Below are 52,500 nucleotides of genomic sequence, written 5' to 3'. Positions count from 1 at the left end.
AGAATGAGCTATATCTTGACAAAGAAATATGCATACATCCATATAACTCATAGCAAAAAAATATTTCTATTCTTAATGAAATTTGTGATGTATAGTTTATCCTTTACTTTTACTATTTAGTGATAAAGGTTGGCATAAAACAATCTACCATAATAAGTTGTACATACTACTTTAGTATTACATATATTAATTATCTCAATGAGATAACATTAACAATTTTTTCCTTTATGATCATTTACTACATACTGGGAAGTTCATTCAATAATTTAAAGGTTGAGTCTAACAACCTTTATTTCTTTCACACTCATAAAAAACACTTAAAAGTGGATTACTTATGGATTATGTTAGCAATAGAGCTGCTACTAATAATGTTGAATCTTGAAAAATTATAATTTTTCTTTTTACATTTTTTGATATCCCACGAGCAATGCAACAATATTATCAAGATGCTATTGCTATTGTCACACATTCTTGAACTTATTCATTACATTTATAACTTAAAGTGACCTAAAATTGTGCAAAATTTATAGCCAAATAAATCATCTAAGGATTGACCTAATCTTATTTCAAGAGTTTTCAACTTAAAACTTAAAGAATTCTTAAAATGAATCAAATGAATTTTTAGGAAATGCATTACATATGTTTATGTTATTGAATTCTAGAAAGAGGTCTGCTTCATTGTCATTTCTTAGCAATATTCATCTAGGTTATTGCTCAACTATTTCTAAAGCCAAAGGCCAAACTTTTGACCATGTTGGCCTTTTTCTCCCTTAATCTGTTTTCATACATAGTCAACTTTATGTTGCTCTCTCAATATGTAGATTACATGAACAACTTTGTGTTCAAGTGCTCGTAAGCCCCTTTTAAGGCAATCTTATACCACATGATCAACACTTTCACACTCTGAATACAATTTATGGTGAGATTCTTATAATTACATGGCATAATTCCAAATCCAATTATAATTCTACAGAGCTATCTACTCAGCCACCCTTGACTTGCAATTGCAAGTTTCAAATTCATGGCACAGGAAAGTTAGCATTGACTGGTGTGCATTAAGTGGTGTGCCATTTTAGTTATGGTAATGTGCTATCAAGGTCATATTGCTTCTTTTCTTCATCCTCGACGATCTGAATATCCTGTAAACAAAGAAATAATTTTTTTCACTCCATTCAGCTCATCCCAGGAGGATTCTCTTGAGCTGTGGGTGGGCTGTGGAGCAAGTGGCAACAACTAAGCCAAAGATGGACTTAGAAGCATTCTTCTGCCTTTTTGTGTTCAGAATTGAGGAATGCAACTCAATACTGATCTGATTTGGCTTATGAAATCTGGATTTGAGAAGTTTAGACAACAATCAAGTACACTAAGTCCATTACTATTTTATGATTACAACTAACTTGTGGGGCATGATGCAGGGGCTGAGCAATAACCACAGCCACCACAATTTAGTTTTTCTGAAATGTCTAGCACTTTAATTTATCATTAAGACATTTTTGGTCAAGAGAATGCCTTTCAATTGTGGAGTTGATCAAGTAGCAAACATAATTAAGATCAGTAAACCTCTTGAAATAGCATGAAATTTGCCAACCACCCAGCATTTGCTAGGCAATTGCTAGTAATACAATATATATTTTTGTCAATGAAAGTTGTGGACACTCTGCCATCTTAGTCTCGACATGGAACTTGGAAAAGCAACCAGATGGAAATATGACACAGTAGTGGAGACAAGTTTTTCAACGAATCTGATCTCTTTCCCAAGACAAAGTCTAACATATATAAAACATGATTGAAAATGAAATTAAACACACACTTCTCTTCTAAAGATCGTCAAGATCCAACTATTTATTTGGATTTTGTTCTTTTCAGTGGCAGTGAAATCTTTAGCAGTGGCGCATGGTGATGCACGAGTGCATATATTATATAAACTGTGAAAAAACTAAAATGCTGTCTTTACTCATCTGGATTCACAGCTTCATTTCGCTCTGTCCCAGCATTATAGAAAAGAAAAGGAAACGACTTCCTCGACTACCTTTCAAAGGACAAAGTGATGCCGTCCCAAGAGGCGCCACTCTAGCATTGTATGCTGCCTAGATTACGTCAGGAGCTATAAATACGAGCGGCCTCGCAGATCAAATCACTTCTCTCGAATATACTAGAGTTCGTTGAACTCTTTGTTTCATGGAGAACAAGGCTTGCCTGGTGTTGTTTTCGGTTCTCGCCATGTTGCTGATGCTAGCCATGGGAGTGGACGTGAGAGGAATCGCAAAGGCTGCTGCCCAACGCTGCCAGTCCGATAGTTGCCACCGATGCCCTCGGCGCTGGTTACAACGTGTTCTTTGAAAGCGCAAATAGGATCGATATGAAGTTAACGGATTATGGATAAAGTCGGTGAAATGTTTAGTCGAACCTCATGCATAATGGAAACGCATTGACAAATCAAAGCTCTATCTTGTCAGTCTCCAGGAAAACGCCGGTAAGATGATAGGAATCACTACCACGCAGACGTACCGATTCAAGCCTCTAGAACAGGCCGTGGACGATCTAGAGCAGCGCGCATCGTCGCTCAAGGACGACTACGTGCACAGCTTGCATCGATTTGCGTCAAGGTGCCAGGCTCCACGCGCTCATCCTTGGGAGCAGCCACCACCAATCCAACAGGTACCTCGCAAATCTTCTCATCCAACTCTATGGAAGTTGCGAGCGGGCGGATCGAGCATGGCAGGTGTTTATCAGCATCCACGAGCCCAACAGATTCTCCTGGAACTTGCTGCTTGGCGCTTATGCCCAAAGTGGGTATCTTGAGAAAGAAAAAGAGCTGTTTGATCAGATGCCACAGAGGGATATTGTTGCTTGGATGATTTTTATGACGGTTCGTGCAAACCGTGGAAACTTGGAGGAATGCCGAGCATTGTTTAATCAGGTTCCAGAATGGAATGTAGTTTTCTGGCGGGCATATGTATCAAGCAAGCCAGATCTTTGATGGAATGCTAGAACACAACAGAGTTTCTTGGGCTGTTATGGTTACTGGGTATGCAAAAAAAGGTCTTGTTAACAACGCGCTAATTTTGTTTATGAGAATCCCCGAAACCAACTGTTCTTGTCACTGCATATGCCCAGCTTGAGCATAATGAAAAAGCCAAGGAGCTTTTCAGTAAATGCCACACCGCGACTTAATCTCGTGGAACGCAATGCTAGCGGCAACGTCCAGCCTGCAAGAAGCTGTTTGATGCCATGCCACAGAAGAACGTTGCATCGTGGTCGACAATGAGCAAAGCACTGGCCGAGAGAAACCAGCTCGAAGAAGCTCGCATTCTCTTCGATCGACCTCCCTATCACGACGACGTGGTGTGGCCTGACATGATCTTGGCCTCCTCCAACCACGGCCACCTTGAAGAAGCCATGAAAATGTTTGCACGGATGCCACAGTGCGATTTCGTCGCTTAGACGGCAATGGTGGCGGCAATTGCTTTGCACGGGAGCTTGATCGATGCCAGAGTCTTGTTCGACCAAATGCCACAGCACGATAGCGTCGTACATCCAGAGCAATTGCCCTCGTCCAAGCGCAGGAGCTGAGAGACACAGCGAGCTGGATTGCCGTGAGCGCTCAAAGGGGGAATCTCTTGCAGGCCGGGAAGATCTTCTCCACGTTGCCTGATCAGAGCATCGCGATGATCCATGGCTGCGTACAGAATGGCCATGAGCGAAAATCCGCTGAGTTTTGTGGCAGCATGGAGCTTCCCACCGTGATTGCAAGTCAGGAGAATCGCCTGGAAACTTATCTTGTTTCTCGCCTCGCCCTCCATCGCCGTGTGGCCTAGTACTGTCGAGATGTCAGTCTCGATCAGTGACGTGGCATGTCCACGTGGTCATGAGTCGTGTCCCTTGAGTCATGTAAGAAGAGTCGGAACACAATGAACGAGCTCATGAGTGTTATGTCCATCCCTTTTTACATCACAACAAGTACAGCATTTCTCCAAATGTGATTCACTTCCAGGTGATGGCAGATGTGCTGGGACGAGCCGGGCTGGTTGCCGAGGCCGAAGGTCTGCTGCTGGTGATGCCCTTCCAGCCGCATTTCCTCGCATGCGGTTTTAGGTTTTAGCGCTTACAAAGTTCATGGTAGCGGCAAGAACATCGATGCTGCATCGTGCCGCAGAGAAACTCTTGGAGATGGAACCAGGGGACTCGGCGCTGTACGTTCTCATGTCGAATCTGCAAAAGCAGGATTCCACAGAAATCTTGCCTTCCAACATTCATGCGTTGCCTTGCAACAGCTCGGTTTTCAAGATCTGGGACAGCACACTGCACCCAAGGAAAGAGAAAGCTACAACAGACAAGGATGGCTCAAAGGATAGCTAAAATATATCGTCATACATGCCTGCACCTGGATCAGTGAGGTGGCACTACTGCCACCTAGGATCATGTCATAGAGAGCATATATACTCGTATGCTCATTGTCCCATCCTTGAACACAGCCAAGAATGTCAAGAACAAACCGGTTGTGATGTTGGTGTTGGTGGAATCGTCGCTGATGTACGTCCCTTTGGCTCTTCCCACAATCTGGGAGTCATGCGAGGGAGAACATCGTCGATGACAAACACCACTCCAAAAATAACCATTCTGGGGGCCTGCGACCAAAACCACCATGGAATTTGATTTGAGTTGCATGAGAAAAACCAACTGAGAGGCCGTAGGATTTCTGGTGTTGTCTAATCAATAATATTATCACCAACTCCAGCATAACAAAGCACCTATAGTTTAGATTCTAAAAATTAAAAAAAAAAATTTATATCGATGGCTCCTCCTAAACTTTTGTACCCCGATTAAAAGCGAGGAAGGCAACAGGACCTTCCTGTGACTTAATCAAGCCCATAGAAGGGACTGAAGAGAAAGCCAGATAAATGACGAGCTTTCGCTCTTTATTCTATTTGTTTTTCACTTGTTCTTATGTTTTGTCTCTTGCAGTGCCTGCAATCAAAGAGTAGCATCTATCCAAATTGGCTTCCAAGAAACGTACCTCGTCAAGTTCCCTGTCTCTCTCAGAGGTGGAAGAACTCACCAGGATACAGAAAGGCTCGTACCTGGTCGGCGTTTTCACATGTCAGAGGAGGGTGCCCCGGAGCAGATGGCTCCACCTCCAAATCACTCTTGACCCGCTTGGGATCATTGGCTGTCAACTTCCAGACGAGGTTCTCGTCGCTCATGATCTGGGGGCTGTTCTCCACATCGCCCTTCCTGGTCGTTTCAGCTTCATCAGTCCATATTGTCAGCTCAAGTGCAGAGACTACTAACCTGTGGGAAAAAGGCCGGATGCGGGGGTCCATCATGATGAACTTCTGCATTTGTTTCTCCATCTCAGCCTGCTTCTTTGCCAGTGGTGCGACATCTCCAGGATCGAACACGGTGCCAGAACGATCCGCCACCTTTCGTCCTTGTTCCCGTCCATGAAACTGCTCTGAAACCCCGTCGCGTCGAGATGATAGGCGCACTGGGAGCTCGTTTGCAGCCATTTTCTCGCCTGCTGGATGATGAGAGTAGCCACCAGTCGAGAAGAGTGGATCATCCTCCGGAGTGGCTGAGAACAGCCTTGGCTTGTCGTCAACTTCATGCGCAGGAAAGACGACGAGAGGATCCTCCATCATGACGTTTCCCGCACTGGATGAGCAGCACGAAAGAGTGGATCCACTGCGAGCTTGTTTCCGGATGCAGACTTGTGGCGAGCACCAGCGGGAAGAGCAGACGGTCGTAGTCGCCTTGGTGGCCTCAGGAGCTTGTGAATTCGGGGATCAGCAGCTGCCTTCTTTCTGCATTCAACTACGAAGATGGTCGAGGCAATACTTTGGTCAGGGGAACATTAATGAGGTGCTCCTGGTGGCTGCTGCTGCTGCGGCTGTTGCCACTGCCAGGCTGATGGCCATACTCCACCAAGATGTCATCGTGCACCTTGTTCCTTCTCCGCTTCAAGAGTATTCAGACTCCAGTGACGATGGCTACCAGCGCGAGCAGGATGCCTGCCGCGGGCACACCAGGTGATGCCACGAATGCTGCTGCTGCTGAAGATGGTGCTGACGACGCAGTAGGCGGAGAGGTGCCCAAGCCAAGGGGCCTTGTTATGGTCGAAGGGTGGCGATGGCGGCCTTGGGTTCCACGTTATGCTCGAAGGTGGTGGCGATGGCGGCCCGGCCCTCCTTGGTCGCCAGGTTACAGTGTCGGCCTTGTTGGGCGCTGAAGAAAAAGGTGGTGGCCCTGTAACATCTCCATCACCAGCTCGTCGATGTCCATGGTGTCTCTTTGTGGGCGGAGGGCTCGGTGGTGGATGTCCAGCTCCATGATGTTCTGGAGAACTCGCTGGTGGATGTCCATCTCCATGATGCTCAGGAGAACTCGCTGGTGGCATTGCCGGTGAGTGGTGTCCCTCTGTGGCACAGAAAGTATCCGGCTACCATCGCTTGCACAGACGCCTCCTCCACATCCTGATCACTGACCAGTGGTGAATGACTGTGCCTCTTGGCTGGCACCGGTGGAGACCTCTTTGGTGGCGGAGATGAAGTTGTCGGCGCCCTCTTTGGCGATGGTTTGGGCGGCGGCGTCCTCCTCGGCTCCCGGTGAGGCGGCGGGGGCGGTGGCGTCATAGTCAGAGATCAAGCTTACATTTCAGTTCAAGCTCGCTTCCTTTTTTAGGGCATTTAAGTTTCTACGAAAGGCTAGGTTAGCCGGCGGGATTAGGGCATTAGGGGGCGATGGGGTACAAGAACAAGGAGAAGCAGAAGAGACCGCAGCCGCCGGCACCTCCGCCGCATCCACCGGTTAGCCCTGTGTCTCTGACCATCCTCTACTACGAGCTTCGCAAGGACTGGCCGGTGCCCCAGAGTCGAAGATGGACGATCTATGCAACGACAATGGTTTCGTGGCTGACGTGGACGCGTGGCTCAACACCCTAGGTCTCTCGGAAGAGGTTGGCGTGGAGCGAAACCTTCATCCTCATGGTAAGGGAGGCTGGGCCGTGCGTTAAGTTCATAGAACAGGGCGGCTTTGTTGCGTACTGCCCTAATGCCAACAGCAAAGATCACACTGGACTGCTATACCGGCAGGCGCTGCGTTTCCAGAACTATGCGAAGGCTAAGTTGCTCGCGGAAGTGGCAGCGCAGGCAGTGCAAGAAAGGCAAGATGAAGGGGGAGGCAGCGGTAGAGGTGGCGGCACAGGCAGCGCAGGTGGAGGAGGAGAAGAAAGGGAAGATGAAGGAGGCAGCGGTAGAGATGGCAGCTGAGTCTAGTGGTAGCAAGTCTGTGACAACACTCGTCTTCCAAAGCAGCGATCTTCACGTCCAAGGCAGCAATCTTCACATTCAAAGCAGTGATCTAACTTGGTGCAGCGGGAGCAGATTGCTGCTTTGGATGTGAAGATCGCTGCTTGGGAAGATGAGAACTCGGTGCAGCTGGAGCAGATCACTGCTTTGATAGAGGAGAACTTGGAGCAGCGGCAGCAGATCGCTGACTTGAAAGATCAGATCACTTCACTAAACCGGGAGAAGGCTTCGATGCGGTCGACCTTGAGTTCGCTCAAAGCCCTGTTCAAGAGGAAGCTACTGGAGTCATTCAGAGTGAAAGTAGCAGGCATGTTCCCGGATGCGGTCTGGAACGGGGACGTCCCTGATGTTGGGTGGTGGTGCGGCTTCATCCAAGACCCCAGGAGCATTGCAGCTCTCTCTTCGGCATCGGGAATCGGTTTTGACATGCCCGACGCTTGCACTGACGAGCTACGACCACGGCTCAGCTCAATCCAGCAAGCAGGAGGAGTGGCTGCACATGTCATCACCGAAGAACCCGAGGTCTATGCCACTCTGGTCTGTCAGTACGCTGGCGCTTCGCTGGAGAGGATGAAGAAGATCTATCGACTGGTCTTCGGGCGTGACGCTGCCCAGGATGCCTTTGGGGACGTGGGGTGCTGCAAGTGTCCAGTCCATTGTCCGGAGGTGGAGTATATCTTCCTCTGCAAAAGTTCTATTGATTGTTTCTCTTATGCAGGGCGTGAAAACGGGGCAGTCTCCTTCCAGAAGACAAGCCAAGAATTTTGTTTGCCTCTTTTATTTTGTTTCTTGTCTTTTCTTTTGTTTTCGCATACAACGAGCTCAAAGGCTCCTTCCAGAAGATGAAGAACGAGTAGATAGAAGCAATATTACATACCCGACCTGTATTTGGCTTTTATCCAAAGTAGTAAATGCGGCTTCCATAAGTATGGGGTATTTGCAAAGCTCTGGGATGCTTTTACAAGTTTTGTTAACCAAATTTTTATTTAGTACAGGTTATTTGCTGCATTGTATGGATGCTGGTTCCAGTCGCATTGTCTCCGAGTCTTGGCGATTTTGTGGAACTTAATGATCCTCATTTGAAGGGCTGGAGAGATTTTATGAGCATTATAGAAAAAGAAGAAAATTTCAAATGCGGAACCAAAATATCATATTGGCCTACTCCAACCACGGCCACCTCGAAGAAGCCATGAAGATGTTTGCATGGATGCCACAGAGCGATCTCGTCGCTTAGACGGCAATGGTTGCGGCAATTGCTTTGCACAGGATCTTGAGTCTTGTTGGACCAAATGCCACAGCACGATAGCGTCGCGTGAAACACGCTTAGATCCAGAGCAATTGCCCTCGTCCAAGCGCGGGAGCTGAGAGACACAGCGAGCTGGATTGCTGCTCAAAGGGGGAATCTCTTGCAGGCCGGGAAGATCTTATCCACGTTGCCTGATTAAGGCATTGTGTCGTGGAACGCGATGATCCCTGGCTGCACACAGAATGCCCATGAGCGAAAAGCCGCTGAGTTTTTTGGCAGCATGGAGCTTCCCACCGTGATTACAAGTCAGGAGAATCACCTGGAAACTTATCTCATTTCTCGCCTCACCCTGGCACTCGACTACTTTCGATATGGTGGCCTAGTACAGCATTTCTCCAAAAGTGAGTCACTTCCAGGCGATGGCAGATGTGCTGGGACAAGCTGGGCTCAAAGGTCTGCTGCTGGTGATCCCCTTCCAGCCGCATTTCCTCACGTGGAAGAGCTTGATCAGCATGTGCAAAGTTCATGGTAGCAGCAAGAACATCGATGCGGCAGCTCGTGCCGCAGAGAAACTCTTGGAGATGGAATTGGTGCTCTACGTGCTCATGTCGAATCTGCAAAAGCAGGATTCAAGGTTGCCTTCCAACGTTCAAGTGCGGCCTTCTAGGTTTTTCAAGATTTGCACGCTGCACCCTAACTTAAATATATTATTTGTAAGGTGGAATCATGGGATATTTAGATGTAAATATAGAAATATTTTAAAGATATTATATATTGTGAGTGCATGGATTATGGAAGTGAGTACATGGACTATAGAAAGGGAATACAGAAAACGTGTATATCAATTAACCCAAAAACCCTAGTTTATATATAAGAGCAAGTGGTCCAAATTAAAACCAATCTGATGACTACCAAAATCCCACTATGCTAATATTAGTATACGGCATCATAGCTGTACACTTGGCCCTCACATCATTCCCTCCTCTTGGAATAATGGAAGACCATCAAAGTTCTCTCGTAGATAGGCCAGGATCTGGAGGAACGTCAGGAGGAGGCATCGACAAATTCGTAGGTGGTATTAATTGCTCTTGATCCTTTTGTATGAAGCGTTTCAACTATTGCACATGCACAATCTTTGGAGGATTGGCCTGCTAGATGTCATGCTGAACCTCATAAACTTGTAGTCCAACTTGCCGCAACACCCAATACGGTCCTTTCCACTGTGAAGGAGCCCCTTAAAAAAACCACATACCGTAAGATGGGGAAAACAGATTAACACTAAATCATCCATTTTGTACTTCGTAGGTGGACAATGATGGGAGTTTTAGCGTCCCACTTGTACGCAGCCTAAGTGTTCGGCAAACTCTACTTGGACAAGTGGAAAAATTCTCGTTAAATACTAATCCCACGACTTAGCATCGGCAGCTCGTGGCATTCGCGAAGGTAAACCCAACTCCATTAGTAATATTAGATCATGACCATATTAGAGTTTATATGGTGAAGCACCAATAGAACTTTGCACCCTTGTGACATATGCATACTGAAGAGACGGCAAATAACCATCTCAATCCAAATGCTGAAAGTTCATATACTTTGTAATCATCCCTTTGAATGTCTGAATGAGCCGTTCCACTAAACCATCTGATTGTGGATGATAAACACTCATGAAAGTGTGGCGTATCCCCGACTAAAACTTCAAAACATGAAATGCCTCAGCTATAAATGCAGGACCATTATTCGAAAGAATCTGTTTTGGACAAGAATGTTGGAATACTATTTGATTGAGGAAGTATCCAACAGCAATTGTAGAGGCACTAGCAAGAGCACCAACTTCCACCCAATAAGTCAAGTAGTCAAAAGCAATAATAACATACTCATTGCCAGCAATCGGCTGTGGAAAATGTCTCATAAGATCAAACGCCACCAACTCAAATGGATGGGAAACTACAATTGACTCCAACCGTCCTTCCGCAGCACGAGGAGGAGTATTACGAACTTAGCACTAAACCCAGCTACCCACATACCGGATAATATCATGTCGCATCTCCAACCAATAGAAAGACTTGTGCAACTTCTCGATTACACGACGTTGTCCCATATGCCTACCTAGAATAGGAGAATTATGGTAGGCATGGAGAAACTATGGAATAAAGACAGAAGGCACCATTAGACGTAAATGATCATCAGGATCTGTCTCTACAAAATAAAAAAGGCCATCTTCAAAGAGATATTGAGAATGTAAATGCCAGAAAAGTAAATTATTAGCAAGTGATGTAGGATTCTCAAACCCATCTCGAAGCCTTCAAATCCATGAATTAATCTTAGCCTCGCGAACCTAACCGCCGATAGCACAAAATCCTTGTCTAAAAAATCCACAGATGCTAGAACAATAGGCTCGTCAGAAATATGAAAAGAGAGTGGAGAAGGAAGAGGAGTTTAAGAAAGGGCATCAACATCAGCCATAGAATTCTCTAAGCGATGAACAACATCAAAATCATAAATATGGAGCTTCAAAGCCCATTAAGTAGTATGACTAACCATGTTCTTCCGCTTCAATAATGAAGTAACAGTAGCATGTTCACCTTCAAATAACGTCTGAGAACCATGTATATATACATAAAGTTTCTCGAAACCCCAGATTGCTGTTAAACACTCCTCTGTCATGGAGTAGTTCATCTCCATTGGTTATAATGTACAACTTATATACACAATAGGATGGCACTGACCAAGCACACTCGAGCTCTTTTGCATCAACACACCTCCAAGACTAATGTTAAAAGCATCCACACGCAAAATAAAAGGTCAAGTGTAGTTAGGATATGCCAAAACTGGACGAGTCATCAATAGCTCTTTGAGATTCATGAATGCCTGCTCATAATCCAAAGATTAGATGAAAGATGATGTTGATGGCTTCAGCAACGCTTGCAATGGTATAGTGCGATCAGAAAGATGATCCACAAAGTGACCGAGATACTGCACCTTGTCCAAGAAGTGCTGCACATCATTTACACACTTCGGAATAGGGAACTTTAGAATAGCCACAAGTTTGTCAGGATCAACTTGCAAACCCTTACAAGAAATATGGTACCCAAAATAAGTTGTGTCCTTGGACACAAACACGCACTTCAATCGCTTTAGCTTTAAACCAACGTCCCGTAGCCGATCCAACACTTTATGAACATCACGAATGTGCTCCTCCCACGTCCTCTCTGAGTGGATCAAGACATCATCAATGAAGTTAGCAGTCACCTTTGGCATATCACAAAGAACCTCATCCATCATCCGCTAGAAAGTTGCTGGAGCATTGTTCAAACTAAACGGCATCACCAAGAACTCATACAATCCAAATGGTGTACGAAAAGTAGTCTTAGGAATATCTTCTTCAGCCATTGGTACTTGCTAGTACCCAGAAGCAAGATCTAGCTTGGTGAATTAACGACTTCGCCCCAGATGATCTAAGAGATCAGCAGTGTGAGGAAGAGGGTACACATCCAAGATCGTCACTTTGTTTAATGGACGATAGTTGATGCAGAAATGAATACTCTCATCAAGCTTCGTCACAAGATGAAGTTCATATGCCCAAGGACTCCGCGACTTCTGAATAAGACCCTTCTCCAACATCTCCTTAACGTTTGCACTTAAAATCTTGATCTCTTTGGGTGACCGACGACGAACAGAAACATTGATTGGACGGGCATCCCCGGTTGGAATTGGATGACAACCGGGGCAATCTTGGCCCCAGATGATAGGTTAAATTCAAAGAGATTAGAATACTCCTTCATGAGCTGGTCCACCACTGCAACACAAAGATCATCGGAGGGATCGGAAAAGGGAAGAGCAGAACAAAATGGAAACATAGGAAGAAATAGTGGGGGAACAAAAGTAATGGAAGCAGAGGTAGAAATAGAAGGACAAAGAGGTACAAAAGTGAGAGGAATGGATGAAACATAAGGAAGTATGAGACAAGAGGGAGAAGCCTCAAAATCACACTTGGCATGATTGCGTTGCAACCAATCCATACCAAGAATAAGGTCAAAAGCTTGACTCGGCACCACCCACAATGACTGCAACTCAAGCTCGAGATCGCTCACACGCACAACCAGGTCCACCTCATCCAGTGCATATGCATGTGTACGGCCGTTGCCATAAAGAATGAAAACTGGTTCCGCCATATGACGCAAGTGTAAACGGCAACGTGTGGCAACAGATCGAGCAATGGAAGATAAACTTGAACTTATATCAAACAATAATAACCAATAGAGAATAATAGGAGACTTCTTGTTATAAAAACAAGCTTGGAAAGTAAATACTGGATGAATCGGTGCTGAGTGAACCCCTTGATGATACTCTTGAAAGAAAGATGGAAGGATCACTGACTTATTTGCGCAAGGTTGCTCTATTACTTGCGCGACTCCTCATTTCTTGGATGCATCTCAGTGTCTAGACCTTCCACTGCAGCAGCACCAACAGGACGTTATTGATGCCAAGGTCTCCACCCAGGAAATGGAGGTCACCAATCTGGAAAATGCCAACAATGCCAATAAGTGTGACCAACTTCATTACGTGCCCAATAGCGAATGTCACGGCCATGACCACGTCCTCGCCCTTGTCTTTGGACTCGAGCAGCATCAACCTCCATTGGAATAGGACCATCACCCACAGGAAGAGGAGTGGAAGGACGGGTAGTGAGAAGTGGAAGAGGTGACGTTTCATAACGTTGTGCCAAACAAAGCGCATCATTAAGGTGGCTGGAGCAAGTGCATGCATAAATCCAACAAAATCTTGATAAAATGCTGGCCACAACATTCCTAGCTTGATCTGCTCCGACATATTTGGCTCCACAAAAGACTTCGAAAACGAATACTAAATTACATCACTGACTCAATGGCTCTTGGCGAAGATGATGCAATTGTTGGAAGGCATCATCACAATCGTCGACATGTTTGAATGTGCATTTGAAGATGTCCAGGAGAACACTCCAATCCCCACGAGTGGCTACACTCAAACTATTGTACCACTATAATGTTGTCCCTTGGAGACACGTGGGAAACTCATGCAAACATCGAGCATCATCTCAAGAATGATATGTGGCAATCACCATGAAGTGATCAAACCAATGGTATACATCATCCCCAAGATTCCCATGAAAAAACTCCAGCCGAACGCGAGGATTGACACCAAAAGCAGGAGGAGTTGTACCACGCTGCCATTAACTGAGTTTTGTTGTTCAATTGCAAGTGCATAGCATCAAGTAATTGTACCAATTGCTGCTCTAGAGTCAAAAGAGGAGATTGCTAATTTGCCATGAAGATGAACAAAAAGGAAAGAACAAAAAAAAAGGAATGACAAAAACCTAGAAGGAAATGGAGATTTAGACAATGCAAAAAGCTAAATTTAAACCAAAATCTTGAAGGGAAAGAACAAAAGAAAGGAAATGGAAAAAGCTAGATTTAGACAATGCAAAAGCTAAATTTAAACCAAAATCCCAAATCCAAGCACTTCTCAGGGACAATCAAAGGTGCCCCTCATCTCCACCAATGTGAGTGCACGGACAATGGAAAGGGAATACAGAAAATGTGCGCCAAAAAATTCTAGTTTATATATAAGAGTGAGTGGTCTAGGTTAAAACTAATCTGATGGCTACTAAAATCCCACTATGCTAAATTAGTATACGGGATTATAGCTGTACACTTGGTCCTCACAGTATCATTTAATTCACACAATTTTTATGATGATACTATTAAGTGAGCTAAGATTAAGGAACTTATCAAATATTTTGAAATTAATTTTCAAAATGAAGAAGCATTTATTAGGTATTTTTAAGATGAATAAAATGATAAAATTGGTAAGTGAATCAATATTTTGACTTTTATAATTTTCTTTGTATTTGATAGATATGTAGGTTGTTGCTACTTAAAATTTTCCTTATACTAATAAAAAAATAAATAGTTCAATTAAGGTATTATAGTTGTAGCGCAATTATGCCAAATATGACTTTAAGGCTTCTCCCCCTTGTTTCATACTTCCTTATATTTCATCCATTCCTTTCATTTTCGTACCCTTTCGTCTTTTTACTTTTACCTCTACCTCCATTACTTTCATCCCCCCACTATTTCCTCTTATGTTTCCATTTTATTCTACTTTTCCCTTTTTTGATCCCTCTAACAATTTTTGTGCTGTAGTAGTTAATCGGCTCATGAAGGAGTATTATGATCTCTTTGAATTTGACTTACCATCTAGGGCCAAGATTGCCACACGTCATCTGATTCTAACTGGGGATGTTTGTCTAATCAAAGTTCTTGTTCGTCATCAGTCACCCAAAGAGATTAAGATTCTACATGCAAACATCAAAGAAATGTTTGAGAAGGGTGTTATTCAAAAGTCGTGGAGTCCTTGGGCATATGAACCTCATATTAATGGAAGTATTCGTTTTTATATTGACTATCATCCGTTAAACGAAGTGATGATCCCAGATGTGTACCCTCTTCCTCACATTACTAATTTCTTGGATCGTCTAGGGTGAAGTCGTTAGTTCACCAAACTAAATCTTCCTTCTAGGTACTAGCAAATACTGATAACCGAAGAAGATATTTTTAAGACTGCTTTTCGTATACCATTTGATTTGTATGAGTTCTTGGTGATGCCATTTGGTTTGAACAATGCTTTAACAACTTTTTAGCGAATGATGAATGAGGTTCTTTACGATATGCCAGAGGTGACTGCTGACTTCATTGATGATGTCTTGATCCACTTGGAGGGGACGTGGAATGATTATGTTCATGATATTTGTAAAGTGTTGGATCGGCGGAACGTTAGTTTAAAGCTGAAGTAGTTGAAGTGCATGTTTGGGTCCAAGGACACAATTTATCTTGGGTATTGTATTTCTCGTGAGGGTTTGTAAGTTGATCCTGACAAACTTGTGGTTGTTCTAAAACTCCCTACTTTGAAGTGTGTGAATGATGTGCAATGCTTCCTGGGCAGGTGTAGTATCTTGGTTATTTGGTGGATCATTTTTTTGATTGCATTGCACCATTGCAAGCATTGTTAAAGTCATCAATGTCATCTTTCATCTGATCTCCAGATTGTGAGCGAGCATTTGTGAATTTGAAAGAGCTTTTAACAATTCCTCTAGTTTTGGCATATCCTGATTACACTTGACTTTTTATTTTGCACATGGATGCTTCTGATATTGGTCTTGGAGGTGTGTTAATGCAAAAGAGCCTGAGTGTGCCTGTTCAGCACCATCCCATTGCGTATATAAGCTGTACATTACAACTAGTAGAGGTGAACTACTCCATGATGGAGAAAGAGTGTTTAGCAGCAGTCTGGGGTTTCGAGAAACTTCATACATATATATATCATTCTCAGACATTCCTTGAAGGTGATCATTGTAGCACATGTGGTTTTACCCTTTATCCTATGGTAATTTACCATAGGATAACACCATAAAGTGGAACCTAAACCCTCTTTATGCCACATGACATATGCTACATGCCATATATCATATGCCATGTGTCCTGGTGTGGAACCCAAGTTTCAGGGCCTTGGGCCACTGAACGAAGGAACAGTGCCAAACTCCCAAGCATAAAGCCAAGGAATGACGAAACCGGACCATAGAGTAACTCCCAAGCATACAGCCTAAGCGCCAGACTCCGTTTAGCTCTGTTTTGCATGTTGGTCCTAGCATTGGGATGCTAGTTGCTCTAGGACTATTCCAAGTCGCTCCGTGCTCCTGTCCCTTCACTCCTATTTCAGCATACTAATGGCCTAATGCAAGGATATAAGTACTCCATCAGCTAGCATGGAATGGAATTTGGGCTTAGACCCAAGCTGGACGGAGAACAAAGACAAGCACGCAAGTAGGAGTTAAACTATGTCTCAGGTTGGTTAGCCATGTCTAACCTACCCACTATCCCTATTATACATTTGGAACCCTCCCCCCCTTGAGGAACACATGCTTTGGGCTTTCACCCCAATCCACCCTTAGTACCAAGAGTTAGTCTCTAAGACAAGCTCGAAACTTACTAAATATGGAATGTTCCTAGATTGCGAATTTAGACACGGGATGAACACCATTGTGTTCAGGACAATCTTTACATTCCATAGATATGCCAAATGAGCAAATCTGAACACTTTCCATAAATAGCATTTGGGACTGGAATGAGACTAACACAAAAGGTATAATAGCAAAGGTGTTTGGTAGACACGGTAAGCTATCATCTAGCGAATATTGAAGGACCAATCTCAATATTGCAAAGGTTCCCAACACTAGCAAGTGCAAGTCAACAATATGAGTTTCTCGTCACCGTGCCAAGTATACTTAACTAAATGACAACGTAAGATTTCCTTCCTTAGTGCCCTTTTGGTCTAAGTGCACATGTGATGACCAATTTCTCAACTAGCTTAGGTGGAGATTGATAATAGATCCAGCAATAACAACCTCCTGCCATCGTGGCAGTAAGGAAAGAGTATCCGAAAGGACTAGCTGACAGGTAATTTTTGATACCCAAAGTTATATTCACAACAATCATGCTACCATTACTTCATTATTGAAGCAAAAGAACTTGGTTGGTTGTACTACTTGGTGGGCTTTGAAACTTCATATATATGATTTTGATGTTGTTTATCGCCCAGGGAGTTCTATGGCTAATGTTGATGCCCTTTCTCAAGCTCCTCTTCCTTTTCCACACTTTTTTCATGCTTTCGATGAGTCTATTGTCCGGCATCTGTGGATTTTCTAAACGAGGATTCTATGCCGTCAGCGGTTGTTATACTTGATGTTCAGTGTTCATAAGGGGCAGAGCAAGATCTACCTTCTCTTGATGAGGTTCGCAAGGCTCAAAAGCTTAAGCTATGGATTCGAATGTTTCGATATGGGTTTAAAAGTCTTGCATCACTTACTGATGACTTGCCATTCTAGCATTTACATTCTTAGTATCTTCTTGACGACGGCCTTCTTTTTATTTTGTTGGGTTGGATCCTGATGATCCTTTATGGCTGGTGGTGCCTTCTGTCTTTATTCTACGGTTTCTCCATACCTACTATGATTCTTTTATTCTAGGTGGGCATATGGGACATCGTCGTGTGACCAAGAAGCTGCACAGGTCTTTCTATCGGCCGAAGATGCGACATGATGTTATCCGATATGTGTGTAGTTGCATTTGGTGCCAAGTTTATAATACTCCCCTTCATGCTGCGGAAGGATGGTTGAAGTCAATTGCAATTTTCCATCCATTTGAGTTGGTGGCATTTGATCTTATTGGACCTTTTCCTATTGACAATGAGTATATTATTATTATTTTTAACTATTTGACTCATCAGGTGGAAATTAGTGCTCTTGATAGTGCTTTTACAACTACTATTGGAGACTTCTTCCTCAATCGAGTGGTGTTCTAACATTCTTGTCTGGAGCAGATTCTTTTGGATAATAATCCCGCATTTATAGTTAAGGAATTTCATGTTTTGACGTCTCGGTTGGGGATATGCCACACTTTCACGAGTATTTATCATCCACAGTCATATGGTTTGGTGGAACGGCTTGTTCGGACATTCAAAGGAATGATCACGAAATATGTGAACTTTCAGCATTCAAATTGGGATGGTTATTTGCCATCTCTTCGGTATACATATGCGTATATAGAGTTATATTAGTGCTTCACCATATAAACTTCTATATGGTCATGATACAATATTACCAATGGAGTTGGGTTTACCTTTGCAATTGCCACGAGCTGTCGATGCTAGGTGGTGAGATCAATATTTGATAAGCATTCTTCCATTTGTCCGAGCAAAGTTTGCTGAACACTTAGGGGACAACAACGAAGTTACAACTCCTATTATCATCCACCACAAAGTGGATGACTTAGTGTTAGTCTGTTTTCCCCACTTTATGGTACGTGGTTTATCTAAGGAGCTCTTTGCTTAGTGGAAAGGACTATATTAGGTGTTGCAACAAGTTGGATTGCAAGTTTATGAGGTTCAGTATAATGTCTAACAGGCCAATCCCCCATAAATTGTGCATGTACATTAGTTGAAATGCTTCATACAAAGGGATCATGAACAATTGAGACCACCTACAAATCTGCTGATACCTCCTCTTGACGTTCCTCTAGATCCCGGCCCATTTACAAGAGAACCTTGATGGTCTTCCATTATTCTCAGAGGAGGGGATTATGTGAGGTCCAAGTGTATGGCTATAATGCCATATACTAATCTTAATGTAGTGAAATTTTGGTAGCCGTCAGATTAGTTTAATTTGGATCACTCACTCTTGTATATAAGCTAAGGGTTTTTGGGTTAATTGATATGCACATTTTCTATATTCCCTTTCCATATTCCAAGCACTCATAACTCCAATATGAAATTTAAACTCTTGTCCAAAAAAACAAAACACTCTAAGGATAAATTAGGCAATTCGTCAATTTACTATTAAAGTTCAAATAAAGTACTGATTTACTACTTATTGCAAAGATCATTGTTTTATTTGAAATTATAAGTACCAAAAATTAATTAATGGTGTGATTGTTAAAGCAAGAAATATTAACAACTCTCAAGTAAAATTTGATAAATACAATATTCACAAATCTTATGTATAATCATTTTCAAATTTATCTATATGGTATCTCATCGTTAGAGGTGAATAACACAGTAATTAAGTTTTTTCAACTTAGTGTAATTGTTTATGGGCAACTAAAAGACAATTTTGCAAACATTAAGTAAAATTTATTATGTTGAAGCAAAGAGAGCAAAATTTAGTAGATTAAAATTAATTATAAAACTTAACCATCACACTCATATGCAATCTCAAAACTTGGGCAAAATGGATTCTGGGGAAAATGGACTTGCAAGGGAGAACATCATTGATGACAAACACCACTCCAAAATGCCATTCTGGGGCCTGTGACCAAAACCACTTTGGAATTTGATATGAGTTGCATGAGAAAAACCAAGTGAGAGGCAGTAGGATTTCTGGTGTTGTCTAATATCTATTAGTGCAATAATACAGCATAAAATAGCTTAAAAACAGAATAGAAATTAACAAAATAAATATGTGATCATTCTGGCTAATTGTATATCGATGATTTGTACACCTATGAAAAGCATTTAAGGTAAGAGGACCTTAAGGGACTGAAGAGAAAGCCAGATTTCGCTCTCAATTCTTTTTTTTTTTTTCACTTGTTCTTATGTTTTGTCTCTCGCAGTGCCTGCAATCGAGGAGTAGCATCTATACAAATTGACTTTGAAGAAACGTACCTCATCAAGTTCCCTGTCTCTCTCAAAGGTGGAAGAACTCACCTGTCAGAGAAGCGTGCCCCGGAGCAGATGGCTCCACCTCCAAATTACTCTTGACCCGCTTGGGATCATTGGCTGTCAACTTCCAGAGAAGGTTCTCGTCGCTCGTGATCTCGGGGCTGTTCTCCACATCGCGCTTCCTGGCTCAAGTGCAGAGACTACTAACATGTGGGAAAAAGGCCGGATGCGGGGCTCCATCATGATGAACTTCTGCATTTGTTTCTCCATCTCAGCCCGCTTCTTTGCCAGTGCTACGACATCTCCAGGATCCAGAACACGGTGCCAGAACGATCCGTCATTTTTCGTCCTTGTTCCCGGCCATGAAACTCCTCTGGAACCCAGTCGCCTCGAGATGATATGCGCACTGGGAGCTCGTTTGCAGCCATTTTCTTGCCTGCTGGATGATGAGAGTAGCCACCAGTCGAGAAGAGTGGATCATCCTCCGGATCAGGACGAGTGGCTGAAAACAGCCTTGTCTGCTCGTCAACTTCATTTGCAGGAAAGACGACAAGAGGATCCCTCCATCATGACGTTTCCCTGGCTTCCCTGCTGGCCATGCACTGGATCAGCAGCACGAAAGAGTGGATCGTTTCTGGATGCAGACTTGTGGCGAGCACCAGTGGGAAGGCCGCCTTGGTGGCCTCAGGAGCTCGCGAATTTGGGGGTCAGCCCGAGCTCTCTCGAGCATCATGGAGCACCACCAAGGTCTCCCGAGCATCATGGAGCTGGACATCCACCACCGAGCTCTCTGCCCAAAAAAGAACATCCAGCAGCATAATAAAAAACAAGCATGGTGTATAATGGAAGTTGTAAATTATCAAAGATTATTCACTTTAAAATAAATGAAAACTTTACCTTATAGTGATTAGAATAAATAAAAACTTTAATTTATAATGATTAGTTCCAAAAATTGTATCAAGAATCAACAACTTATTATTTGCAAATTGTCACGCGAGGAAATGCGGCTAGAAGGGCATTGCCAGCAGCAGACCTTCGGCCTCGGCAACCAGCCCGGCTCATCCCAGCACATCTGCCATCGCCTGGAAGTGAATCACATGGAGAAATGCTGTACTCGGCCACCATAGATCGAAAGTAGTCGAGTGCCACACGGAGCTTCCCACCGTGATTGCAAGCCAGGAGAATCGCCTGGAAACTTATCTGGTTTCTCGCCTCGCCCTCCATCGCCATGCTGCCAAAAACTCAGTGGCTTTCGCTCATGGCCATTCTGTGCGCAGCCATGGATCATCGCGTTCCACGGGACAATGAGCCGATCAGGCAACGTGGAGAAGATCTTCCCGGGCTGCAAGAGATTCCCCCTTTGAGTGCTCGCGGCAATCCAGATCGCTGTGACCTCACCAGCATGGGCTCCCGCGCTTGGACGAGGGCAATTGCTCTGGATGTACGACGCTATCGTGCTGTGGCATTTGGTCGAACAAGACTCTGGCATCGATCAAGCTCCTGTGCAAAGCAAGTGCCGCCACCATTGCCGACTAAGCAACGAGATCGCGCTGTGGCATCCGTGCAAACATCTTCATGGCTTCTTCGAGGTGGCCGAGGCCAAGATCATGTAAGTCCTCAGGTCGATCCAAGAGAATGCGAGCTTCTTCGAGCTGGTTTCTCTCGGCCAGTGCTGTGATATTGTCGACCACGATGCAACGTTCTTCTGTGCCATGGCTTCAAACAGAGACCTTGCTTCTTCCAGGTTGGACGTTGCCGCTAGCATTGCGTTCCACGAGATTAAGTCGCGGTGTGGCATTTTACTGACAAGAACAGTTCATCCCAGCTCGTTGGTTTCGGGGATTCTCATAAACAAACTTAGCGCGTCGTTAACAAGACCTTTCTTGCATACCCAGGAACCATAAGAAACTCTGTTGTGTTCTAGCATTCCATCAAAGATCTGGCTTTCTTGATCCATATGCCCGTTATGGGCATATGCTTTAAGTAGAGAGTTCCAGAAAACTACGTCCCATTCTGGAACCTCAAACAATTCTTGGCATTCCTCAAAGTTTCCACGGTTTGCACGAGCCGTCATAAAATTCAGCCAAGCAACAATATCCCTTTGTGGCATCTGATCAAACAGCTCTTTTTCTTTCTCAAGATACCCACTTTGGGCATAAGCGCCAAACAGCAAGTTCCAGGAGAATCTGTTGGGCTCGTGGATGCTGATAAACACCTGCCATGTCAATCCGCGCGCTCGCACCTTCCATAGAGTTGGATGAGAAGATTTGCGAGGTACCTGCTGGATTGGTGGTGGCTGCGCGTGGCGCCTTGACGCAATTCGATGCAAGCTGTGAGAAGTTGCGCGTAGTCGTCGAGCGACAATGCACGCTGCTCTAGATCGTCCACTCGTGGTGAGCCGGGGGGACTACTGCCCGACCAGCAGGACCGGGCAGCACTGACTGCTGTGTTCTAGAGGCTTGAAGTACGTCTGCGTGGTAGTACCGGTGTTTTCCTGGATAGAGCTTCGATTTTTCAATGCCACTTTTTCTTCATATCGCTCCTATTTAAATGCGCTTTCAAAGAACAAGCCAAACTTTGCAAAACAATCCCTGAGAGGAAACTTACGATCACAGAGCCGCCATACCAGCGCCATCGGTGGCAGGGAGCGCCTTTGCAACATGGTGAGAACCGAAACAACACCAAGCAAGCCTATGAAACTATAGTATATTCGAGAGAAGTGATTTGATCTGTAAGGCCGCTCGTATTTATAGCTCGAGGCAGCATACAATGCTTGAGTGGCGCCTCTTGGGACGGCATCTTTTTGTCCTTTAAAAGTTAGTTGAGGAAGTCGTTCCGTGTTTGTCAATTCCTTTTCTTTTCTGTAATGCTGGGACATAGAACAACACACGAAGTGAAACTGTGAATCCAGATGAGTAAAGACAACATTTTTAGTTTTTTCACAGTTTATATAAATTTGAGTCCAGATTATATGAAAAAGTTCCTAACGTTACACTGCAGCAACAACTTTGCAGGAAACGCACCATTTTATCATTGACAGTCTCACGTGAATAGACTCTAAAACATACTCTTATTTTATATATATATATCACTTTTCATGATTCGAGATTCGTTCCCGTGGTTCTTCGAGGCCCGAGCTTTGGCAATTCTTCAGCGGAAGCAGCGGCTGCCATTCCAGCGCCACCCTCGATGGCAGCTGTTGTCACACCCGTACTAATTGCATTGCACGCAGCGAAATCCATCCCACTACCATCCTCCGCAGCAGCGATGCGCCATCGCCTTGGTGATCCCCCCGACCTTCACTCCCACCGCTAGGTGTGCCTGGGCCTGGTTTTGATGCTCCAATCGAGTCTTATTGCTTGCCGATCATTGGAGCAATCGATTGGAAGTCCGAGATTTGGAGAAGAGACGAGAAGATTCAGACATTTTATATCAAGGCTTGAACAATGTATATTTTATTGCTGGAACTCATGCAATGCCATGCAGCATCCCACGATACAAAAAACACGTCATCAGTGTCTTGATTGAGCTTGGCACTGCAGAATGATGACATCAAAGGCAATTATGATGCTGATTTTTAGCTTGGGCTTACCCCGTGAAACTGGAGGTTTCGGTTGCGCCAGCTCCAACCCCTCTGGCAACGGTGGCAACTGTTTTCATACCAATACCGCCCCGACTGGCAGCGCTGGGCAGCAGCCTTTGCGATTCCTCCCACGTCCACGCCCATGGCCAGCATCATCACAAATATGGCGAGTGCCAAAAACAACATGAAGAAAGCCTTGTTCTTCATGATCTGCTAGAGTAAGCTTGTTAGAAGTGGTTTGATTTGGGCTCATATTTATAGCTCGAGCCAGCACACAATGCTAGAGAGTTGTCGTGGGAGTCCTTATCTATCCATGTTTGAGACTTTCTTCTCGTTTCTATAATATCTCTCCAACCCTTCAAATGAGGATCACTAAGTTCCCGAAAATCGCCATTCCATTACAAGTTCGTATTACAAGCTTACAGATAGATATGTTAAAAGAATCGCATTAGCCAAGTGTGTGTGTGTCAGTTAAATATGGGACGGTTGAGATCATGTCAGATCGACGGCTTTGATTTAATTAACACGACAGCCAAGATTTTATGCAGTGTACGGCTCAGATTGTATATAAAGGAACGGTCCAGAAAGTTTTAAATGCACGGTCTAGATTGTACAACAATGACTGTCAATTAGACGGCCCAGATTTCAAATTCTTATATCTTTCAAGAATATACTATTCTTCTATTTGTACGAAAAATACCATTCACACATCATTTCTTAAAATGGGCGTAAGCCCGGGCGAGGCTTACTGGAGTCCACACCCGGTCAAAGCCCTCACCTTGGTCGGATCTTGATAGCCCCTGCTTGCCAGCGCCTTGGGTTTGCTCCTGAGATGATCTCCCCCCTGCCCTGGCTCCCGCCACGCCTTCTTATCGCCGCCCCGCTGCATCCCAAGAAGTCCCCCCTGATGCGCCGCCCGATCCTCTGTAACAAACCGGTCTCCTCCCCGCCACGTCGGACCCCATGCCAAGTCATCTCTCTCCATGTCATCATCCACGTGTCCCGCCTCACTTTGTTCTACGGGCTCGTTATTGGCCGCTACAACGTACTTAGCTTTCAGACACTTTAATGCCCTAAGAAAGGGGAAGTAAGCAAGCGCGAGTTTTCTCTGGTAAGCAAGCGAGCTTGAGCTGAAATACTGCGACTCTCTCTGGTAAGCTTCATCTCTAACTATGGCTCGCAAAATCTCCACGCCACCGCCCCCGCCGCCTCACCGGGAGCACACGAGGAGGACGCCGCCGCCCAAACCATCGCCAAAGAGGGCGCCGACAACTTCATCTCCGCCACCAAAGAGGTCTCCACCGGCGCCAGCCAAGAGGCACAGTCACTCACCAGCAAATCCCACAGAGGGACATCACTCACCAGCAAAGCCACCACCGAGTTCTCCTGAGCATCATGGAGCTGGACATCCACCACCGAGCTCTCCGCCCACAAAGGAACATCCAGCAGCGGAGCCAAAGAGGCACCCTGGACATCGACGAGCTGGTGATGGAGCTGCTACAGGGCCGCCACCTTCTTCTTCGCCGCCCAACAAGGCCGACACTGTAACCTGGCGACCAAGGAGGGCCGGGCCGTCATCGCCACCACCTTCGAGCATAACGTGGAACCCAAGGCCATCGCCACCACCTTCGACCATAACGTGGAACCCAAGGCCGCCATCGCCACCACCTTCGACCATAACGTGGCAACCAAGGCCCCTTGGCTTGGGCACCTCTCCACCTACGGCGTCGTCAGCACCATCTTCAGCAGCAGCATTCGTGGCATCACCTGGTGTCCTCGCGGCAGGCATCGTTCTGCTCCTGCTCGCACTGGTAGCCATCGGCACTGGAGTCTGGATACTCTTGAAGAGGAGAAGGAACAAGGTGCACGGTGACATCCACCACGACGACATCCTGGTGGAGTATGGCCATCAACCTAGCGGTGGCAACAGCGGCAGCAGCAGCAACCAGCGGGAGCACCTCATTACCAAAGTGGAGCCTCGACCATCATCGCAGTTGAAAGCTGGCAGGAAGAAGCCGGCTGCTGACCACAGAATTCGCGAGCTCCTGAGGCCACCAAGGCGGCTGCCACCGTCTGCTCTTCCCGCTGGTGCTCGCCACAAGTCTGCGTCCGGGAACGATCCACTCTTTCGTGCTGCTGATCCAGTGCATGGCCAGCAGGGAAGCCGGGAAAACGTCACGATGGAGGATCCTCTCGTCGTCTTTCCTGCGCATGAAGTTGACGACAAGCCAAGGCTGTTCTCAGCCACTCCGGAGGATGATCCACTCTTCTCGACTGGTGGCTACTCTCATCATCCAGCAGGCGAGAAAATGGCTGCAAACGAGCTCCCAGTGCGCCTATCATCTCGACGCGACGGGGTTCCAGAGCAGTTTCATGGACGGGAACAAGGACGAAAGGTGGCGGATCGTTCTGGCACCGTGTTCGATCCTGGAGATGTCGCAGCACTGGCAAAGAAGCGGGCTGAGATGGAGAAACAAATGCAGAAGTTCATCATGATGGAGCCCCGCATCCGGCCTTTTTCCCACAGGTTAGTAGTCTCTGCACTTGAGCTGACAATATGGACTGACGAAGCTGAATCGATCAGGAAGCGCGATGTGGAGAACAGCCCCCAGATCATGAGCGACGAGAACCTCGTCTGGAAGTTGACAGCCAATGATCCCAAGCGGGTCAAGAGTGATTTGGAGGTGGAGCCATCTGCTCCGGGGCACCCTCCTCTGACAGGTGAAAACGCCGACCAGGTACGAGCCTTTCTGTATCCTGGTGAATTCTTCCACCTCTGAGAGAGACAGGGAACTTGACGAGGTACGTTTCTTGGAAACCAATTTGTCTAGATGCTACTCTTTGATTGCAGGCACTGCAAGAGAAAAACAAATAGCAGGAAGAGCGAAAGCTCGTCATTTATCTGTCAGTCCCTTCTATGGGCTTGAGTAAGTCACAGGAAGGTCCTGTTGCCTTCCTCGCTTTTCATCGGGGTACAAAAGTTTAGGAGGAACCATCAATCAATAGCCAGGATGATCACAAATTTATTTTGTTAATTTTTTATTCTGTTTTTATGAAATCTAAACTATCGATGCTGCACTATTTAGTGTTAATGATCATGTCAAAATTGAACAAGCCGAAAATGTATCTATATCTATGAAGTCCCTCTTTTAGCTCAAACTCAAAGCTCGATAGAACCAAGTCAGTGGTCGAAATAGAAGATAAGAACTCTGGAGCATATATATTAGGAGTGTATACGCTGCAAGAAAAGTGGTAAATGCTACATCGTCTCTTCTCACTAGGAGGCTGTTGACAATCTCTTGGGCAATCCAGCACCCAAACAGATTAATCACGCAGAGTGATCAGTGACGGGACCAGAAAGTGGTCTATGCTTCAGCCATCCAGCATGGTATTATGCGTTTAAAATTAATCAATTAATAATTATTTTCTGATATTAAGTCTTGTTAAAGTTATAAATATTTGCAGACTATGTTACATTTATAGATGCAACCGAAAATTGCTCACAATTCTCTTCGCTGGTCACAAGCAAATTCATTTGAATGAATTTGGTTAGATCACATCAGGTTGGTCAAAATTTGTGTTTATGTTTCTTACTTTTCTCTCTTCTTCCTGCTGTCCCAGTTCGAGCTGTTCGAAGGTCATGCATGAAAGGCAAGCTTTCTCTGGAATCCTGCCTTTGCAGATTCGACATGAGCACGTAGAGCGCCGAGTCCCCTGGTTCCATCATGAAGATATTCTCTGCGGCTCGAGCTGCAGCATCGATGTTCTTGCCGCTGCCATGAACTTTGCAACTGCTGATCAAGCACGTGAGGAAAGGGCATCACTAGCAGCAGACCTTCGTGATGGAATGGGAAAAGCTACTATTGAATGCTTGTTGTATACAATCTTATATACTTGTTCATCTCCTTTAATCTTTCCTAGATTCCTGCCGTAGATTCCTGTGTCCTTGATGCCTTGATTCGTGCTCCAACACTCCCCCTTGATCTGATCCATCCTAGAGATCAGACCATATCGCCTACTCCCCCTGCGTTGGTACGGTCCTAGCTTGTGGTGAACTGTTGTGTCCAGAGTTGCCTTCGCAAGCAGCTTGCACTCGTAAGCATGGAGCATTGGAACCAGTATTGGCTCGTCTTGGAGTTCCAGCTGCTCCTTTTCATCGATTCTGAGCTCCACATTCACGCTCATGATTGCACAGCACGTACTAGTATGTGATCATGTTGTCAGTGGACTCCTCAGCTCTGCCAAGTTCGCCCCCATGATCACAATGCCTATCAGTAGCAAGTGTTGAGATCTTCATGAGAAAGTATTCATTCTTTCCAGGCAATCACCTGTGTTGTCATTCAGGGTTGTTTGCAATTCAAAACGTAGAGTGTTTCTTTAGCTGCCTTCCATAGCAACATTGCATGCTACACCAAAAACTCACTGTATTAGTAAATTAAAATAATGTACCTGGTTGTATCGTTTATTGTCAACGTTCAAACTCGCCGCTCGGGGATGGCAGCTATGTCGGCCCGGATCGTCTCCCTCATCTCCATGTCCTCCATGAAAGTGTCGACGAACATGCTGATCCCTGGCATTCCATCTGGGTAACAAGCTCCACAATCCTCAGCACACAGCTCTTGCATCTGCCGCTGCTGTCCTGGATTGAGTTGCTCTCCAAGAAGAACCTAGCAGTGTCCATGTACGAGAGCCAGAAGGAGCACTCATCAAAATATATGACTTGAGAAACACGTTCTGGTAAAGCATCTCCTTTTTCTCCCCCTCAGAACGTGGTTTAGAAACACCTTAAGAAGTTTGCAATATACTTATGTTGTGAACACGTAGAACCCATGTATTAGAAGATACTACAAACTTCAAAATTACTGACCAAGACCTATCATTTTCTGGCTAGACCTGTAAAGTATCTGGACCTACACTTTCTAGGGTCAGTGCCATGTAGAATTGTACCTTTCTCTGAGTTGGAGGCTCTAGGAGCACTATGGCATTGTATTTTCCTCCAAGAGTGGCAAATCTGCTTAGTACTAATACAGCAGTATCCTGATAGCACTGTAACCTGCCACCTTTGGTTTAATGCCAGAAATAAGAAATACCTTCGTCTTGGTTGCGTAAGAGAACATTGTCCCTCCATAGCAATCCATCTTACAGATATCCTATACATTCAAAACACATGTAAGTACAAAAGAGTAAGTGCTGTACCTGTCTGAAGACTGGTACATCATAGATTTCAGCGTTGCATAAGATGCATCTCATCATCTTCTTCTCCTTCCCACCATGCTTGTATGGTGCAGAAATCTGGAAGGAGATTCCAATGTGGGGCCAGAATTGTATGAAATGCTGCCATCTTTGCTCTCCCCAATTTCGTCTTGACCATGGAGGGTCCAATGTGTGGCCAGAATTGTATGAAATTCTGCCGAGACAGCATCTTCATCTCCAAGACTTATGCTCACATGGCTAGAGCTCTTCGAAATTCTTCGAGAAAGAAATGAAAGAGTGGATCTGATCACAATGGATCGAGTCACAACAGACAATGGAGTGACGGTTGAAGTCGTCTACTATTGCACCACAAATCATCTCCAAACATTGAAACCAAACTTGAATAATATTGAGGTACCTTAGTTTCCCAAAGAGCCTTCATTGTAGCTTCGTTCAACAGTCCTTGCATGTGTATCAGATCCTTTGGCCTTCCACAAGTAGTTGACGATGCCAAGCTGTAAGGTCAAACTATGAGAATAAAAAGATAGGAAAAGGAATCCATGCCCTGCTTGGGTGTGACCAGCCATCATCAAGACAATCTCTGTGACAATCTGTGGTGAAGGTCTCCGGTTTGTTGTGCTGCAGCAAGACCTCAGTAGCATCCACTGGTGGTGTATCTCGCACAAGCTCAGCTTTGCCAAGAATCGCACGGCACAGCAAGACGTCAATATCCGTGCCTCTGCAACTCAGACGAGACAGACTCTCCGGACTAAGATATATCCCCACACCCTAGGTGGAGTCCAAAACCATATGACACTGAGAAGCTCGTTTCGAGAACACCCCTACCAACCCTGATGCAAATTCACATCCCCACCTCGCACTGAGCGTCTCAAACGCTTCTCGGCGAGCCTGACTGCCAGGACAGTCGTAAAGAACTTTGTACACCGAAGTAACATCGGCCACTGCCGAGAGTCGCCACTGCCGAGAGTCGCCCGAGCCCCGCTAGAAACGCTGCTTTGACGTCGACAAGTTTTGGATCGCCAACCTCGAGCTTCGCGAGCCTGCCGCCGCTGGAAACGACAAGATTGGAGAGCTTGTTGCGGCTAGAAGTCACGTCTTCCACTTCGCCACCCTCGTCTTCCACGGTGGAACAAGCCCCGGCCGTGTCGGTGGAAGAGCTCGAGCTTCCTTTTTCCACTGCCAAGGAGCGTCTCCACATCGTCGAGCGATCCAGGGCCATCGAATGGCTGGATCGGGCTGAAAAAACCAGCGCTGTCAAACCAACCAATCGAGTTCCTGTATCCAGTCCCGGTATTTAGCTGGATCATATGCGCGAAGAACACCGCCAGATGACAGCTCGCAAAGAAAGTCTCCGCAATTTCCCTGCCAGCGACGGTAGGCCTCGCACAGAGCAGCACTAATTTCCACGGGAAATCCTTCCAAATCCCTGCTGGTTGCTAAGTGGACTCCTTCACGAGGGACACCATCACCTGGACTCGGGGTATGTCCGCTTTTGCTCGCGATAGTCAGGATGCGCCCATCACCTGTCGACATCTCAATCGACAGGTGTCAATCTTGACAGTGCCTGCAGAACAAGATCAACTTGATCGGACCCTCTTGCTCCACCAAATTCTGTTCGGCCTTATCCTGAACATTGCTCAAGATCTTGACTGCTGTGCACGACTTGCATGCAAATCCACACAAGACTGGAACACTGCTTGCCTGACCCTATCACTGTTCCATGCAGCTTGCTGCCGCCTATCAAAAAATCTCTACAGAGACAGAGTGCAGGGGAAGAATAGGAAGAAGCCCTACTGAGGCAGAGCTTTGCCTGTGATGGCTCTCATGATCTGCATTACGTTGCATCAAGCCCACTGCCCTGCTGAACAGAAAATTCTCTGATACCATGATGGAACGGGAAAAGCTGCTGTTGAATGCTTGTTGTATACAGTCTTATATACTCGTTCATCTTCTTTAATCTTTCCTAGATTCCTGCTGCAGATTCCTGTGTCCTTGACGCCTTGATTCCTGCTCCAACACTTCGGCCTCGGCAACCAGCCCGGCTCGTCCCAGCACATCTGCCATCGCCTGGAAGTGAATCACATGGAGAAATGCTGTACTCGGCCACCATAGATCGAAAGTAGTTGAGTGCCACTCGGAGCTTCCGCAAGTCAGGAGAATCGCCTGGAAACTTATCTCGTTTCTCCATCGCCATGCTGTCAAAAACTCAGCGTGGCCATTCTGTGCGCAGCCATGGATCATCGCGTTCCACGGCACAATGCTCCGATCAGGCAACGTGGAGAAGATCTTCCCGGCCTGCAAGAGATTCCCCCTTTGAGTGCTCGCGGCAATCCAGCTCGCTGTGTCTCTCACCATCATGGTCGCGAAGAGCTCCCGCGCTGGACGAGGGCAATTGCTCTGGATGTAAGCTCCCAGCATCGTGTTTCACGCGACGATATCATGCTGGGACATTTGGTCGAACAAGATGCCATCCATCAACCTCCCGTGCAAAGCAATTGCCGCCACCATTGCCGTCTAAGCGACGAGATCGCGCTGTGGCATCCGTGCAAACATCTTCATGGCTTCTTCGAGGTGGCCGTGGTTGGAGTAGGCCAAGATCATGTCAGTCCACACCACGTCGTCGGGGAGGTGAATGCGAGCTTCTTCGAGCTGGTATCTCTCGGCCAGTGCTGTTATATTGTCGACCGCGATGCAACGTTCTTCTGTGGCATGGCATCAAACAGAGACCTTGCTTCTTAGGCTGGACGTTACCGCTAGCATTGCGTTCCACGAGATTTAAGTCGTGGTGTGGCATTTTACTGAAAAGCTCCTTGGCTTTTTTATTATGCTCAAGCTGGGCATATGCAGTGACAAGAACAGTTCATCCCAGCTTGTTGGTTTCGGGGATTCTCATAAACAAATTTCGTTAACAACACCTTTTCTTGCATACGCAGTAACCATAACAGCCCAAGAAACTATGTTGTGTTCTACCATTCCATCAAAGATCTGCCTTGCTTGATCCATATGCCCGTTGTGGGTATATACTGTAAGTAGAGAGTTCCAGAAATTTACATCCCATTCTGGAACCTGATCAAACAATGATCGGCATTCCTCCAAGTTTCCACGGTTTTCACAAGCTGTTATAAAAATCATCCATGCAGAAATATCCCTTTGTGGCATCTGATCAAACAGATGCTCAATCTGTGCTCTTGCACCTTCCATAGAGTTGGATGAGAAGATTTGTGAGGTAATTGATATACACATTCACTGTATTTCCTTTTCATATTCCAAGCACTCACAATGTTAAATTATCATTCATTCCAATCTGGTATATGTTTTAAAACTTAATTATTAAAAGTTATTATTTAATTTTTCATATATTCTCTCATCTCTCATTATCCCATATAACTAAAATACCATTTTTTTATGATAATAAGAAATAAACATGGTGTACAATAGGAACTATAAATTATCAAAAATTATTCACTTTAAAATAAATGAAAACTTTACTCTATAGTTTTTAGTTCCAAAAATTACATCAAGAGTCAACAAATTATTATTTGTAAATTTCACCATATATTATAGTTACTAAATTGTCTAAATCCTAATAGTAAAATAATCTTTATTTTGTTCACCAAAAAATACTTTCATGTGATTTGTGTTTTTCTATATACATACACTTTATGCATCATTCTTGTATAGTCAATAAGTTGACAAAAAATACTTTTTATGCAAATTGTTGATATTCTGCATAGCCAAAAAACTATTTTAATAAAGAAGTTTATCAATTGATTTGTTTTTTTCCACAATTTGTATATATTTATTATAACTTTATTTTGATATAAAATCCCATTAAATCATATGAATCACCTAATTTTGAATATCTACCAAATTTTTTTAATTAAATAGTGATTTTTCTTTAGTCAGATCAAGTTGACCATAATAGGGAATCTTATTATTATCACAATACTTTCTGTGGTAAATAATCTGCACATAATTAAACTATTTGAAAGTTTGATTTATGGAAGATAAGAACTCTAAAGCATATAAATAAATGCTACATTGGTAGGCTTTTGACAATCTATTGAGTAATCTAACATGCCCAAATAGATTCATGCATCAGTAGTGATCAGCAATGGGATCAGAAAATGGTTTATGCTTCATTTATCCATTTAAAATTAATTAATTAATAATTATTTTTCTGTTTGTATTATGTTACATTTTTAGATGCTAGAAAGTTAACCGAAATTGCAGTAATCGCAATTCTTCCCACAAGCTAATGAACGAATTTCAAATTTTGTGTTTATGTTTTTTTCTTCCTAGGGTGCAGCGTGCAAATCTTGAAAAACCTAGAAGGCCGCACTTGAACGTTGGAAGGCAACCTTGAATCCTGCTTTTGCGGATTCGACATGAGCACGTAGAGCGCCAATTCCATCTCCAAGAGTTTCTCTGCGGCACGAGCTGCCGCATCGATGTTCTTGCCGCTACCATGAACTTTGCAAGCGCTGATCAAGCTCTTCCACGCGAGGAAATGCGGCTGGAAGGGCATCACCAGCAGCAGACCTTCGGCCTCGGCAACCAGCCCGGCTCGTCCCAGCACATCTGCCATCGCCTGGAAGTGACTCACTTTTGGAGAAATGCTGTACTAGGCCACCATATCGAAAGTAGTCGAGTGCCACACGGCGATGGAGGGCGAGGCGAGAAACGAGATAAGTTTCCAGGCGATTCTCCTGACTTGTAATCACGGTGGGAAGCTCCATGCTGCCAAAAAACTCAGCGGCTTTTCGCTCATGGCCATTCTGTGCGCAACCAGGGATCATCGCGTTCCACGACACAATGCTCTGATCAGGCAACGTGGATAAGATCTTCCCGGCCTGCAAGAGATTCCCCCTTTGAGCGGCAATCCAGCTCGCTGTGTCTCTCAGCTCCCGCGCTTGGACGAGGGCAATTGCTCTGGATCTAAGCGTGTTTCACGCGACGCTATCGTGCTGTGGCATTTGGTCCAACAAGACTCAAGATCCCGTGCAAAGCAATTGCCGCCACCATTGCCGTCTAAGCGACGAGATCGCTCTGTGGCATCCATGCAAACATCTTCATGGCTTCTTCGAGGTGGCCGTGGTTGGAGTTGGCCAATATGATATTTTGGTTCCGCGTTTGAAATTTTCTTCTTTTTCTATAATGCTCATAAAATCTCTCCAGCCCTTCAAATGAGGATCATTAAGTTCCACAAAATCGCCAAGACTCGGAGACAATGCGACTGGAACCAGCATCCATACAATGCAGCAAATAACCTGTATTTGGTTAACAAAACTTGTAAAAGCATCCCAGAGCTTTGCAAATACCCCATACTTATGGAAGCCGCATTTACTATTTTGGATAAAAGCCAAATACAGGTCGGGTATGTAATATTGCTTCTATCTACTCGTTCTTTATCTTCTGGAAGGAGCCTTTGAGCTTGAGACGTTGTATGCGAAAACAAAAGAAAAGACAAGAAACAAAATAAAAGAGGCAAACAAAATCCTTGGCTTGTCTTCTGGAAGGAGACTGCCCCGTTTTTACGCCCTGCATAAGAGAAACAACCAATAGAACTTTTGCAGAGGAAGATATACTTACTCCACCTCCGGACAATGGACTGGACACTTGCAGCACCCCACGTCCCCAAAGGCATCCTGGGCAGCGTCACGCCCGAAGACCAGCCGATAGATCTTCTTCATCCTCTCCAGCGAAGCGCCAGCGTACTGACAGACCAGAGTGGCATAGACCTCGGGTTCTTCGGTGATGACATGTGCAGCCACTCCTCCCGCTTGCTGGATTGAGCTGAGCCGTGGTCGTAGCTCGTCAGTGCAAGCGTCGGGCATGTCAAAAGCGATTCCCGATGCCGAAGAGAGAGCTGCAATGCTCCTGGGGTCTTGGATGAAGGTACGCCACCATCGAATCTCAGGGACGCTCCCGTTCCAGACTGCTTCTGGGAACATGCGCGCGACTTTCACTCTGAATGACTCCAGTAGCTTCCTCTTGAACAGGGCTTTGAGCGAACTCAAGGTCGACCGCATCGAAGCCTTCTCCCGGTTTAGTGAAGTGATCTGATCTTTCAAGTCAGCGATCTGCTGCCGCTGCTCCAAGTTCTCCTCTATCAAAGCAGTGATCTGCTCCCGCTGCACCGACTTCTCGTCTTCCCAAGCAGCGATCTTCACATCCGAAGCAGCAATCTGCTCCCGCTGCACCAAGTTAGATCACTGCTTTGAATGTGAAGATTGCTGCTTTGGACGTGAAGATTGCTGCTTTGGAATACGAGTGTTGTCACAAACTTGCTACCACTAGACTCAGCTGCCATCTCTACCGCTGCCTCCTTCATCTTCCCTTTCTTCTCCTCCTCCACCTGCGCTGCCTGTGCCGCCACCTCTACCGCTGCCTCCCCCTTCATCTTGCCTTTCTTGCACTGCCTGCGCTGCCTCTTCCGCGAGCAACATGGCCTTCGCATAGTTCTGGAAACGCAGCGCCTGCCGGTACAGCAATCCAGTGTGATCTTTGCTATTGGCATTAGGGCAGTACGCAACAAAGCAGCCCTGTTCTATGAACTTAACGCACGGCCCAGCCTCCCTTACCATGAGGATGAAGGTTTCGCTCCACGCCAACCTCTTCCGAGAGACCTAGGGTGTTGAGCCACGCGTCCACGTCAGCCACGAAACCATTGTCGTTGCATAGATCGTCCATCTTCGACTCGGGGGCACCGGCCAGTCCTTGCGAAGCTCGTAGTAGAGGATGGTCAGAGACACAGGGCTAACCGGTGGACGCGTCGGAGGTGCCGGCGGCTGCGGTCTCTTCTGCTTCTCCTTGTTCTTGTACCCCATCGCCCCCTAATGCCCTAATCCCGCCGGCTAACCTAGCCTTTCGTAGAAACTTAAATGCCCTAAAAAAGGAAGCGAGCTTGAGCTGAAATACTGCGACTTTCTCTGGTAAGCTTGATCTCTGACTATGACGCCACCGCCCCCGCCGCCTCACCGGGAGCACGCGAGGAGGACGCCGCCGCCCAAACCATCGCCAAAGAGGGCGCCGACAACTTCATCTCCGCCACCACTCCACCGGTGCCAGCAGTCATTCACCACTGGTCAGTGATCAGGATGTGGAGGAGGCGTCTGTGCAAGCGATGGTAGCCGGATACTTTCTGTGCCACAGAGGGACACCACTCACCGGCAATGCCACCAGCGAGTCCTGAGCATCATGGAGATGGACATCCACCAGCGAGTTCTCCAGAACATCATGGAGCTGGACATCCACCACCGAGCCATCCGCCCACAAAGAGACACCATGGACATCGACGAGCTGGTGATGGAGATGTTACAGGGCCACCACCTTTTTCTTCAGCGCCCAACAAGGCCGACACTGTAACCTGGCGACCAAGGATGGCCGGGCCGCCATCGCCACCACCTTCGAGCATAACGTGGAACCCAAGGCCGCCATCGCCGCCCTTCGACCATAACAAGGCCCCTTGGCTTGGGCACCTCTCCGCCTACTGCGTCGTCAGCACCATCTTCAGCAGCAGCAGCATTCGTGGCATCACCTGGTGTGCTCGCGGCAGGCATCGTTATGCTCCTGCTCGCGCTGGTAGCCGTCGTCACTGGAGTCTGAATACTCTTGAAGCGGAGAAGGAACAAGGTGCACGATGACATCTTGGTGGAGTATGGCCATCAGCCTGGCAGTGGCAACAGCCGCAGCAGCAGCAGCCACCAGGAGCACCTCATTAATGTTCCCCTGACCAAAGTATTGCCTCGACCATCTTCGCAGTTGAATGCCGGTAGGAAGAAGGCAGCTGCTGATCCCCGAATTCACGAGCTCCCGAGGCCACCAAGGCGACTACGACCGTCTGCTCTTCCCGCTGGTGCTCGCCACAAGTCTGCGTCCGGAAACAAGCTCGCAGTGGATCCACTCTTTCGTGCTGCTGATCCAGTGCGGAAACGTCATGATGGAGGATCCTCTCGTCGTCTTTCCTGCGCATGAAGTTGACGACAAGCCAAGGCTGTTCTCAGCCACTCCGGAGGATGATCCACTCTTCTCGACTGGTGGCTACTCTCATCATCCAGCAGGCGAGAAAATGGCTGCAAACGAGCTCCCAGTGCGCCTATCATCTCGACGCGACGGGGTTCCAGAGCAGTTTCATGGACGGGAACAAGGACGAAAGGTGGCGGATCGTTCTGGCACCGTGTTCGATCCTGGAGATGTCGCAGCACTGGCAAAGAAGCGGGCTGAGATGGAGAAACAAATGCAGAAGTTCATCATGATGGAGCCCCGCATCCGGCCTTTTTCCCACAGGTTAGTAGTCTCTGCACTTGAGCTGACAATATGGACTGACGAAGCTGAATCGATCAGGAAGCGCGATGTGGAGAACAGCCCCCAGATCATGAGCGACGAGAACCTCGTCTGGAAGTTGACAGCCAATGATCCCAAGCGGGTCAAGAGTGATTTGGAGGTGGAGCCATCTGCTCCGGGGCACCCTCCTCTGACAGGTGAAAACGCCGACCAGGTACGAGCCTTTCTGTATCCTGGTGAATTCTTCCACCTCTGAGAGAGACAGGGAACTTGACGAGGTACGTTTCTTGGAAACCAATTTGTCTAGATGCTACTCTTTGATTGCAGGCACTGCAAGAGACAAAACATAAGAACAAGTGAAAAACAAATACGTCATTTATCTGGCTTTCTCTTCAGTCCCTTCTATGGGCTTGAGTAAGTCACAGGAAGGTCCTGTTGCCTTCCTCACTTTTAATCGGGGTGCAAAAGTTTAGGAATCGATATAATCTATTTTTTTTAATTTTTAGAATCTAAACTATATTATTGATTAACCAGAAATCCTATGGCGCTCAGTTGGTTTTTCTCATGCAACTCAAATCAAATTCCATGGTGGTTTTGGTCGCAGACCCCCAGAATGGTTATTTTGGAGTGGTGCTTGTCATTGAAGATGTTCTCCCTCGCATGACTCCCAGATTGTGGGAAGAGCCAAAGGGACGTACATCAGCGACGATTCCACCAACACCAACATCACAACCGGTTTGTTCTTGACATTCTTGGCTGTGTTCAAGGGTGGGACAATGAGCATACGAGTATATACGCTCTCTATGACATGATCCTAGGTGGCAGTAGTGCCACCTCACTCATCCAGGTGTAGGCATGTATGACTATATTTGAGCCATCCTTGTCTGTTGTAGCTTTTGCAGATCTCTTCAATGAAGATTCTGGTCATTGGAGGTAACAGAGCTTACATTTGCAGATCAGGACATACACGGTCATTCTCTTCGGCAATCTTGCACTATCAAGTGTTAAAAATTGACAACCACGGACTCCAAGAAAAGTGGTAAATGCCACATCGTTCTTGACAATCTCTTGGGCAATCTAGCACACCCAAACAGATTGATCATGCAGCAGTAGTGATCAGCAACAAGACCCTCAAGACCAGAAAGTGGTCAGCATGGGAGAGCATCAATGAAAGTGGTAAATTTAAAACTATTTTATAATTACTTTTCTGTTACTAATTAAATCTTCTTAAAGTTACGCTTGTGCACAAGCTAATGGTCAAATTTTATGTTTATGTTTCTTATTTTTTCCTCTTCTTGTGCATTGTGCTGTCCCAGATCTTGAAAAACCGAGCTGTTGCAAGGCCACGCATGAACGTTGGAAGGCAAGCTTTCTGTGGAATCCTGCTTTTGCAGATTCGACATGAGCACGTACAGCGCCGAGTCCCCTGGTTCTATCTCCAAGATTTTCTCTGCGGCACGAGCTGCAGCATCGATGTTGTTGCCGCTACCATGAACTTTGCAAGCGCTAAAACCTAAAACCGCATGCGAGGAAATGCGGCTGGAAGGGCATCACCAGCAGCAAACCTTCGGCCTCGGCAACCAGCCCGGCTCGTCCCAGCACATCTGCCATCGTCTGGAAGTGAATCACATTTGGAGAAATGCTGTACTAGGCCACACGGCGATGGAGGGCGAGGCGAGAAACGAGATAAGTTTCCAGGCGATTCTCCTGACTTGCAATCACGGTGGGAAGCTCCATGGTGCCACAAAACTCAGCGGATTTTTCGCTCATGGCCATTCTGTACGCACGACACAATGCTCTGATCAGGCAACGTGGAGAAGATCTTCCCGGCCTGCAAGAGATTCCCCCTTTGAGCGCTCACGGCAATCCAGCTCGCTGTGTCTCTCGGCTCCTGCGCTTGAACGAGGGCAATTGCTCTGGATGTACGACGCTATCGTGCTGTGGCATTTGGTCGAACAAGACTCTGGTATCGATCAAGCTCCCGTGCAAAGCAATTGCCGCCACCATTGCCGTCTAAGGGACGAAATCGCACTGTGGCATCCGTGCAAACATTTTCATGGCTTCTTCAAGGTGGCCGTGGTTGGAGTAGGCCAAGATCATGTCAGGCCACACCACGTCGTCGTGATAGGGAGGTCGATCGAAGAGAATGCGAGCTTCTTCGAGCTGGTTTCTCTCGGCCAGTGCTTTGATCATTGTCGACCACGATGCAACGTTCTTCTGTGGCATGGCATCAAACAGCTTCTTGCAGGCTGGACGTTGCCGATAGCATTGCGTTCCACGAGATTAAGTCGCGGTGTGGCATTTACTGAAAAGCTCCTTGGCTTTTTCATTTTGCTCAAGCTGGGCATATGAACAGTTGGTTTCGGGGATTCTCATAAACAAAATTAGCGCGTCGTTAACAAGACCTTTTTTTGCATACCCAGTAACCATAACAGCCCAAGAAACTCTGTTGTGTTCTAGCATTCCATCAAAGATCTGGCTTGCTTGATCCATATGCCCGCCAGAAAACTACATCCCATTCTGGAACCTGATCAAACAATGCTCGGCATTCCTCCAAGTTTCCACGGTTTGCACGAGCCGTCATAAAAATCATCCAAGCAACAATATCCCTTTGTGGCATCTGATCAAACAGCTCTTTTTCTTTCTCAAGATACCCACTTTGGGCATAAGCGCCAAGCAGAAAGTTCCAGGAGAATCTGTTGGGCTCGTGGATGCTGATAAACACCTGCCATGCTCGATCCGCGCGCTCGCACGTTCCATAGAGTTGGATGAGAAGATTTGCGAGGTACCTGTTGGATTGGTGGTGGCTGCTCCCAAGGATGAGCGCGTGGAGCCTGGCACCTTGACGCAAATCGATGCAAGCTGTAAGGAATTGCACGTAGTCGTCCTTGAGCGACGATGCGCGCTGCTCTAGATCGTCCACGGCCTGTTCTAGAGGCTTGAATCGGTACGTCTGCGTGGTAGTGATTCCTATCATCTTACCGGTGTTTTCCTGGAGACTGACAAGATAGAGCTTTGATTTGTCAATGCGTTTCCATTGTGCATGAGGTTCGACTAAACATTTCACCGACTTTATCCATAATCCGTTAACTTCATACTTTCAAAGAACACGTTGTAACCAGCGCCGAGGGCATCGGTGGCAACTATCGGACTGGCAGCGTTGGGCAGCAGCCTTTGCGATTCCTCTCACGTCCACTCCCATGGCAGCATCAGCAACATGGCGAGAACCGAAAACAACACCAGGCAAGCCTTGTTCTCCATGAAACGAAGAGTTCAACGAACTCTAGTATATTCGACAGAAGTGATTTCTCGTATTTATAGCTCCTGACGTAATCTAGGCAGCATACAATGCTAGAGTGGCGCCTCTTGGGACGGCATCACTTTGTCCTTTGAAAGGTAGTCGAGGAAGTCGTTTCCTTTTCTTTTCTATAATGCTGGGACAGAGCGAAATGAAGCTGTGAATCCAGATGAGTAAAGACAGCATTTTAGTTTTTTCACAGTTTATATAATATATGAACTCATGCATCACCATGCGCCACTGCTAAAGATTTCACTGCCACTGAAAAGAACAAAATTCAAATAAATAGTTGGATCTTGACGATCTTTAGAAGAGAAGTGTGTGTTTAATTTCATTTTCAATCATGTTTTATATATGTTAGACTTTGTCTTGGGAAAGAGATCAGATTCGTTGAAAAACTTGTCTCCACTACTGTGTCATATTTCCATCTGGTTGCTTTTCCAAGTTCCATGTCGAGACTAAGATGGCAGAGTGTCCACAACTTTCATTGACAAAAATATATATTATATTACTAGCAATTGCCCAGCAAATGCTGGGTGGTTGGCAGATTTCATGCTATTTCAAGAGGTTTACTGAGTTTAGATATGTTTGCTACTTGATCAACTCCACAATTGAAAGGCATTCTCTTGACCAAAAATGTCTTAATGATAACTTAGTGTGTGTTAAAGTGCTAGACATTTCAGAAAAACTAAATTGTGGTGGCTGTGGTTATTGCTCAGCCCCTGCATCATGCCCCACAAGTTAGTTGTAATCATAAAACAGTAATGGACTTAGTGTACTTGATTGTTGTCTAAACTTCTCAAATCCAGATTTCATAAGCCAAATCAGATCAATGTTGAGTTGCATTCCTCAATTCTAAACATAAAAAGGCAAAAGAATGCTTCTAAGTCCATCTTTGGCTTAATTGTTGCCACTTGCTCCACAGCCCACCCACAGAGCAGGAGAATCCTCCTAGGATGAGCTGGAAACCATTACACTGCAATGATAGTTGCACCCAAGAAGCAATAGGACCTTGATAGCACGTTACCATAACTAAAATGGCACACCACTCAATGCACACCAGTCAATGCTAACTTTCCTGTGCCATGGATTTGAAACTTGCAATTGCAGGTCAAGGGTGGTTGAGTAGATAGCTTTGTAGAATTATAATTGGATTTGGAATTATGCCATGTAATTATAAGAATCTCACCATAAATTGTATTTAGAGTGTGAAAGTGTTGATCATGTGGTATAAGATTGCATTGAAAGGGGCTTACGAGCACTTGAACACAAAGTTGTTCATATAATCTACATATTGAGAGAGCAACATAAAGTTGACTATGTGTGAAAATAGTTTGGGGGAGATAAGGGCCAACATGGTCAAAAGTTTGGCCTTTGGCTTTAGAAATAGTTAAACAATAACCCAGACGAATATTGCTAAAAAATGACAATGAGGCTGACCTCTTTCTAGAATTTAATAACATAAACATATGTAATGCATTTTCTAAAAATTCATTTGATACTTATGTTATATAAGAATTAAGTTGGAAAACTCTTGAAATAAGATTTGGTTAATCCTTAGATGATTCATTTGGCTATAAATTTTACACAATTTTAAGGTTGTATATAAATGTAATGAATAAGTTCAAGAATGTGTGACAATAGCAATAGCATCTTGATAATGTTGTTGCATTGCTCGTGGGATATTAAGAAATGTAAAAGGCAAAATTATAATTTTTCCAGACTCAACATTATTAGTAGCAGCTCTATTGCTAACATAATCCATAAGACTCATATAGTAATCCATTTTTAAGTGTTTTTTATGAGTGTGAAAGAAATAAAAATTGTTAGACTCAACCTTTGCATAAACATCAACTATAAATTATTGAATGAACTTCCCAATATGTAGTAATTGATCATAAAGGAAAACATTGTTAATGTTATCTCATTGAGATAATTAATATATATAATACTGAAGTAGTACGTACAACTTATTATGGTAGATTTTTTCATGCCAACCTTTATCACTAAATAGTAAAAGTAAAGGATAAACTATAGGTCACAAATTTCATTATTGCATTGCACGCAGCGAAATCCATTCCAGTACCATGCGCTGAGCCATCGCCTTGGTGATGCTGCCGACCTCCATTCCCACTGCTAGGTGTGCCTGGGCCTGGTTTTGATGCTCCAATCGAGTCTTATTGCTTGCCGATCATTGGAGGAATTGATTGGAAGTCGTGGGATTTGGAGAAGAGAGGAGAAGGACCAAGGACAGATTCAGACATTTTATATCAAGGCTTGGACAATTTATATTTTATTGCTGGAACTCATGCAATACTATGCAACATTGCACGATACAGAAAACACGTTATCATTGTCTTTATTCTTGTTTCCAGACCCACTGCAGGATGATAAAATCAAAGGCAATTATGATGCTGATTCTTAACTTGGGCTTACCCCGTGAAACGAGAGGTTTCAGTTGCGCGAGCAGCGATTGTTGCGCCAGCTCATACCCTTCTGGCAACGGTGGCAACTGTTGTCATACCAATACCATCCTGACTGGCAGCGCTGGGCAGCAGCCTTTGCGAGTCCTCCCACGTCCACGCCCATGGCCAGCATCATCACAAATATGGCGAGTGCCAAAAACAACACGAAGAAAGCCTTGTTCTCCATGATTTGCTGCTAGAGAAGTAAGCTTGTTATATTAGAGAGAAGTGGTTTGATTTGTGAGATGGGAGGGGCTTGTATTTATAGCTCGAGCCAGCACACAATGCTAGAGAGTTGTTGTGGGACGGCATTGCTTAGTCGTTATCTATTTTGCTTCTGTGTTTGAAATTTTCTTCTCTTTCTATAATACTCATAAATCTCTCCAACCCTTCAAATGAGAATCATTCGTTGCTAAAACTTCACAAGTTCGTACTACAAGCTTGCAGATAGAGAAAGCCATGGAGTTTAGCTCGAAAAGATGAAAACAATCCTAAGTAGTGTTTGAAAGCACACATGTTCTTGTAAAGACACACCACTTTGCATTAGCCTGCAATATCATCAGTTAAATATGGGACGGTTCAGATCATGTTAGATCGACGGCTTTGATTTAATTAATACGACAGCCCAGATTTTACACCGTGGGCGGCTCAGATTGTATATAAATAAACGGTCCAGAATGTTTTAAATGCACGGTCTAGATTGTACATGAATGACTGTCCAATAGACGGCCCAGATTTCAAGTTCTCAGATCTTATAGATTTAAGAATATACTATTCTTCTATTTGTACGAAAAGGATTTCGTTTACCGTACTTAGCTTTCAGACACTTTAATGCCCTAAAAAAGGGGAAGTAACTTGAGCACGATGGTAAGCAAGCAAGCTTGAGCTGAAATACTGCGACTTTTTCGTAAGCTTGATCTCTGACTATGGCTCGCAAAATCTCCACGCCCCCGCCCATGCCACCTCACTGAAGCACACAAAGAGGACGCCGCCGCCCAAACCATCACCAAAGACGGCACTGACAACTTCATCTCCGCCACCAAAGAGGTATCCACCGGCACCAGCCAAGAGGCACAGTCATTCACCAGCAAAGCCCACAGAGGGACATCACTCACCAGCAAAGCCACCACTGAGTTCTCCTGAGCATCATGGAGCTGGACATCCACCACCGAGCTCTCCGCCCACCAAGGAACATCCAGCAGCTGAGCCAAAGAGGCACCATGGACATCGACGGGCTGATGATGGAGCTGCTACAGGGCCGCCACCTTCTTCTTCGCCGCCCAACAAGGCCAACACTGTAACCTGGCGACCAAGGAGGGCCGGGCCGCCATCGCCACCACCTTCGACCATAACAAGGCCCCTTGGCTTGGGCACCTCTCCGCCTACTGCGCCGTCAGCACCATCTTCAGCAGCAGCTGCATTTGTGGCATCACCTGGTGTGCTCGTGGCAGGCATCGTTATGCTCCTGCTCGCACTGGTAGCCATCGTCACTGGAGTCTGGATACTCTTGAAGCAGAGAAGGAACAAGGTGCACGGCGACATCATCCTGGTGGAGTATGGCCATCAGCCTGGCGGTGGCAACAGCGGCAGCAGCAGCAGCCAGGAGCACCTCATTACCAAAGTGGAGCCTCGACCATCATCGCAGTTGAATGCCGGCAGGAAGATGGTGGATGTACAGCTCCATGGTGCTCTGGCTTTGTTGGTGAGTGATGTCCCTCTGTGGGCTTTAGTGGTGAATGACTGTGCCTCTTGGCTGGTGCCGGTGGAGACCTCTTGGGGGAGATGAAGTTGTCGGCGTCCTCTTTGACGATGGTTTGGGCGGCGGCATCCTCCTCGCATGCTCCCGGTGAGGTGGAGGTGGCGTGCGAGCCATAGTCAGAGATGAAGCTTACCAGAGAAAGTCGCAGTATTTCAGCCAAGCTCGCTGGGCATTAAACTGTCTGAAAGTTAAGTACTTCTGATGCGTACGGTAAACGAATGGTAAATATATCCTTTTCGTATAAATAGAAGAATAGTATATTCTGGAAAGCTAGTCACAATCTAGACCGTGCATTTAAAACATTCTGGACCGTTCCTTTATATACAATCTGAGCCGTCCACTGTATACAATCTGGGCTGTCGTTATACTTAAATCAAAGCCGTCGATCTAAAATAATCGGAACCGTTCCATATTTAACTGATGATATGGCACACACGTGGCAAATGCAGGGCTTGTTGGCGATTTTGTGGAACTTAATAGAGATTTTATGTGGATCCCAGCATTATAAAAAAGAGAAGAAATTCTCAAACACGGAACCAAAATAGATAAGGACTCCGTCTCTGTGCTGGCTCGAGCTATAAAAATGAGCCTAAATCAAACCACTTCTAACAAGCTTACTTCGCTAGCAGCAAATCATGGAGAACAAGGCTTTCTTCGTGTTGTTTTTGGCGCTCGCCATATTTGTGATGATGCTGGCCATGGGCGTGGACGTGGGAGGACTCGCAAAGGCTGCTGCCCAGCGCTGCCAGTCGGGGTGGTATTGGTATGACAACGGTTGCCACCGTTGCCAGAAGGGTTGGAGCTGGCGCAACAATCGCTGCTCGCGCAACTGAAACCTCTCGTTTCACGGGGTAAGCCCAAGTTAAGAATCAGCATCATAATTGCCTTTGATTTAATCATCCTGCAGTGCCAAGGGTCTGGAAACAAGAATAAAGACAATGATAACGTGTTTTCTGTATCGTGCGATGTTGCATAGTATTGCATGAGTTCCAGCAATAGAATATAAATTGTCCAAGCCTTGATATAAAATGTCTGAATCTGTCCTTGGTCCTTCTCCGCTCTTCTCCAAATCCCACGACTTCCAATCGATTCCTCCAATGATCGGCAAGCAATAAGACTCGATTGGAGCATCAAAACCAGGCCCAGGCACACCTAGCGGTGGGAATGGAGGTCGGCGGCATCACCAAGGCGATGGCGCAGCGCTTGGTACTGGAATGGATTTCGCTGCGTGCAATGCAATTGGTACGGGTATGACAACAGCTGCCATCGAGGGTGGCGCTGGAATGGCAGCCGCTGCATCTGCTGAAGAATTGCCAAAGTTCGCGAGCCTCGGGCCTCAAAGAACCACGGGAGCGAATTTCGAATCATGAAAAGTTGGGTTGACAGCCTGGATGAGATATATGTAGAATAAGAGTGAACGAAGATGTTTTGGAGTCTATTCGTCTTTGATGCCCTGGGTCTGAAACTGTCAATGATAAATATGGTGCGTTTTCTGGAGAGTTGTTGTTGCAGTGTAGCGTTCACAATGTATGGACTTTTAATATATAGAAACGTGACATATTCAGTCAAAAAACTTGAACCAGAATGACAGGATAATTTAGAACATGACAGATAAAATAGAAAGAAAGCCAAGTCAATCTATCTGGGCTCAAAATTATATTATATAATATTGACTAAAATGATATATATTTTAGTGGAGACAAGTTTTTCAACAAATCTGATCTCTTTCCCAAGACAAAGTCTAGCAATTACATACACCAACCACGTATATAAAACACAATCGAAAATGAAATGACACACACTTCTCTTCCAGAGATCGTCAAGATCCAACTATTTATTGGATTTTTGTTCTTTTCAGTGGCAGTGAAATCTATAGCAATGGTGAAAAAACTAGAGTGTTGTCTTTACTCATCTGGATTCACAGCTTCATTTCGTGTGTTGTTCTATGTCCCAGCATTATAGAAAAGAAAAGGAATTGACAAATACGGAACGACTTCCTTGAATAACTTTCAAAGGACAAAGTTCCCAAGAGGCACCACTCTGGCATTGTATGCTGCCTCGAGCTATAAATACGAGCGGCCTCACAGATCAAATCACTTCTCTCGAATATACTAGAGTTCGTTGATCATAGGCTTGCTTGGTGTTGTTTTCGGTTCTCGCCATGTTGCTGGTGCTGGCCATGGGAGTGGACGTCAAAAGCGCTGCAGCTAGCTCCTCTAAGTTTCCTCTCGGGGATTGTTTTGCAAATTTTGGCTACAACGTGTTCTTTGAAAGCGCCTTTAAATAGGAGCGATATGAAGAAACAGTTAATAAAGTCCTGAAATGACCACCGTTTAGTGCGCACTTCCTTGTGACAAATCAAAGCTCTATCTTCAGTCTCCAGGAAAACATCGGTAAGATGGCACTACTTACCGATTCAATCAAGCCTCTAGAACAGGCTGTGGATGATCTAGAGCAGCGCACAGATCTAATAACAGAAAATTATTATAAATTAATTAATTTTAAATGGATAATACCTCCCAATGGCTGAGATGATCCCTACTGCTGTGTGATCAATCGGGTGTGCTGGATTGCCCAAGAGATGTCAAGAGCCTACCAGTGAGAAGAGACGATGAAGCATTTACCACTTTTCTTGTAGCGTATATAATCCTACTATATATGCTCCAGAGTTCTTGTCTTCCATTTTGACCACAGATTAGGTTCTATCAAACTTTGAGTTTGTAAAAGCTAGAAGAGGGACTTTGGAGATAAATACATTTTCGGCTCGTTCAATTTTGACATGATCAATTAACACTCAATAGTGCAAGATTGCCAAAAATGGTGGAATGAGCATGTAGGTTGAACACCCCAATGCAATCTGTAAGCTCAAGTGCCTCCAATTACCGCAATCTTCACCAAAGATTGAAGAGATATGCAGCAGCTACAATAAAAAAGGATGATTTAAGGATAGCTAGAATATATCATCTAGCCAAATATACTGATCAAGAGGCATGCCACACCTTGGCACTATTCCAATCTAAGATTATGTCACATATAGAGCATATATACTCAAAAAATATGTTGTTTTACCCACACATTTTTATTGTTACTTAAAGTGTGACTTTGAGACTTTTCCCCCTTGTCTCATACTTCTTTATATTTCATCCATCCCTCTCACTTCTGTACCTTTTCGTCCCTCTATTTTTACCTCTACCTCTATTACTTTTGTCCCCCCACTATTTCCTCTTATATTTCCATCTTATTTTGCTTTTCCCTTTTCTAATCCCTTTGACAACCTTTGTGCTACAGTAGTTGATCAGCTTATGAAGGAGTATTATGATCTCTTTGAATTTGACTTATCGTCTGGGGTCAAAATTGCCACACGTCATTTGATTCCAACTGGGGATGCTCGTCCAATCAAGGTTCCTATTCATCATCGATCACCCAAAGAGATCAAGATTTTACATGCAAACGTCAAGGAGATGTTAAAGAAGGGTGTTATTTGGAAGTTACGGAGTCCTTGGGCTTATGAACCTCATGTTGTGACGAAGCTTGATGGGAGTATTCGTTCTGCATTGACTATCGTTTATTAAATAAAGTGACAATCCCAGATATGTACCCTTTTCTTCACATTGCTGATCGTTTGGATCATTTGGGGTGAAGTCGTTAGTTCACCAAGCTAGATCTTGCTTTTGGGTACTGACAAGTATCGATAGTCGAAGAAAATATTCCTAAAACTACTTTTCATACACTGTTTGGTTTGTATGAATTCTTAGTGATGCCGTTTAGTATGAACAATGCTCCAGCAACTTTCTAATGAATGATGGATGAGGTTCTTTGCGATATGCCAAAGGTGATTGCTAACTTTATTAATGATGTCTTAATCCACTCGGAGGGGATGTGAAAGGAGCACATTTGTGATATTTGTAAAGTGTTGGATCAACTACAGGACATTAGTTTAAAACTAAAGTAGTTGAAGTGCATATTTGGGTCCAAGGATACAATTTATCTTGGGTACCATATTTCTCGTGAAGGTTTGCAAATTGATTATGACAAAATTGTGGCAGTTCTAAAATTCCCTACTCTGAAATGTGTGAATGGTGTGTAGTGCTTTCTGGGCAAGGTGTAGTATCTCGGTTGTTTTGTGGATCATCTTTTTGATAGTATTGAACTGTTGCAAGCATTGTTGAAATCATCAATGTCATTTTTCATCTGATATTCGGATTGTGAGCAGGCGTTTGTGGATCTTAAAGAGCTCTTGACAACTCCTCTAGTTTTGGTATATCCTTATTACACTCAACCTTTTATTTTGCGCGTGAATGCTTTTGATATTGGTCTTGGAGGTGTGTTGATGTAAGAGAGCCCGAGTGTGCTTGGTTAGTGCCATCCTATTGCATATATAAGCTGTACATTACAACCAGTGGAGGTGAACTACTCCACTATAGAGAAGGAGTGTTTAGCAGTAGTCTAGGGTTTCGAGAAACTTCATGCTCTTGGATGTGTGATCATGCTACCGTTATTTTATTATTGAAGTGAAAAAACCTGGTTAGTCATATTACTTAGTGGGCTTTGAAGTTTTAGATATATGATTTTGATGTTGTTCATCATCTAGGGAGTTCTATGGCTGATGTTGATGCTCTTTCTTAAGTTCCTCTTCCTTTTCCACTCTTTTCTCATATTTCTGATGAGCCTATTGTTCTGGCATATATAGATTTTCTATATGAAGATTTTGTGGCAGTTGTTGTACTTAATGTTCAATGTCTATAAGGTGTAAAACAAGATCTACCTTCTCTTGATGAGGTTCAAAAGCAAGGCTCAAAAGCTTAAGCTATGGATTCGAAGGCTTCGAGATGGGTTTGAGAATCCTGCATCACTTGCTGATGACTTGCCATTTCAGCATTTACATATAAGCTCCTGAGTTTGGACTTTTCGGGAGGTCACCCAGCCCAGTACTATTCAAACCCAAGGACGCTTAACCCTAAGTATCCCAAGACCCTTAATTGATTGGAAAAGGGGGTGCATTTTTATTCATGGGCCCTTTCCCTTTATATTTGAACCCCATTGGATCGTCTCTCGAGTCGTTCCCTCTGGTTGCTTACAATCCACCATGTTACGAGCTGCAGCTCTCCCGAGAGCCCCGCTCTCTTGATACCCTACCCCTCTGGTTGCTTACAATCCACCATGTTACGAGCTGCAGCTCTCCCGAGAGCCCCGCTCTCTTGATACCCTACCCCTCGGGTCGAGCCTAGCGGGAGCAAACTGGACCAGCCAGATGTCAATCAACATGTGGTGTGATTCACTTAGCCAACCAACAGAGTCGAACCTAAGACTGCTCTGATACCAAATGTAAGCTCCTGAGTTTGGACTTTCCAGAGAGTGACGCCGGAGGAGCTCAACGTTGTGTCATTGGCTCCGACTTGGAAGTGCTAGCCCGGAAGGTCACCCAGCCTAGTACTATTCAAACCCAAGGACGCTTAACCCCAAGTATCCCAAGACCCTTAACCGATTGGAAAAGGGGGTGCACTTTTATTCATAGGCCCTTTCCCTCTATATTTGAACCCCATTGGTGTAAAGTCCTGAGTTTGGACAAACCGGGAGGCCACCCAGCCCAGTACTATTTAAACCCAAGGACTCTTAACCCCAAGTACCCCAAGACCCTTAATCGATTGGAAAAGGGGGTGCACTCTTGTTCATGAGCCCTTTCCCTCTATATTTGAACCCCATGGACCGTCTCTCAAGTCGTTCCTGTGAAACACAAATCCCTAAGCCCCAAAGTGGAGCCGAAAGAGTGCCACGTGGTAGTGGCCGAAGCAAAAGCCAAACGAGCGTAACACATTTGGACTAAAAGGCTCTGACTTGAAAGGTCGAGAGCGGGAGTGGAACTCCCAACGGAGTGCTCAAGGAACGAGCATGAAGCGAGCAATAAGCAAGGCTCCAAAAAGGGACCCAAAAGGACCAACATATGACACATGGGGGAGTCTAAGATGGAATCCGAGATGGACCGAGACGAAGTCCGAGATGGAGTTCGAGATGGACCCGAGATGGAATCCGAGATGGAGTCCGAGGTGGACCCGAGACGGAGTCCGAGGTGGAGTCCGAGATGGAGTCCGAGGTGGACCCGAGATGGAGTCCGAGATGGAGTCTGAGATGGACCCGAGATGGAGTCCGAGATGGAGTCCGACAAGGACCCAAGATGGAGTCCGAGGTCAAGACCGAGACCGGGACCGAGACCGGGATTGAGACCGAGACGGAGACCGGGACCAAGACTGAGACCGAGACCGAGGCTGAGGCCGAGGCCGAGACCGAGCTCGAGCTCGAGCCCGAGTCTGAGTCCGAATCCGAGGCCGAGACCGAGCGCAAGCCCGAGCCTGAGTCCGAGTCCGAGTCCGAGTTCGAGTCTGAGAGGGTGAAAGCCCAAAGCGTTCGTCTCCCAGACCCTAGGGGGTTTGGTGAGCTCCAAAAGTATAGTAAGGGGGGAGGACTGCAGTGGAGCCAATTTGGCCAGGGAAGGCCAGTTTGGCCCAGGAAGGCCAGACCCAGTGTTGGGTGATGAACTGACCACTGGGAAGTCCAAAACTAGAGTGAATACGGACCGACAAGCGGGGTAGCTTGGTGAAGTGTTCAAGAGCCGGCTCTAGTTCCCCCGGGAGATCGACTGGCCGATGCTCCCAGTCCAAGTGTGGGTGGCACTACCTACTTGGATACCTGGTGTGGCTCAATAGAACCTCACTCTAAGCCCATGGCTAGAGCACCCAATGGCGGAAGGTGGGGAGAGTACCCATGAGGCCCGCATAGGGCCACGGTGTTCCGAAATGTTGTCCCAAAGGCCCAAACTGTGGAAAGGAAGAGGAGTAGTCTTTTGGTGTAGTGACCAAGGATACAATCGAGTGGTGAGGAAGTCCCAAAAGACCGTGGGACATAATGGTCGGGCCTGTGGGCCTTGATCTAGTGGCAGTGTTGGCGAACATGGCCATGGACAGAAAAGGGACTTGGTAGGAACTAACAAAGGGATATTGGGGAAGGCTATTCCCCATGTCTATAGGCATCCTAAGGATGCTAAGGAGTGGATTTGGGTTGACCACTTGTGGACGAATGGCCCAGTCTTGGAGAGACGGGATTGTGATGCAAGTGGTATTGGACCACTAGTGTGGCAAAGGTGAATGGGCATGGCTTTAGCATAACGGGCCGATATGTCAGTGGTACCTTTAGGTGTCGGTCTTGGGACCGGACACGTGGAGCACTTAGACCAAGTGCAAGGGATGAGTGGCATAGATGCCATCCTCGGGGCTAGCAAACCCCAAGTCTTGAATTGGACTTAAGGAGGTTGTGAATGAGACTCCTCCAAGTGGTCAAAGGTGTGGTTAAGTGATTAAAGTAGAATGGAAAAATTAGTCGCTTACAGTTCCCTTTGGTTGCTTACAATTGGATCGTCTCTTGAGTCGTTCCCTTTGGTTGTTTACATTACATTCTCAGTATCGCCTTAACGATAGCCTTCTTTATTTGTGGGGTTGGATCCTGATGATCTTTTATGGCCAATGGTGTCTTTTGTCTTTATTCCACGGTTTCTCCATACCTACCATGATTCTTCTATTCTACGCCGGCATATGGGACATCGTCATGTGACCGAGAAGTTGCACAGGTCTTTCTATTGGCTGGAGATGCGACGTGATATTATCCGGTATGTGCGTAGTTGCATTTATTGCCAAGCTTGTAATACTCCCCCTCATGGTACAGAAGGATGGTTGGAGTCAATTGCAATTTCCCGTCCATTTGAGTTGGTGGCATTTGATCTTATGAGACCTTTTCTACAATTGATTGTTGGCAATGAGTATGTTATTATTGCTTCTAACTATTTGACTCACTATGTGGAAGTTAGTGCTCTTGCTAGTGCCTCTACAATTGTTGTTAAATACTTCCTCCTCAATCGAGTGGTGTTTTAGCATTCTGTGAGACACAAATCCCTAAGCCACAAAGTGGAGCCAAAAGGGTGCCATGTGGTAGTGGCGGAAGCGAAAGTAACGCATTTGGACTAAAAACTCCAACTTAAAAAGTTGAGAGTGGGAGTGGAACTCTTAACAAAGTGCTTAAGGAATGAGCACGAAGCGAGCAACAA

The 52,500-nt window shown here is 45.4% G+C and overlaps 4 protein-coding genes across 5 annotated transcripts; 1 reads left to right on the top strand and 3 right to left on the bottom strand.

The window, feature by feature from the left end:
• Positions 1-6,711: 6,711 nt before the first annotated feature.
• Positions 6,712-9,085, top strand: LOC9634041. The gene is made up of 3 exons (XM_024671541.1): positions 6,712-7,973; positions 8,026-8,271; positions 8,795-9,085. Exons 1-3 carry the CDS (start codon positions 7,539-7,541, stop codon positions 9,083-9,085), a joined length of 972 nt encoding a protein of 323 aa, XP_024527309.1. The 5' UTR covers positions 6,712-7,538.
• An 11,713-nt stretch (positions 9,086-20,798) lies between these two features.
• LOC112345157 (pentatricopeptide repeat-containing protein At2g44880-like) lies at positions 20,799-31,218 on the bottom strand. Its single transcript, XM_024671348.1, has 2 exons — positions 30,626-31,218; positions 20,799-20,843 (listed from the first exon to the last, which is right to left on the bottom strand). The coding sequence occupies exons 1-2, from the start codon at positions 31,016-31,018 to the stop codon at positions 20,811-20,813; spliced, it is 426 nt and encodes a 141-aa protein (XP_024527116.1). The 5' UTR covers positions 31,019-31,218; the 3' UTR covers positions 20,799-20,810.
• Positions 31,115-33,625, bottom strand: LOC112345213 (pentatricopeptide repeat-containing protein At2g35030, mitochondrial-like). The gene is made up of 5 exons (XM_024671540.1): positions 33,587-33,625; positions 33,325-33,453; positions 32,943-33,191; positions 31,516-31,759; positions 31,115-31,302 (listed from the first exon to the last, which is right to left on the bottom strand). Exons 1-5 carry the CDS (start codon positions 33,623-33,625, stop codon positions 31,115-31,117), a joined length of 849 nt encoding a protein of 282 aa, XP_024527308.1.
• Positions 33,626-33,928: 303 nt separating this feature from the next.
• LOC112345156 lies at positions 33,929-35,459 on the bottom strand. Of its 2 annotated transcripts, none has more exons than XM_024671347.1 (2): positions 34,193-35,459; positions 33,929-34,141 (listed from the first exon to the last, which is right to left on the bottom strand). In XM_024671347.1, exons 1-2 carry the CDS (start codon positions 34,630-34,632, stop codon positions 34,135-34,137), a joined length of 447 nt encoding a protein of 148 aa, XP_024527115.1. In that variant the 5' UTR covers positions 34,633-35,459; the 3' UTR covers positions 33,929-34,134. The 2 variants fall into 2 exon arrangements, with proteins under 2 accessions (XP_024527115.1, XP_024527114.1); XM_024671346.1 differs by having other exon boundaries at positions 34,198-35,459.
• Between the last annotated feature and the right edge of the window lie 17,041 nt (positions 35,460-52,500).

The sequence above is a fragment of the Selaginella moellendorffii genome, unplaced genomic scaffold (assembly GCF_000143415.4).
Source record: "Selaginella moellendorffii unplaced genomic scaffold, v1.0 SELMOscaffold_7, whole genome shotgun sequence".
In the NCBI taxonomy this organism is placed as follows: domain Eukaryota; kingdom Viridiplantae; phylum Streptophyta; class Lycopodiopsida; order Selaginellales; family Selaginellaceae; genus Selaginella; species Selaginella moellendorffii.
This window is presented reverse-complemented; position numbering and strand designations above follow the sequence as displayed.

What these genes read in the sequence shown, in the direction of transcription:
- LOC9634041 (XM_024671541.1), top strand. Translation starts at nt 7,539, where the DNA reads ATGCGGTCGACCTTGAGTTCGCTCAAAGCCCTGTTCAAGAGGAAGCTA. An exon ending in GTCCAGTCCATTGTCCGGAG is followed by an intron (nt 7,974 to 8,025) that starts GTGGAGTATATC and finishes TCTCTTATGCAG; the next exon opens with GGCGTGAAAACGGGGCAGTC. An exon ending in GCTCTGGGATGCTTTTACAA is followed by an intron (nt 8,272 to 8,794) that starts GTTTTGTTAACC and finishes GGCTGCACACAG; the next exon opens with AATGCCCATGAGCGAAAAGC.
- LOC112345157 (XM_024671348.1), bottom strand. Translation starts at nt 31,018, where the DNA reads ATGCTGGGAGCTTACATCCAGAGCAATTGCCCTCGTCCAGCGCGGGAG. An exon ending in GAGCCGGGCTGGTTGCCGAG is followed by an intron (nt 20,844 to 30,625) that starts GCCGAAGTGTTG and finishes CTGGTTGCCGAG; the next exon opens with GCCGAAGGTCTGCTGCTGGC.
- LOC112345213 (XM_024671540.1), bottom strand. Translation starts at nt 33,625, where the DNA reads ATGGTGGCGGCAATTGCTTTGCACGGGATCTTGAGTCTT. An exon ending in GGTTGCCTTCCAACGTTCAA is followed by an intron (nt 31,760 to 32,942) that starts GTGCGGCCTTCT and finishes CTGTTTGATCAG; the next exon opens with ATGCCACAAAGGGATATTTC. An exon ending in TACTGCGTATGCAAGAAAAG is followed by an intron (nt 31,303 to 31,515) that starts GTGTTGTTAACG and finishes GCCATGCCACAG; the next exon opens with AAGAACGTTGCATCGCGGTC.
- LOC112345156 (XM_024671346.1), bottom strand. Translation starts at nt 34,632, where the DNA reads ATGCGGTCGACCTTGAGTTCGCTCAAAGCCCTGTTCAAGAGGAAGCTA. An exon ending in GTCCAGTCCATTGTCCGGAG is followed by an intron (nt 34,142 to 34,197) that starts GTGGAGTAAGTA and finishes TCTCTTATGCAG; the next exon opens with GGCGTAAAAACGGGGCAGTC.